Genomic DNA, 72,089 nt, shown 5'->3' on the forward strand with positions numbered 1-72,089 from the left:
TAAATAATTAAGTTAGTGTACAGGGTGTATACATAGGTAGAGATATAAGAATAAAATAATTGACTTAAAGGGCACCACAACAAGGTAATCGTAAACCTTATATAGGCTTTTTACGTGAAAGAGTGAAAAAAGGTTTTTGTGAACACACACCATTTACAAAATAAGGCCTTAAACTCATGGATAGCACCAACGACGTATATAGGGGGGGGGGGGTTTAAGCCCCCCCCCATAGAACCGTCCATGCATACAATTATTATCATCATTCTTCTACGTAAACAATTATTCAATCTAAAAACTAGACTTAAAGTAAACAAACTTATTTTGAATGCACTTATGTATCAGCATGTAACAAAGGTTTTCCAGAAATTAGAACAGTGATTGACGCAAGTGGCAAGAAAGTGCAAATGATTATGCCACCTTTTCTAGAGAAGAAAAATGAATTTTCAACTCAACAGACATACATTATTGCAAGGGTTAGGATCCACGTTAAAAGAATTATGCGGTTAAGGACTTATCATATATTGCATAAAATTCCACAACATTTGTTCCACTGGATTGACGATATTTTGCATATTTGTTGTGTTTTCGTAAATTTACAGCCTCCAATTATTTCTTATAAAAAAGATCCTGAAAATGAGGGATGAAAACTATTTTATTAATCATGAAAATTGTTCATTAAGTACTTTTGATAATACAAACGATAATTTGTAAGAAATTTTAAATTTATTGTACGCTTTTAATAAAATTAATAATCAAACTTATTGTAATAAACAGTTATATTATGTTGATACTTGATACTTTTGATACTACAACTTGTTGATAACTAACAAATTAGTAACGGATAATAAAATTCTTTTAATATACATTATTGTAACACACAATAACACTTTTTAGCTTTTAGTCACTTGATAAATATTGCTTTTTCAGTAACTAATTATAAAAATACTGTATTGACTTTTACACCACTATACATCATAGAAAATAATTTATTATATCAAAATATTTGCAAGATCATTTCCAGTAAAGCTTCGTTTATCAGATGTACTTTCATCTTCTTTGTTACTAGTATTTAAATTATCAAAGACTTTATTAAAAAGATGTCAAAGTTTCGTCGATGTTCCTCAATTTCTCTCACATGTCCAGCAAGAACAAGATTTTTACCCTTGGTCATAATTTCTGGTTGAAATTTTATTTGATGGCTGAAATCCTGTTTTTATAATAATATCCATTTCTTTGGTTTAACTAAAAATAATGAAAAAATCAATTAATTAAGCAAATATTTCCATATCCCATTGAAAAAACAGTTTAAAGCAACTTAACCTCATATATGTTTACTGCATTCTGTTATATATTTTATCATTATACATACTTGTGTTTTTGGCTTCTCAAGATAATTATAAAATTGTAGTAAGTATTAAATTGTCACATTTATTTTTGACGACTAATTCATTACTATTTATCATACTTTTTTTCCAAAATTTTTCTGTTTACTATTGAAAAACGTAATAAAACATGGTCTGACAGCCTCCCGTAGTTCATATTCACTGTGGCGCTGCAGTCACACTCGGAGCGAATAGGTAACTATACGCAGTATTAGTGGTGACGTCACAATTTGTAACTGTATCTAAACAAACGTATCGTCTATTTAGATACAATAGCTGTGATTTTAGATCAGTTATTATTTCCTTATATTCGAAAAAAAATAAATTATTTTAACTTGTATACATTCACTAGGACGTTTACTAAAGTATATATTCGACTCCAATCAAAACAGGTACGTTTTACCATATAATTTGAATAAAAAGATAAAACTAACCTAACCTCACTATTGTAATCTTGTTAAATATAATTGTTTTAGATAAAATGTACAGTTTGAACTTTTATTTTGCGAAATCAAGTCGTTGTGAATGAAATCAACCTTCCTAAATAATTTCACGGTATATTTAAGAAAATTATAAAATTTCTGAAAAATGTGATTTGTTATACCTACTAAAATATCTGATGAGTTTTCATGAATTTCTATTTATAAGTGGAATTATTCAGAAACAGTTAGTTTCGTTTACAAAAATAACAATTGTTCTAATTCTTTTCTCATGTTTTATATCTAATTTTAGCGTTTTTCATCTAAATAATAATGGTGCAGTGTTGGGCACCTGGCTGTAAGCATTACAATGTCAGAGAGCGTTGTAAGTTTTATAGATTTCCAAAGGATCCAAAAGTAAGAAGCAAATGGATAAAGCTAACAAGGTATATAATGATGAATTTTATAACTGTTTAAAATTTTATTTTTTCACAATATTTGTAGAAGAACAACAGAACCAGGTCCCGGAGCTTTTTTGTGTAGTTGTCATTTTGTAGATGGAAAAAAAGAAAATGGGCCAACCATTTGTTTACACAATGAAGGAAAAATGTTTCACGACCAATATCCCCAGAAAAAGAAAAGACCACTTCAAGATGGGTAGGAGTATGTAGATACCTTTAGTGATTTTTTCATTTCTATTTATTGTTTTATCCATTTGCAGATTGCAAATTGAACCACAAGCATCTACGTCAAAAGAAACAGACGACTTCTCTCAAAGCAACCATGTTATGACAGAAGCAGAAAACTATTTCTTACGACAAAGTCTAGAAAAAGCTACAGGTAGTCTCTCTCACTTATCAGAAACATTCTCCTTTGATCATATTAGGAGTGATAATAACTTGGTCATTTTATATACTGGTTTGCCTACAACAGATGTATTCATGGCTCTGTATCATTTGTTGGAAAAAAATGAAATAAGATATTATTTTAAATGGAAGGTAGAAAAAATGAGAAAAATTGATCAGCTGCTCATGACTTTGATGAAATTGAAACAAAATTTTCCACATCAAGATTTAGCAGTAAGGTTTAATGTTTCACAAGGCACAGTCTCAAATGTTGTAACAACATGGGTGCATGCCTTGCATGAAATTTTATTCAAACAATTCATGTCTGAAATACCAGATAGAAGTAAAAATCAGTTGTGCTTACCAAACTGTTTTAGTAGTTTCACAAATTGTAGAATTATAATAGATTGTACGGAAGTTTATACTTGTATAAATCGCCAAAGTATGTCTTCCCAGAAGTTGACGTACAGCTCATATAAGCATAGAAATACATGCAAAGGATTAGTAGGTGTTGCACCAAATGGTGTAGCTACATTTTTATCATGTTTATATCCAGGTTCAACATCAGACAAAAAAATTGTCAAAGATTGTGGAATCTTAAATCAACTTAAACCTGGAGACTTGGTATTGGCAGATAAAGGATTCCTAATTAAAGATTTGATGCCTCCCGGAGTTCATATTAACATTCCCCCATTTCTTACAACTCCTCAATTTACTACAGAACAAGTTCATCAAACTGAATGCATTGCTCGAGCAAGGATTCATGTGGAGCGTGCTATAAGGAGAATGAAGGTGTTCAATATATTAAATTTAATTCCACATTCTTTGTTGCCACATGCTGATGCTGTGTTTCAGGTAGTAGGGGCTTTAACAAACTTGCAGTATCCTTTAATTAAAGAAGTTGGACAACTTTATTATGAAGGGATTCAAAAGATTGATCATATCGTTAGATTTTGTATAAATAGTTTTTAAGTCTTATGAACCTATTTAACTTGTAAAACATGTTTATCTTTGCATTGTATCAACTTGTCTGTAATATATACATTGTTATTTTAAATCTGTTGTTTTACTTACAAATAAAGTTATTATAGCTAGTTTTATTAAACAGTTCTTTTTACTGAACCTTAATTTTCCCCTTTTTATCAAATGTAAATCATTGGCTTACGATTACATAATTAAGACAGTTTATATGTGTTTTCATATTAATTGAGAAGAATATATGTAGTCACACTTTTGTAAACAAAATGCCTTAAGGGCATTTAATTCCCTTTGCAGGAAATGAATAAAAATTCAGAATTCTGTTAATATTTTATTACGATAAAATAAATGGTATGAATTTTGAAATATAAAATGTTTTTAAAATATTTAAATTTTTTGTCCATTGTTCACTCCTACCAATTCGTACAATGATACAGTCACTTGGTACCCATATTACTAAATAGCACATATCCTTTTCAGCAATATGTGACGCACCTTGTATTTGGTGATAATAGTGATGATTCTCGTTAATTATCATCAAGTTTTCTTCAAAGTAAACTATGTAGTTTTTGTCTTTTAACACTGGTCTCAATTTTCCAACATTTCTGTGTTTGAAGGGACACTTTACTTCAATTAAGCATCTTTCGCTAACAAACCCATCAGGACTAGCACCCAAAAATCCACAATAGTCCATGCAAAATCCGGCTGGATCCACTGATAATCCGGTAATTTTTTGAAATACAGCAATTGCTGTCACTTCATGTTCTTTTCCCCACTTTATCGCTTGTATACCATCCAGCTCGTACCCTTCTAGTAGGCTTGAAAATAAAGATTTTGAGAATTTGTTCCTCCTGCAGGCTGACAGTATAGAGCCAAATTTACTACTAGTTATTCTGTACTTTCTAGCAACTAGCCAATTTTCATTAATTGACTGTCCTCTAGTTATTTGTTCAACTTTATTTATAGTATCGATATCTACTGAGCATTTTAATTTTAAAAATGTCTCTTTGTCAGTAGCCTGTGTATACTCTAGTGAATATAAAATATCTTCAATATTCTTTATTATGCTTGTCAATTGTGATTGCTCAGGCATAAACAGCCATGTAAATCCAACTGGATCAGAGTATCCTAATTCATTCCTAAAATCTGCCATTTCTTGGGTTGATGCTGGTCTCGAAAAAGCCTGATAATTAGAAAATTTTGGTTTGTAGAGATCACTAATCCTCACAATTTTTTCTCCATCGCCAGTAGGTTTGCGCTGATTCCACACACAGGTTTTGTCAGTAACACTGACGTTGTTGTGTACATGAAAACATACAGCTTCCATGTGATGGCATACTGCTTGTCCCCTGGGGCAGGAGCAGGAGGCATCCAATATACCATCCTCGTAATCAATGGAAACCTGAAAAATAACATGATTATGCAAAATAACAACGATCTTTTTGATATGACTTCAAAACTCACCTCAACATTATAAGTTCTATTCTTCATACTGGCTGTAAGTTCACCTCGAAGTAGGGCAGGGGAAACAGCAGGATCGAAAATCATTTTTTTCACATTGCCACTGCTATAAGAGTTTTCACCTCTTTGTAGTTGGGCGATATTGTCCTTAAAAAAGGTTGCTATTGCAGATAATGTTAAAACATGCGTTGATGACACTAGAACAAATAATCAGTATTATTTAATTTGATATATTTCAATATTATTCCAATAGTATACATTAATCCAGTGAGCATAACCTAAAATATAGCTTTTAAAATGAGAAAATACTGTATTTTTTGTCAATTTAAATTATTATAACTATTTTTATTTTATCAAGTGAATACGATTACTTACTTTTTAACAATTTTTTTCCTTTAATAACTCCTATAAAACGCTTAAGTAATCAAAAATCTAGACACAAATGGAAAATAGTATGGCTACCAGGTTTGTTTAGATACAAAGAATGTTTGTGACGTCACACTAATGCCGAGTATTATAAAATGTATAGTAAATATGGTATTATTCATTCATTAAAATAATATCCATAATGAATTACTATTTTAATAGAAACTACATAATAATAGATAAGCTGTTACCTAAGGTATAGTAAAAAAAATAGGAAGTTGATATTTATAAGTTATTTTCTAGTTTTTTTAGATAATTTATTTTATTTATATAGTATATATCAATAATATAAATTGAAATAATTGAAAAATATCGAAAGTTTCATTGAAAATATCCAAAATAATTGAAAATGGAATGGGATTTGTAAATTCCATTATGAAAATTTCAATAAATATTTTAAGACAGACAAATTTCAAAAAATATTATATATTTCAAATTAATTTAAAAGGATAAAATTTTCAAAGATAAAAAATCGTTTCAATAGAACATTTTAATACTTAAAGAAAACTATAACGAAAAATTTAATATCAAAAATCATATTCACAAACCCCAAATGAGAATTTAAGAAGAGTGTAAGTGAATTTTTATATTGTTCCAAAAAAAAATATATAGTAAAATATATATCATAATAATGCTTAGGTATAAACGGAGAAATAACAAAAATATATCGGCTCTAACTGGGGCGTTCTACTTTTCTACCGACAATCTGAGTGATAAATTTTTGATTTTTTAAAAAAATAAAAGTGTATTTCTTTTATAAGATGTATTTTTACATCATTGTCCAGTTATCGAAGAATTCAGAAATGTATAATGCATCGAAGTTTTATTTTATATCTTTTATTTATTTTAAGTTTTATCGGAATAGTAAAAAAAAATAAACACCTCAGTCACAAAAAAAATATATTCATTAGTTATTGTGACAGAGTGTGATAGAGTGGTAGATATTAATAAGCCAACATTTGAACTTAATTTTTTAACATTCTTAATGTTTTTAAATCGACAACAAAACATAATGCTTCTCTTATAATGATACATAATATATTATGTCTTGGTAGAACTTACTATTCTTTGGATCACGTAAAATCAGACTAATTTTCTCTTTTCCTTATTCTACTTTTCAAATACTTCTATTGGTTTATCAAATTCGTAATAAACACGCTTTCCTCTTTTGACTTCTTTAGGATTTGGAATTATTTTTATCAAGTTTTCAAACATCACATCTGATAGATCTGATTTTACTAATTTAAATATTTTTCCAGTGTCATCAACAGTTTTATAAAACATTACCTGAACATCTCCATCTTCATCCACACAACTTTGTGCTACTCCTAAGTAGGTGTACTCGACTTTGTTTTTACTGGGTACTTTTACTAATATATGTGTACTATTTTTTATTAATAATGGGTGGATGTTGTCAACAGACAGGTCATATGAAGTACCCGGTTTTATGTGCACATTTTTTTTTCTGATTAACAAGAGGCTGATCATCTTCATCTTCTGAAGTAGAACAGTCTCATAAAATCTCTTTGTAGGAGCTTTAATTATGTTGGTTATATCAGCCAGTGGTTCTTTTAAATCTGAGGTTGGGTTGTCGTTAACTTCCATCTCATGTTCAGGCAATGGGCGATAAGTCTTCAAATTGTAACAATTACAAAATTTGTGGCAAAAACAACTCAATGTTCGATAGCCTAGCAGATTTCTGAACAACTAGTTGGTGGACGTTCATAGTACCTTTCAGCGGAATAATTTCACTTGGAATTTCCATTAAAATCTGGGCAATATCATCTTTGTCAACAAGAAAAAGCTTTATCTTACTGCGGTCTTTAAATGCTTCATAAAATTGTAAAGCGTTACTAATGTCGTGTCCACTGGCGACGAAATGGTCAGCTAAACGTTTAATAGACCCTCCTATACCATCAGCTGCTCCCTTGCCGTGACCGGACGCAAAAAAATTCCAGGTTGAACTTTCAAATCTGTATTGTTTGAAAAATCTTGTTGCAAAAAGATAAAAATTATTGTTTTGCTTGTACTGTGTTGCTGGTCCATCAGAAAAAAAGTGGACTGTCTTAATATGGGGTAATTCTTTTTGAACCCAATCAAGTACCGGATGTAGGTGAGCCCAAATAGCTGCAGGGCCATGATTAAGATCAGAAGATACAGTACAAAAAGAAGTGATATGTTTGTCCTTTACATACTGCGGTATGCAAAGTCACTTGGTTTCGTGATCCACCGAAATGCACTGATTGAATTTCTTCGTGGTACTTACAGGCGTAGTTTTCACTATAGTCAATATGTAAAGCAATTTCGGTTTCAGTCAATTCATTTATACATTGGCGATAGGATTTATATTGATTTCTAATATTAAATATATGTGATTTAAAAAATTTTAATTCTTTTTCAAATTTACTAATCAAAATTGCAATTGTAAGTTGGTCGGTCTGTTTTATGTTTTTACTGGTTTTAACTTTTTTTCCATTCTTCTCCATAATATCTGTTTTTCTAATCCATTGTATCAATTCAACCAGTTTCTCTTGGTCGATCATATTACCATAATTGAGTTTCTTTGCTTCACATTCAGTGCATTTTCCTTTCATACAAGTTAATGAATTTACATCGCATACAATTTGTGAGATTATCAGATTCATGTCATTTGTTTTGATAACTTTGTTTTTATAAAGAGCAACTTTCATAAACGTAATATTTGCGTGCAGCTTGCACATGCAGGTTTCGCGGCCATCAATACAAGGTGGTACGACATAAAAGGGTTTATGTCCTGCAAAATAACTGTAGTGACATTTAACGTCCGGATTTTCTTTTCGAAATGATAAGTATAGATTTTTCCTTGTGTCCAACAAAATCCGTTTTTGCATCTTTTTTTTATGAAAAGTTATAGTCTTGTTTTTCCCAGCAGTAGCTCGTGACACATCATCCCTGAGATAAAATGTATGAATTTTCCTCTCAATGAAATACTTCTTGGGCTTAATGTATAGTTTTTTGATTTTCTTTTTATACCCAAAGTCTCTTGAAACAGTTTAAGTTTTAGTCCCGAACGTTTAATTGTTGTGTCTTTCTGTAATTCTTTTACATTGTCTTGGAGTTTCATATTTTGCCTATAAATTTTCGATCTGTCTCGTCTAACTTTTTTTCTACCCCTTGCTCTAGCAGTGGATGAGATTGAAGTTAGTGAACAAGATCTAGGACTTAAAGGAAGTAACCTGGGGCTTGAAGGAACAATTGTAGAAGCCGGAGCATTCATTAGAACGTTCTGCAAAGCTTTCTGTTGTTCTCTTCTCTTCTTGTTTCTAACTTGCCATTTTCTTTTCATTTGTCTGTGTTCCCTGTGTCATATCTTTGACTAGCTTTTTGTGAGTATGGTATCTTTCTAAGTCTTTTCGTTTCACTTCTGCAACTTTTTCGAGGTCTTGCTTCTTTTTTTCACGACAACGTCGCCGCCTTTCCACCGCAGATAACGCCATTTTTAATTACCCCGATGATAATACCTTAAATGAATAAAATAATCGATAATGTAATATATAGAACACAAAAAATATTAACTTTTGTAAAAATCAATCAATGCAAAGTTCAAGACAAAAATTATCACTTCGTCACGAATTATGCCACACCGTTTGTGTTTATTTGTGACAGAGGTGCCTTGTGACAGAAGTGTAAAATAATAGTGTTCGAGAATTTTAGCGTTCACAAAATTACAAATTGTTCGTAAAAGTGGGTGAATATGACAGATTTGCTGGGAAATAATAATATTACATATATAAATATTAATTACAATAAAATTTTAAAGTAGTAACTTACGTGACAGAGCGGTCGCCGAATAAACACACGCACCTCTGTTCACTTCCTGCAGGCGAATAACTCGGCTCGCTTCCGGATGGGGCCTCAAGGCGTGAGGCCAAGGGGGAAGAGGAAACCGCTTAGTGTTGAAGGTCAAACAGCTAAGAAGAGTTTTTTGTTTTGCGAAATGCGTGACAGAAGATAGCAAGAAAAAACATACGTAGCCGGACCCAACGATAAAATATTTTTTTGTTTAATAATGTAAACCTTTACGTTTATTATATTCTAATAAATTTAATGATAATATTTCAGAAGTTCAATAAATAATTTTATATTAAAGGATTCTATATGATTTTTTTAAGCAAGATCATTTTGTAACATTAGGCGGCGCAAAGAGACACATTTAATTTGTATGTAAAACACCTCTGTCACACATTTCGAATACTTTGTCACAATGATTTTGTAAAAAGAAAAAAAATAAAAACGAAATTATAGTATTATTATAATCTCTGTATGGTCCAAAAAAATCTTGTGGAAATAAAATTTGAGAAACTGCAATTAATATTACGAACAAGCATAACAATAGTGCCGATTTTTAATTTCAATTCGTGCTGGGGTAAAGCAGCACAATTGATCTAATTAAGAAGATCGGTGGTCACGTGAAAATCGTCATCTTCTTTCCATTTATATTCGTCTACGCTATAGTAGACTTTAACCTCATTTTCCAACATCCTATCAAGGATCATTTCATTAATTAATGTCATTAACGGCGGCATTATTAGGACAGAGACTAGCACGTGTGCCATTTTCTATCGAACTAAAATCGTTTCCATAAACAAAATCAATCAATTGATCGATGTTGGGTACCCGAAGCATATGAGGAATTTCGATGAGATCGTCCGGAAAAATTCCAGAAATTGTCGAATTGGGATGTAGAGTGACGTATTGAATATTACCGTCTCCCAAATTTAACAACCATTCGGCGAAAGTTAGATTACCTAATTCTTCGTAATTCTCATCGTAATGTCTAGCTCTCATTTTGATACTGAGATGGAAAGTACTAAACGAAGACCAAAGTACGCTCCGTTATCTTATGGCCCCCTATAATTACCGGTAAAGTCTGTTTAAAATCTCCACCGAATAAACAACATTTGCCGCCCATCGGTAAAGAACTTTTAGATAGATCTTTTAAATTCATTGAGTATTGCCAGGCTTTGTTCTGATTCCAAAGGCCTTCCCGGCAAGGTTTCAATCGTTATATTAATTGGTAATTTGAAAGCTTTGTGGACTGTAGTACCGCCGATCAATAAATTGGCAGTAATACGGGTCCATGCCACAGCGATAGATTTTTTATTGAAATATTGTTGTAGCTTTCAAAAGACAATTATACAAGAACGTTTTTCCCGTTCCTCCAGGTCCATCGACATAAAATAAACGATGCTACTTCTACAATTTTCAGAAAGATCCTTTTTTGATCGACGTTGAGATCTATAGGGTCGTACTGAAAATTGTCGTCAATTTGATATTGATTATTAAGATGACGACGACGCAAAGCTATAGGTAAATCGTTATCGTAATTCACACCATAATCATAATCACGATCGCAGTTAATATCATTATTAATATCGGGAACAAGGTTAAAAGCAGCACCACCTCATTATTATCGTGGATAGGACGTATACCTAACGTTGCAATAGATAAATTTGGTCTGTTTTTCTTTAATATTTCGTTTATTTCTTTAAAAGCTTCTTCCTCCGATACTAGAGACGTTTCAGATTCACGAAATCGTCAATCATAAATTAACAGAATTGATGTCAAATGGCGTTGTATTTCGTGAAACCCTCATCGATTGTGATACAACAGTAGAGTGCAAATAGCTTACGTGGGTGCTACTTCAGAATGACTTCCCTCATAGCTCGTTCGAATTCTTCGGTTCAACGAATATAATTTTTTCTACGGCATACTTCTTCAAACGTGTCAGTCGTCGTACCGTCATCATCAATTTTTTTTAAATCATCGTACGTTGTCGCTCCTTTGGTTCGTGATAAGAGCAGTCGGAGGAAAAAAAGTTCCATTTGGCCCGGGAGCAACGATATATCAATCATACAGCTGATCTGCTTACTTACTTGATGCCTGGATTGCCATTTGCATTCTTTATTGTTTCAGGTGTAATGTTCGAGGAATTTCGTGATACAAGTAAGTACGAGCGACAACGTCGTGCGAATTCAATTCAAAGTAAGCTTCTAACTTTGAGCGTGATTTCAGACGCGCTTCAATGTTATTGGCTTCTCCTAATTCTTCAAACATTATTGTTCTATCGCCCGGTAAGTGTACAGGCAACACTAACACCGAATGGGAGCGATCGTGCATTCTAAATTCGAGAATTCTCCACATCGCTTCCATCGTACTAACGTATCTATAATCTTGATAATTTTTTATTTCATCGATAACCAAAGTTCCCATCATTATTACCGTCATCGATGTGCAGGGTTATAGAGTCTGAGCCTTTTTGTATATATTTATGTAGATATTTCATTGTATAGAGGGAACTTACCACTTCGATATTAATATGACATTGATATTTGCTCAATAGATAAGCATTATAGGGTACAATTCGTCTATTTGTTACCCGACAACGATTAGCATCTACATAAATAGTCCGACAATTGTCGGGACGTTTGTATTCTGGTCTCTTATTATCACCCATGTGTAGGGAAGTATGGGTTCTATAGGGTTTGGGATAAAATTTTTTACATTGACCATTCATCAAGCATTCGGCGAACATATTTAATTGTCTGCAAGGCGCATTGAAGTGGAAATCTCTGACAAGACCATATAAGATGCGATGCGTATTTCTATCTGTGTATATATGCTTGTACTATAGCATCGACGGTTCGACGTCCAACACTTTGTCATCGGTTTGCATAGTTAAAACTATGTGGGCATGAGGTAAGCCTCGGTTTTTGAAATTCGAAGACGAAGTGGTAGTTTTTAACGACACCAAATATTTGTTTTTGTGTTAGGTCGTCCATTAATTCCAGCAATTTTGCGTGGGATACTCTACAGACCAGATCCGGTCGTATCCGTATCCGTAGTATCCAGATATTGCGTTTTGCTTAATGCTTTTGGTTTTGTTATTTCGATTTAATCTTTTGTCAGAATAGACAGTGGGTAAACCATCGGATCTGCTAATGGAGAGAGATTTTTTAATTCGTGATGCCTCATAAGAGGCTGAGACGCAGAAGGGTTATGTAGATACAAAATTAGATCCATTTCGAAGGGAGGCTCGTCTCCTTGAAAGACTGCAGCTATTTCGATGCGACTTTCGGGCAAATTATAATTTCGACGTCGATTATTGATGTTTTCTTTGGCAACGATACCCACGATTAATCTACGTTCGGAGTCACCGTCTTCATCCAATTGTCGTCGCCGACGTTCTTCGCGCACCATTTCTCCGACGGTTTTATAAGCTTGCATATATTTATTACATGCCCGTAATGATTCTTCTACTATTCTCAAGGTAGCCGGAGACACTCTAGATTGTAAAAATTCGTTACAATGTTCGAGCGCCCCTTCGCTATCGAGAAAATAGTAGTGATTCAAAGTGGGATTCCTAAGATCTTGAGATTTCGGTATCCCACCGAGCATATGATAAATTTGTCCGCAAATACTAAAGCACCAATGTCCTTGTTCCCCTCGAAAATCAACACTAGGCTGACTGGTTTTAAAAGAAGCCATCGCAAACAAACTGTTGATCGAACGAATTTCTTGTCTAAACTCTGCCGAAGTTGAGTACAAATTTTTTATTGCCCTTGGCCAATGACTCAAATTTGGCAGAGTGTAGGCCCCGTCCTTGCAACAGCTCAAACGGACGTTTTGGAGATTTTTCTTCTCGCCAGCAAAAAATATAGCATCGCAGTAAGGACACATTTCATTTAGCGGACCTATATGAAATGGATTCTCACCGAGTTGCTCTAATTATTGCGTTGTTTGAGTCATTGCAATACGATGAGTCATTTGTAACAGTACAACAGCGTGTCTGCGACGTCTTTGTCTTTGCTGAGATGATTGTCGAACGGGAATAGAATCAGGAGGTGGCATCAGTTCATTGTCGGACAATTCCGGTTCAATGGAAATTTGTTACTAATCGCAGGAGAAATTATGTTAAGAGAAGTTCGGAACGAATTAGAGGAAGCTTATGAAGGTGAAGTTGAGGAAATAACAAAGGAATCCGGTTCAACGACTGACAAGGAACTACCACTTCTTGAACTCCTTTGAGAACGCGTTTGACGTTTAGTCAAGGGAAATCGAGGAGTCATAGTATTATTTGTCTGATCAGTATATAATCGGACTAAAGATATAGTAAGATAGCGATTTTCTTTGATGGACCTTTTTTTTATATTTTTCTTATATACTAAATTTTGTGAACATGATTTTTAGGTTAGGTGAGGTTAGTTGGTTAGGTGGAGTTTAATGGAGTAGAATTTTTATACATTTTGTTCTTTAAAAATCTGAGAGATATGCATAAATTACACTTAGTTTCTAAAAATTAACGTTTTTTGTAGTTTTTCTTCAGTTGTCAAAGCTTTGGCAGATTCACAATTCATATTTTTTTAAGTTTTTAAATAGTTCTAAATATTGAGAGGTTTGCCCTACGTAGACAGCGTCACAATTAGTACGAGGAATTTGCTATATAAAATAATTTCTTCTGTTTTTTGGTGTTTTAAATTTTAATTTAATGAAATATTTAGATCATGTATCATGTATTTTATGGATTATACTAATATCATATTTATTGAAATAATTCGATAAATATTGAGAAAGTCCTTGCACATATGGCGAGAAAAAATATTTTAGAGTCCGGCTCTGGCAACCGTAACGTTAACAGTGAAAGTGTCAGTTCCTATAAAAATAACTCTTTTTCGATAGTTATCATAGTCCTAAAATCTATGAAACTATATATAGAATCGTTTAGAAGTGTTCTTAACTCAGAGACATTACTGTAAGTAGAATCTCATACATTCATACTAAAGCAGTGAATTTGTTACACACTGCGCTATCAATTTTACACCGCACCGGTTTGGAAGAAGAATTCACAAAAAAAAACCAGCTCTTATCAACTTGATATGAAGTGGCCTGTGCCAAAACAGGTCCGCACTCTAGAATCAAAGCGGAAATATTTCTAAAATTAATGATGCAAAATACAAATGTTAGGACTTCTGACTACAGAAGCTCTCAGAATATAAACCCTACAAAAACATACTCATCTATACTTAGTCAACCACAATTTCCTCCAAAACATCAAGCAATTGTTTTTCCAGCTGTTGATAACCTGAAAATTCAAGATTACCTGATATCACTTGGAGTACTAATCGGTCCAAAAAATATACTACATACTACATACATCGAGGCTATCAAACAATATAATATGCATGTACCTCGCAAATGAAGATACTGTAGACCGCTGTTCAGTTTCCCCAGTATGCCTGCGGAAAAGTGCGTATCGGCAACGCCGCTTAATAAGAGCTTCTTGGCGAGGCCACCTATTAAAAAAGTGCGAACGAGTGCAAAAAGAGATTCGATTGTTTTCCGTACTGAAACGTAGTAGTTGGTAACGTTATGTTATTAATACAGTTTTGATTATAACCTTAGAAAATATAGCTGATTTTTAGTAGATGTAAAATTGGGTTTGATTTCAAGTAAAAGAATATCAGTCCTAAACATTGGTAGCAGAGCGTGGTTGCCTACTAAAAATCCAAGTAGAATCGAAGTTCGGGGTTATAATTACCACGTGCAAGCATCGAAAACGGTTCCCGGCAGCCGTTGGCGTTCTATATTGTGTGAGCCAGTTGCCCAGTGGAATATTGGACAGTAGACGAAGAGAGAAAAGCGACCAGAAACAAAGTGAGTTCTTATTTAATCTTATAATCCTTTGGTTCGTTAATGTTGAATTGCTTTCATATAGGCTTATAGATTAGAAATTTAACTAACAAGATTTAAATAATTATTTATCGTTACAATGTCGGAATTAGCGACTTCAATAAAAAAAGAGGTACAATAAAGTCAAAATTAACACATTTTTCAAAGGTTTTAAGTAATTTATTAAATTCAGAAACAGTTACGGAGGATGATGTAATGCAAATTGTGGAAAGAGTCGAAGCTTTAAAGGAGGTTAAACTTGAGTTCGAAGATATACAGGGTAATATTGAAAAATTAACGGAAGCTGCGGATTTAGGTAATCAATTAGAATTACGGCATAAATTCGAGGATGAATATTTTAAACAAATAACGTTAGCAAAACGATTTTTGCGTGAACACGAAATTAAATCGAGTCCGAGTGATTCAACAAGTAGTTCGGAAAATAGTCCCGAAATTCAAACAAATGAGCATTTACAATCATTAAATAATGTTAGGTTACCAACAATAAATCTTTCAAAATACAGTGGCGTGTATCAGAACTGGCTAGAATTCAGAGACACTTTCTATTCGTTAATTCATGAAAATAAATCAGTCAGTAATATTCAAAAGTTTCACTATCTCAGAGCATCACTAGAAGGAGAGGCGGCTCTCGTCATAAAATCACTAGAGATATCAACGGCAAACTATGAGGTAGCGTGGAATGCATTATTAGATCGGTATGATAATAACAAGTTGCTAATTCACAATCATGTCAAATGATTATTTAACGGTGAATCGGTAATGAAGAAATCTGCTAGCGGACTGAGAAAACTTATAGATGATTTTTCTAAAAATTTGCGGGCACTGAGTCAATTGAATCAACCAGTATCGGAGTGGGATACATTACTTGTTTTTTTGATTTCTACAAAATTGGATAATAGCACTTTGCGCGAGTGGGAAAATGTTAAATCAGATATAGAAAACCCTACTTTTAAAGATATAAAGGATTTTTTAAAGTCAAGAGCCGATATGCTAGAAATGATAGCACAGAATCAAACAGACAAGCGTAGAATTTCCAGCTCCAATACTAGGTCATTTTTAGTAACAGATAATCAAATTCGTACTCCAGTTTGTGTTTTATGCGAAGGGAATCATTATATTCATAATTGTCAGCAGTTCCTTAAGCTTTCGATAGAAGAACGCGAAGGTAAAGCAAAAGCATTGAAATTATGCACTAACTGTCTGAAAACGGGTCATTATAGTAAGGTATGCCGACGTGGCACATGTATTAAATGTCATGGGAAACACAATACATTATTGCACAGGGAACGTAGCGCATGGTCGGCATCAGAGCAATCTAATGAAGTAACGGGAAAAACGCAAAATCCGACAACAGATCAGCAACAACAAAATTCTGTAGTACTGTCTGCGTGTTGTTCTGTTAACCACGTATTTCTTTCAACGGCATACGTCCAGGTTTCAGATAACGACGGTAACTTTCATATTGCGCGGGCGTTGTTAGACAGTGGCGCGCAGTCAAGTTTCATGACTAAAGATTTATGCAAGCGATTAAAGTTAAAAACTCATAAAGCAAATATCACGGTTAAAGGCTTGAATAATATTTCGTCAAATGTTAAATTCAAATGTGAAGTGGGATTGAAATCCCTCTATAACGATTATTGTTGTGCTAAGTGGTTTTTTGTTATCGATAAAATATCCGAAAATATGCCAGCGGTAAATGTTGATGTTTCAAAGCTAAATGTGCCCGACCACATAAATTTAGCAGACCCAACCTTTTTCAAATCAAGCAAAATCGAAATTTTGATAGGAGCAGACATATTCCCATCATTGACAAGATTCTTAATTTTAGCCTTCCAAAAACAGACCTAGATGACCCCAACACCTTTCGAGAAAGAATTTTCAGAAATACTCCAATTTTTAAGCACTTGGACGATAATAATTTACTGTCTCCTAATTCTTCTATGTTTATACTGAGCCCTTAAAATAATTCGACGCAAGAAACCAATCCAAGAAAATCAATCCGAAGATGTTCACCTTCCTTAGTTGCACCCCACGGAAGCTGAAACTTCAGGAGGAAGGAGTTATGGCACTCATTTTCAAGAACCCCATATAGAAGAAGTTGACGACACTATAAAATTTCGCTTATCATAACATTCACATTATTTATAAATAAAAAGGACATCTTAGTTAGTCATTCAATTAGTTGTCATATAATTAAATGTAAATTTTATTGTCGGGAATTATCTAAGTGTAAAGTAGTAAATAAAGTTTTTAAACAATTGATTTTCCACCTTCGGTGATTTATTTTGCTATTCGAAATATTGAACATATTATGGATAGAACTATTTGATAAATAATTGTAAAATATATGAGCTATGTCTTGATTTTCACTAGATGAAGTATTTATTTTTTAAATAATGAAAATTTCTTTTCTGTACAATTTGGATGACGAAGAAACCATTCAAGATAATCAGTCATGAAGTATGTAATGAGTTCCAATCTAAGACAAAAATAACTTTTTTACATAATAGAATGAAATTAAATTGTTAACATTGTTAATGGCGGATTAGTAAAATTATTGGAATCTAGGGAAATATTTCAGTTTAGGATCGCAATTTGGGCTAATTTGTGAATACATTAATTTTATATTCTTGCTAATTTTAGCAGAAAGTTATTGAGTTTACTCAATTCTAGTACAATAATGAAATAATATGCAGATTCGGAGAGAAAAGGTTTTTTCTCCATTGTCATTTCACAGCGGTAGATACCCTTAGAAACGCCGAATTCTGTTTCAATAGCTCAAATCAAAGCTTTATTACTCGCCTTATATGATCAAGAAAAATGAGGTATATTTTTTCTATGACAGTACCTATATCCTTCTTTCGATTTTCCTACAACAAAACGTTTCAGCTCCTAATCTGTGAATAATATGAATTTTTATGTTGATTTTTTTGAGAAAAAATATTTCTCTACTTCCACCTCATTAAATACGTGAATCTGTAGGAAAGAAGAATTGCAATAGAACTGTTGAGTGAATTGGAGGTTTCCTCAATCGATTAATGGCGTAAAGACAACGATATCTTTTATAGTATTAAATTTGTTCATTCTCATACACAGGGATAACGGCAATATTCCGAAAATTTCTCGGTTTTGCGCCAAAATATTGAAAATATTGGTTCGTTTGAAAGCATGTGAAAAATAATCAAATATTATCCCCATATCATTCAACACTTATGTGCAAAATCTGGTTGAAATCCGAGTCAAAAGGTTTTTTTTCATTCCACAGGAATACCCTTTGAAATGTCAATCAAAAAGCTCAAATTCACATCTTTATAACTCGCCTTGCAAAATCAAGGAAAAGAAGATATATTTTTTCTACGATAGTAACTATGTTCTTCTTCCGATTTTCCCTCATTACCACTTTTCAGCTGCTGATCTGTAGATAATATGAATTTTTATGTGGATTTTTTTGTCTCTACCTTCACCCTGTATAATACGCGTATGTATTGGAATGAAAAATTGCAATGGCACTAATGAGTGATATGGAGGTTTCCTTAATCGATTGATGCCATAAATACCATGATACCTCTCATACTTCCGAATTTATTCAATTTTATACACAAGAATGACAACAATATCCCGAACATCATCTCGAGAATTTCTTGGTTTTGTTTCAAAATATAGGAAATAAGGTTTTGTATCGAAAGTATGCTGGAAATAATTGGATATCATGTATTCGTTGTTGGGGATTCTCAAAAACATATATATCAGTTATTGAATCGAATCATGTGATATTTATGAAAATGCAATTTCCGTTCCTAAAGCTCAAATTCAGAGCTTCATAACTCGCCTTGTATAATCGGAATGTGAGCAGATATATTTTCCCTATGACAGTACCTCCGATATCCTTCAGATTCAATAATAAGAAAACGCCTCAATTATAAAAGTGTGGAAATTATTAAATTTTTTGGTTTTATTTCCAAGAAAAAAAAATAGAATGATTAATCGACTTATTATTTTCAGCTCAATGGATTTATTATGAATATACATTGTTACTATTATACTAAATTCAAATTTCAAATTTTTTTGTTTTATATTTAAGTTTAAGTTACTCTCTTTTAATTTTTGGAAGATTTTCTTTAAATTGACGATATGCTCCTGAAGGGATGCAAAGAACACAATTATATCGTCCATATAGACGAAGCAGATTTTGTTTATATATTCTCGTAGGTCATTATCCATTACTCTTTGGAAGATTGAAGGTCCGTTCTTTGTTCCAAATGGCATACGAAGGTATTCAAAATGACCGTTCTCGACACTGAAAGCTGTTTTCTTGATAACATCCGGATGCATCTCTATCTCATGAAATCCACTAGCTTAATCGAGAGTTGAGAAGAATTGACATCGGCCAAATTTGTCGAGAATGTCAGTTATGTTGGGAATAGGGTAACGATCATCTATGGTTTTAGGAGCAGATAGGAAAGGCTCTTTAACAATGTATTCTGAAAAAAAAACTTTCTGCTATTTCGGGGTTAATGAATGATCTGGTAGTAGCACCTGTGTCAATTAAGAGTTTCAAAGGTGGTTTCATAGTTTTAATATAAAGAAGATCAGTTCTGTCATAGATTTAATGTAGTTCTATATGATTGTTCGATTTGAGGCGAAAATTTTCTTGTTGAGTATTTTCGCAGTTTTTGTCCTTTGTATCTTCTAAGGTTTGTTCATTGTCATAGAAAAATTCGGGGTTATTTTCTTTTGGGATTTATCTAGATTATATAATTCTTTTGATATAAAGTTTTGTTGAGGGAGATATTGGTTTCTAGGAGTTTGATTTCAATATACTGATGTGGAAGGTCGATTTATAGAGTAATTTGAAATTCCGCTCATAGGAATAGGTCTTTGAAGGTTATTCTGTGGTTTTCTAAAAGTATTGTTTGAAATTCTACTCCGAAAATCGCATCTCCAGGTTCAATATTTAGCGATTCCTGGCACCCTCATAAAGTGAGGGAACTCAGTAATAGTTAATTAAATGTCAAAATTCCAGCAAAACCAAATTTTCAAATCCACTTCGGAATTTTTTCCCACGAATTTTCCCCCTTAACCCCCTAAAATTTTGTTCATGGGATTATAGATATTTTTTTTCTCCCCAAAACCTACTTTCCATTTTTTCGCTATCGTTTAACATAAATAAGTTGCACATCCCCAATTGAGGTTCTCCGAAAATTCCGACATTTGGCTCCATCTAGACCCCCCAAAAAGGGAAGTTATTTCAAAAATTTGGATATTTTTGGATTGAGAAAAATCAGGTCTCTCGCGCTAAGCTAAAAATTTTCCGAAATTCGGAAAAAAATTTTCGGGAGATTTACTTTTCAATTTTTCCCCGTAAATTTTTTCAAATGAAAAAATCGGCTTATACATTCTATACATTGTACAGACTTTTCTCTATTCAAATCATTTTTCAATTTTTCTCTAGCTCGAATTATAAAAAAATGCCCTAGGACATTTTTTGGGGGGAACTATTTTTTTTCGTTAGCTGAAATACTCGAATAGAGGCATTTCGAACATCCCGTATTCGTAGCTATCTCTAGCTCTGAGCAATCCAAATCACCTATGAGAAGGGGGTGAGGGGAAATTTTTGGTACTAAATTTTTTTCTCCAATTTCGATTCTCCATCCATCTTTGTGATTATTTTCATCAGCTAGCAGTAGATGAACAACGTATGCACGACTACAGAAATAGGGAAAACCGTGTGTTAGAGAGAGAGCAGCGAGACAATGTGTAAGAGAGAGAGAGAGAGACTTCGTTTTTGCGCATGCGTAAAGTTTCGTTGCGATGAGCGGGAGCGCTGATATACCAGGTCGGTTAAAAGACTTTGGGTTTTAAAAAATTATATATACCATTATTATTCGCTAATCTTGTAACATAAAAGTATAACGTATAAATAAAAAGAGATTTTTTGCCAATGTAAGGTATCACGCACGTAATCGAGACAGATTCGTTGCGATGATATACCAGGTCGGTTAAAAGTCTTTGGGTTTTTTAAAAATTATATATTCCGTTATTAATGTGATTGGAAATTAGTTTTTTGAGGATAGCAGAAGAGTGAAGATCATGTTAATCATTATACTAGCTGCAGTACTATGCGTTGTCGACCAACAGTATGCTATGAAGTATTTACAACCGTTCGGGTACGCAAATGAAAATGATTTGACTAAACTTGAGGATTATTTGTTGAGTTTTCAAGAAAGATATAATATCCCTGCAACGGGAGAATTAGATGAAAATACAATTCAACTTCTAAATAGACCAAGATGTAATGTAAGTGAAGCAGCTTCCGACGATGATCATTCTTTTAGAATTAAATCAAAATGGTCAAAATTTGATTTGAAATGGTATTTCCCTCAGGCAACTCCAGAATATCTTAAAGTAACCAAAAAGGCTTTTGAAGTGTGGAGTAACAGTTTAAAGTTTAAATTTGAATTAATACACAAAATACGGCCTTATGCTCCCGATATATCTATTACAGTTGTACGGGGAAAGCACTATTTTCGAGCAAATTGCCAAGGTAGAGGTGAGTGCTCCAGTACATTTGATGGGCCCGGAAAGGTGTTGGCACATGCTTATTTCCCAAAAGGCAACAGTAGTATAGAGCTTCATATTGATGCTGATGAGAAGTGGGATTTAAGTTTAGATGGATCAAGTTCAGAAGATCAGACTAGCCTACTTATGGTATTAATTCATGAAATTGGGCATATTTTAGGAATTACTCACAGTGATATTGAGACAGCAATAATGTATCCATGGTATCAATTCAACATTGCTCCTAAATTGGATGAGGATGATAAAATGGCCCTTGAAGCTCTTTATGGACCAATCAATACATATGTAAATAATCCTTTCAAACCCACATCAGCGCTGCCACCGACTACAAAGACACTTGCACATCAACCAAATGAACCGGATAAAAATTTATGCGACATAACACCGGAGTATATGTTCATTGCCATGGCTGGTGAATTTGAAAATTACCATTTATATATTATTAATGAAAATTCCCTATGGAAAATTGATTTGAATTCGAAACTTATTCCCTCGCAACCAGAAATACTCGATGATTATTTACCTGAAGAAGTGGGTCCCATAATTCAGATTTTTCAAAGTTCTTCAGATAATTTAATAGCAGTCAATGACCGTAAATACTATGTAGCAGATTTTCCCGCTCTACAAATACTTGAGGAAAATAATTTAATTATACCTAAGAATTCTCAAATAAACACAATGTTTCAAAGCAATCATGGGAAAATATATGTATTTTATAATAACAGTAATTATATTGAATTTGACAAGAACTTGAAAACTGTTCGGAATAGAGGACAAATAAAAGATATTTTCCCTGGACTACCCACAGATGTTACAGGAGCATTCCAGTACATTGACGGACACATGTACTTTTTCAAAAACACCACATACTACAAATATAATGAGTTTACCAAAAAACTTGTTGCAGCCGGACCCTTTAATTGGAACGTGTTCGATATTCCATGTCCAAATGGAGACCTTTTAAATCATCTCAAAATTTTATTAACAAAAATAATTTCTTTTTATCAATGATGTTGTATATTTTGAAATAAACTCTTATTAAATTTTTTTTTTTTGGAAATTCCCGAATGCCAATCTTAAGATAACTTTTACCTATTAATAAGAAATTTTTTGATAACGCAGGAAATTGATAAGAATATTTCTAAACCAAATGGACCACATGTACAGGAAATAGTGAAAATTTATTAGAATACTAGGAAACCATATGGACCACATTTACAGGAAATTACAAAATTACAAAATTGCCGCAAATAAAATATTTTTTCTAGAACATTCTATCACAATCGTATGGAGATAGTGGCATGAGTATAAATAAGATGTTGCATTGTGTTGGAGCCAGTCTCTTCCACTGCCAGCAAGAGAAAAACCAGCTCTGAAGAACAAATACTAGTATCTGTTAAAATTGTGCCTTAACAAAAAATGTAAGTATTTTTTTTTCTTGTGGGTTACGCGCTCTCTCTCTTTTCAGATGGGTTTAAAAAAAATTAACGTAACGTCTCTAATTACAGAGAGAAAACCAATAACAAAAATACAAGATCTACCTTTGAATACTCTGAGGGCTATAAAGAAGGCAAAAATAGTCAATTCCAAATTCGGAGAATCAGTTTTATTGGATTTAGATACAGAAGTAGTGTTTTTACCGCAAAGAGTCACAAGTGTCTACAAACCAGTCATTGAAGAATTTGAAAAGGAAAAATACGGAATTATATTCAAGGGATTAGTGGATGTTGGAAAAAATCAACGGCTAGCGTCATTTGAAATTGAGGAACTATAGACGTGCCTAAGACACACACACAGAGAGAGAGGTGAGTACCATGAATATTGTAAAAAAATCTGAAAATTTACTGCAAGTCATTAAAAATGTCAGAAAAATATTGTTTAATAAGATAACGGATAGAGATGTGGAAATTTGGTTGAATCGATTGAAAAAACAAATTAAAGTATGTAATTTGACAATTAAAAAAGGAGGACTGCATCTAGGTACAATTAGGAAATTACAAACATACATAGGACATTTCAAACATTTTAAACAACTTATTTCAAATAGGAATTTAGGTATGGGGCTGAATAATAAACTGAAAATTAGGGTTAAATGGGAAAATGTAGCTTCTGCATTTACAAGAAGAATTAAAACCGGACTTATAGTAAATTTATATCATAAGGACTTAACGCAATTTTTAAATGATTGTCAAATAATTTTTAAAAATAAAATAAGGGAAATTTTTAGGAAAAAATATTCTGTTGTTAAAGTTTATGTTTGTTTTTGTGGAGAGTTCATTAAAAAATCTGGTGAAAATGAAATTTCTAGTTTCTATTATTTTATGACTAAAAATTCTATTATCGATGTATCGACCGATATAGAGCGATGGTTTTTCGAGAACGTCAAAGATAAAATTAATTTTAAATTATCAGAATTTCAAGAGAGGGACTCTGGTTTTGCATTAAGTAAAATTATTTCTTTAGAAGTAAATATCAATAAATTTGAAATTGGAAACGGCTCATCTTATATTAAACTTCCAGAACCTATTCAAAAAAAGCAAGGGTGCATAAACATTAAAAATTCTGACCAAGCATGTTTTTATTGGTCAATTGTTAGTGCTTTGTACCCAGCCAAAAATCATAAAGAACTCACTTTCTCATATCCATATTATAGCACAGTCTTGAATACACAAGACTTGGAAGCTCCGATGCCCCTGCATCAAATTTCAAAGTTTGAAAAATCTAATAACATTTCCGTCAATGTCTATGCCTTGGATTTAATTGAAATAAATAATAAAAAACCATTTTACAAAGTATATCCAGTAAGACTTGCTAAATCAATACACGAGAAACATGTAAATCTTTTATTAATTCAAAATACATATTTTCCAAAGCTAAACGATTATGAAGCACCTCCTATAGATAATGACAATTCAGAAATCACATATCACTACTGCTGGATCAAAGATTTGTCACGTTTAATTAATAGTCAGTTAAGTAAAACTACATATAAAAATTTTATTTGCAATCGCTGCATAAATTATTTCAGTAGTGAAAGTAAATTGAATGTCCACTTGAAATTATGCTCTGAATTAAATAATTATAAAATGTCTTTTCCAAAATATGAATCTGTTAGTTTTAGAAATTATATATATAAACAAACTACGCCTTTTGTAGTTTATGCCGACTTTGAGTGCATGCTAGAACAATTTACAGATAAAACACAGCTTCATAATAAGACAAATAAATATCAAAAACATATAGCATATAGTGCTGGTTACTATGTAAAATGTAGCTACAACGAAGACTTGAGTTTTTTCAAGAGCTACAGAGGTAGAGATTGCATGGATTGGTTTGCAAATGAATTATCGAATTTAGCTGAAAGTATTAAATCAGAAATTAAAACTATTACACCTATGGAAGAAAAACCAGATTTACGTGTGGCAACAATGTGTCACATATGTGAAAAGGGTTTTTCCTCTACAGATATCATTGTTAGAGATCACGATCATTTTACGGGGAAGTTTAGAAATTTTGCACATCAAGCATGCAATTTAAATTTCAAAAAACTGTTTGTTGTACCTACAGTTTTCCATAACTTAAGTAACTACGATAGCCATTTCATCATTTCGGAATTAAGTAAAAGAGGAAACATCAGTTTACTCCCCATAAATAAAGAAAAATACATTTCATTTACACTTAACGATTCAGATACAAATATAAAATTTCGATTCATAGATTCACTGAGGTTTTTGGGTGCTTCCTTGGAAGAATTGGCTGCTACATTGAATGATAATGATTTAAAAATTTCCAAAAGAGAATTTAGTAATTTAAGTGTCGAACAATTTGAATTAATAGCCAAAAAAGGGGTTTTCTGTTACGATTTTATAGATAGTTGGGAAAAATTAAATACTTGTGAACTACCACCAATAGAGGCATTTTATAATAAATTGGAGGATAAAAATATCAGTATTGAGAAGTATTCTCATGCTCATGCAGTGTGGAAATCATTTGATATTGAAAATTTGGGTCAGTATTCTGATCTGTACTTAAAGACCGATGTTTTACTTTTATCAGATGTTTTCGAACAATTTCGAAGAAAATGTTCAATTACTTATGGTTTAGACCCTGCATGGTACTATACAATGCCTGGATATACTTGGGACTGTATGTTGAAATATGTAGGATGTAAATTAGAGTTATTGCATGACGTAGACATGATCATGTTTATCGAGAAAGCAATTCGAGGAGGAATTTCGGTTTGTAACAGTAGATTATCGAATGCTAACAATAAGTACATGCCTGAATATGATTCTACAAAACCCTCAAAGTACTTACTCTACCTGGACGTCAATAATTTATACGGGTGGGCTATGTGTGAACCATTACCATACGGAGGATTTGAATGGTTTGATAATGAAAATTTTGATGTTATGTCTGTGGCAGATAATTCTTCCGTAGGATATATATTACAAGTAGACTTGGAGTATCCACATGAATTACATGATCTTCACAGAGATTTTCCATTTGCTCCCGAACACCGCAAGCCTGTAGGCTCAAATTATTCCAAATTAATGACAACGCTTTATTGTAAAAAAGAATACACAATTCACTATCGTAATTTAAAACAAATGTTAGCCAACGGTTTGAAAATTAAAAAGATACATAAAATTCTGAAATTCAATCAATCTGCATGGCTGCGGCCCTATATCGAACTAAATACTCGTTTGAGGGCTGCAGCTACCAATGACTTTGAGAAAAATTTATATAAAGTGGCAAATAATGCTGTGTTTGGAAAGACGATGGAAAATATACGGAAGCACCGAATTGTAAAACTTGTTAAAACCTGGAATGGTCGATACGGCGCCAAAAATTTGATATCTAGTGTTAGGTTTCATAGTCGAACAGTTTTTAATGAAAACCTAATTGCAGTAGAACTCACTAAATCAGAATTGGTTTTCAATTAGCCTCTTTATGTTGGACAGTTTTGGATTTGTCGAAGCTGTGTATGTATCAATTCCATTATGATTACATGATTCCGAAATTGGGTATTGATAGATGTAAATTAATGTACATGGACACAGACAGTTTTGTGTATGAGCTCATCTGTGATGATGCATATGAGGAGGTGCTAAAAGCTGATTTAACAAAATTCGATACTTCAGATTACCCCATCAATAATAACTATAATATTCCACAAAACAAAGGCCAAATTATGACTCATTTTGCAGGCTTGAGGTCTAAAATGTATTCTTTTAAAGTTCAATCAGGTGCAATAGTAAAAAAGGCAAAAGGAGTTCGATATAATGTAGTAAAAAACAAAATAAATTTTGAAGATTATGTAAACTGTTTAAATGATTTCAAAGAAAAAAATATTACTCAACGCTGTATTAGGTCATATGCTCATAACGTATATAGCATAGAACAGGCAAAAATTGCGCTAAGTCCTCATGACGATAAAAGATATTTGATTACCAATAGTTATGATACGCTGCCGTGGGGTCATTATAGTATTCCAGACTTACTCTCTTGTAGATAATGAACTCCTCAACATTAATGGAATTATGCATCATAAAAATTTGTGAAACGATAAAGTCAGCAGCCGATTTCGCAGAGCAATCCCCTCTTCCTCGGAAATTGACCGAAAAAATTGTGAAAAAATTTCCTGTTTACAAATGGAATGCGATGATAAAAGAGGCTGAGAGTAATCCAAATTCTTCATCCATTGGAATAGAATATATTGACTATAATAAAGAAATACCGTTATATTTAAGAAACACTATATTAAGTAAAACAAATTGGGGAGATATGTTTGAAGAATCTACTTACTGCGTATGGTCTAGTGGATATTGGCTTCCACAATATCGTATAAATGTTTGTAAATCATGTTATTTTGTATTTAGAACGGTCCATAAATATTTAAAAAAGAACATTTTTGTTAATTATGATCACTGTCATGAAGTATTTGATGGTGACGAAATTGTTGAATGTGTATATCAAGAAATGTCCTATTGGTGTCAGAGTTGTTTTAACAAAGTCTTATTCATGATAAAATCACATGAGTCCTGTATTAATAATTTACATGAGATGCCTAGAAATAATCGTTTTGATGATTCTGATATAGACAGTGACATTGATACTTTTGAGGCCGCTATGCAGTAAAAACAATATTCATGGAATGCATATCTCTCTCTCTCTCTCTCTCATAAATGTAGAATATTATCGTTTTCTTATTATAAAATTATTCCTGTGTTTTTGCGGTATTATGAACGGTGGCGGTTCATAATGCCACATCAAAAAATATGTTTTATCATAGTTTTTTTTTTAGTATGCGTTTTAGGTGATTTATATGAGCGTTGTTAGTGTTAGACATAAGTCTGTGCCCAACAGGGCTTTATTAGAAATGTATTTTTATTTTTTTCTTTCCACTGGTCATTGTGATGTCATCCTTCATGTATAGTGTTATACTATGACAGTCACGAGAGTAATAAAGAGTTTCAGCGATAATGTGAGCTTTTATTTAAGAAAAGCAGTAAAAACAATATTCATGGAATGTATCTCTCTCTCATAAATGTAGAATATTGTCGTTTTCTTACAATAAAATTATTTTTAAAATTCTTGTGTTTTTGTTAGTTTCCAATATATCTTTATGTAATAGCAGTAAAACAATATTCATGAAATGTATCTCTCTTGTTGCGTCAAACGTCACATCGTTACGTCAAACGTCACGTCGTTAAGTCAAACGTCAAGTGCTGCGTCAAACGATCATCAAACGTGTCTACGTATGAGAATGTTCTCTTTCGTAATATGTCTTCAGAAGAGTACAGACGTCGAATTGAAGAGTTTATTAATAGCATTGGTGAATTAAAGAAAGATATTGCTTTCTATGGAGATAAAAGTGAGGTTATGAAACAAATGCAGAATCTTAGTTTATTTGATAAGAAAGTGACGTGGAGCAGTCTTCACTGGGGGGTGCCTGAAGAGGTCCATCAGTTGGCCCGTAGACTGCCGCAAACTACTTATCCGTTAAGACGTATTCAACCTACACCATGTTCAACAGAACAGAAGGGGATATAAAAAATGAAATTAATTCTGTTTTTGCTATGTCATGTGTAATATTAGTGGCTGTATTTGTTTTAATTTTAAAAATTGTAAAACGAAAATTCCAATCTTCATGTAATATAAAAGTTGATGAATATACAGAGTGTTTCAATAAAACCCATATTTTAAAAAAAAAACTTTATTTATAATGGTAATACAGTATTTAAAAACCAGTGACGGAGACGTTGTACATTTCTTTCAGTACATGAAAATAGTCCAGATGCGTGACAGGGGTTTGGATCTTGAGCAAAGTTTCCAGTTTCACAGGGTGTACCATCAAATTTGCAAACGTCAATAATATGTGGAAAAATACCGAAAATGTGACATTTCTTTTGCAGAAACTCGACTTTTTGTTGTCCTCGAACGTAAATGTAGTCTGCGGCATACAATAACTTGCTTTCTAATATTTCATTTACTTTAGAATATTCTACATCTCCTGAAGAGTATCGAATGCCGTGCACATTTCTTTCCAAGTATGATGTGGTCTTTTTGTCCTCGTTACTTAATGTAGAAAACGGTTGCGGTGGTAAAAATATGTAATGTGAACTTTTGAAGCCAATTTCTATGGTGAGCTCTTTGGCAACGAAAAGACCGTCTACGACAAAACCTTGAATGTCTACAAAAGCTACTCTCATGTTGACGTCTGCTCGAACACTAACTCACAACATCTAGTTCAAGCTTTTAACAATTTCGGTGAGGGGGAAGTATTCCATTACACAATCGTGAATTATGATGCAATAGACTTTGGTATTTTCGGGAAAACCTATGTTTGCTTCAATTTCAAGTTTCACATCGACTGTGGATGCCTTCATGCTTTCCTCCTGTTTTGAACAATCGATAACAAACAATGCTGGTTTCTTGAAAGAAGAATAATCCAGCAGGGGGCGCTTCTATGTGGAGTTTGCGTAGTTGGGATAGAATTCAGTATAGTTAAAATAGGCTTCATTGTAATCAGTTTTAGCGAAAACCAATTGCATTCTTTCATTGGGCCAATAATCACCATTAAGTGACAGTCTTATACTTTGTACGTCGGCATTGTCAAATAAAGTCGGGTCAGCTGTACTCAAGTTACGTTTGTCGGTTTGAAAGAAAACAATAACAAAACGAGGTCTTTCAACTGAAGTGGATGTCTTGACAGCCCAAACTTCATGTCTTGCTCCTTTAGTAATTGAGGGTAATTCGTGTAACTCCCACTTCCTAAATGGAATAACTATAGGTTGATCTTTTTGAATGGATTTCATGAGACTTAATTTTATGTCGTCATTAGGAAAGATATGTTTAACTTTTAGCTCAACGCTTTATTTTAGCTGTTGTAGTGGAGAGCGTTCCAGAGACATTCTTTTCAGTAATATATAAGCAATCATTATCATTTCGTGCCCGAACTAGTCGTATTGTTTGACGCCCACATGTAATCATTGAATAATCGTTGAAAATGCTGAAAATATGTTTGAGAGGTATTTGAAGGTTGAAGGACTTGTCGCTAACATTCAGAATAGGATCTTTCGGATAATTCCAGCCGGCTATAGCCATATGATTGGAATCTTCTTGGTTATAACAAGTCATAGCACGTACGGCACTCACTATTCCAGGATCCCGAACTGTTTCCATTTCCCTGGCACTTTCACTGTACGTACATGAATCGAATAGAAAGGCTCCAACATTATTTGCTAATTTTACGTCACCAGCTCCGTGTATTTCAAGCGAACCTTTAATGCACAACAAAGTTTCGCTCATTGCAAAGAACGAATCAACCTGATTAATGCTAAACTCCACAATGTCACTGCAATTGAATGACTTTATAAATGGAGCATAGGTTCTGTATTCAGCCTTTCGAATTGAATCGTCAAACATCGGCTTACGGTAGATATCAAACATTGGAGGCATGTTGTCGTTTTGGCGTTGACGTTTTCCATACATTGTTGTCATTTTTCAATTTAAAACCCAACGATTGCAGAACCAATTTGTTTGCGAACGTGAGTTGCTTCAGCTTTGATGGTAGCTTATCTAATGAAGTTGAATGCTCTGTAGACTGTCTTTTATGATTTATTATTAGTCCCATTTGCTTCGCGCGCTCTAAGCTCCAACACCAACGTACTTAGTTCTCCACGAAAGTTTACAGGCTGACCGTCTTGGTCTAAAGCGATGACGGTGATATTGGTTATTTCACGTTGTGGTATAACAGGTAAATAGAGCAAATTATGAGGAATTTCGTCTATGGAATATCCTGGATCCACTTGTATGACGAATTCGTATATAGTATGAGCAGGTCTGTTTGCATCGAAGGCTCCAGTGGTAATGTTACAATCGAAGCGAATACTAGATACTTTAATGATTTTGACGGGGAGATCTGACGAGTGTATTTTGTTTGCGTCGAGTATTTTCGGTGAAAAACCCAAAATTCTCCCAAGACTATTATCTTCTTTGAATGAAATTTTGTATTTACTGAAAATTTCACATTTCAACGTATTGTGATTGGGTTTTAGTGAAAATATACCCTCTGGTCTAGTTGAATTGTCCACACCCAATTTATCTCGTATAAACGCTTCAAGATTGGCAATTTCGTAACATCCTGTGAGAAAATCAAAACTTTGAAGCTTGCCCTTGGTATCGTAGTAGTAAAACTTACAATTTTCAATGTTTGGTATACTGTGATAAGAATGAAAAGATCGCAAAGCTATTTCGTAATCATTATTCGGATCGAGCACAATAGGCGTAGTAGGTTGAAAGGTAAATTCATGATTGATGCTGTTTACTCTCAGCAACTGTGACATGGTGACTAATGGAATTCGGGTGATGGTTGAATTTAAATAATACTACTTGTTTATTCTATTTATTGTTACAAAGAAAACAAGTGGCTTGAGAACTCGGAGGACCATCACAATGTGTTGTCCAATCAGGTCGGTTGTAATGGATGAAACAAGGTAGTCGTATTTGTAGTTCAAAATTTCCTCGATATTCATTGGGAAGTTTATGCCACATATCCAACAACTCCCAAGGTCTTACACACTCTATTAGATGTTCAATGGGAAAGTGCTTTAGTTCTTCGGCATTAAAACTATTCAATGTTTTTCCATGGTAGATATGTTGTAGTAATAGTTCTACGCTCGTCATTGCTGCTGTAGAAATTTCAAACACAAATGTCCGCAATTTATTTGATTGTAGTTTTGATATTGGGTATTGTTGTAGAAAATTCTCGCACTCTTTCCCAGATATTCAACAACTTCTTTCGGCGGCTTCAAATTACCAAATGAATCAAAATACTCTACATCGTTGTTTATCTTTCTGTAAGCCACCCAATGACTCCCACTATTCTTAGAGACATCTAAAATAACCACTGCGCATTCTTGTCTTCGAGGACCGTCTTTGGAGAGGGTGTCTCGCATGAAAACTCCTCGAAAATGTGGTATTTTGAGTAATTTTGCATAATGCGCAATGTCAAAGTCAGATAGTGCGTGATTGGGTAGCTTTATTAGTTTTTTTTGTTTTTTTTTTTAAATACAATCCAAATCCACCTTTTGAATACTTTTTCAAGTATAGGCCGGATCCTACACGTTCCATAGCCTTATTATGACGTACATCTTCCTCCAATTTCTTTTGCGCATGTTTAGCATTAATGACGGTTTTTGCAATCCCAGCAGCACCACCTGACAAAGCTCCAAATGCCGAAAGACCGGCAAACAAAGGAATAAGTGGTAGAAAACCTCCGGATTTCGCTACAGGTATTACTCGAGGAACCTCGACTTCTTTTTTGCCACCAAATTCTTTAATAAGTGCTTTGGCTGCTCGTAAGGCAAACGTTGCGGTGTCTTTCAAAGATGTTCCTCTCTTCAATGACTTTCCCACTTTCAGAATAACATCTCGATGCAAGGAACGACGTTTGCGACGACAACCCATTCCCAGCTTTCTTTTCACCTTCATTCCGCCTGTTACAAGTAATGCAGCAGCTTTCTCTCCCAGTGAAGCGTCTTTTGATTTGACGCGTGCCCAAGCTTTATCTTCAAGTATCTGATCGGCTTTGTGTCGTTCTTCGAGAGACTTATTCTTCCAGTAAGAAATATCGTGTTGTTTACAAGCAGCGTCCAAGGGGTTGATGCCCGGATCTCCACGATCAAGACGTTTTTCCAATTTTGTACCAGCTAAAAAAAAACAATTAATTTTTTCGGAAAAAATAGTCTTAGCGGTTTACTTACGTCCACAGTACTGACAGCTAGGTAAGTGAAGTTCAATAGGTAGTTTATTGATGAGAGAATTCAAAATACCCTCTCCTTCAAACACCAACATTAAGACTGACACGCTTAATTGGTGACACCTATATTTAAAGAGTAGTACTACGAAAAACGACACACACAATGAAAATAATTCAACAAGAGCAGACTATACCCATTGAAAATCTGGATTTCACCTCAACACCAACTGTTGGCAAACATGGTAAATTGTTGCCAAATTCTTTCCATGCCATTAAATGTGGCCCCAGTGGGTGTGGTAAGACGAACGTCGTGCTGGCGCTCCTATTCAATCCAAATGGCGCGAAATTCAAAAATGTTTATGTCTATTCAAAATCGTTATTTCAACCAAAGTATCAATTGCTACAAGAAGTTATAGCGCAAGTCAAGGGTGTTGGGTATTTCCCATTTAAAGACAATGAGGAAATAATTAGTCCAGAGAAAGCTCGACCAAATTCCATCTTTTTATTCGATGACGTAGCCTGTGACGGTCAGCAGAAAATTCGTGAATACTACTCCATGTGTAGACATAAAGATATTGATGCTGCATATCTTTGTCAAACATACTCAAAAATACCGAAACAGCTTATTCGCGACAATTGTAATGTTATTGTGTTATTCAAGCAGGATGAGGTGAACTTGAAACATATATATTCGACGAACACGTATCTCCAGACATGACGTTTGACACATTCAAAAATGTGTGTTCAAAGTGTTGGTGTGATCGCTATGGTACTTTGGTAATTATGAAGGATTTTACCCTTAATGGTGGTAGGTATCGCAAAGGATTCGATAAATATATAAAATTGTAAGCTGCATCTTTAGTCCATACCAAAATGTCTGACGATAAGGTTGCTAATGCATTGCGCAAGAAAAAAGTGTCCGAACTTGCCAGATCGATTCGCAAAAAATACTTGTCGTTGAAATTAGGTAAATCAGAGCAAGATGAGTCTATTAATAAACTATTCAAGCCGATATCTAAACCACTTGAAGAAATTGTGCAATCCTCAAAGACATTACAAAAAACGATTACAAATTTAAATCCAAAAGAGGAAATAAAGAAGGAAGAACCTGATGATGTGTTTACACCTTTTCTCGAAACGGAACCGGTGGCCGAAACCGATGAATTCGGAAATATTACACGTTCTGAATCTCCAGAAGAGATGCGCCCCGAAATTTCCCAGGAAGCTATCGCAGACTATTTGGACCAATATCCAGCCATCAGTCATCAGTTCATTGAAGATTACTTCCAAAAAGATGATAAAATTGATAAAAATTATGGTCCGATATACAACTACCTGAGAAAAACAAAGGAGGAAGATATGTAATTGGAACACCAGGCTTGTATGAGCTTCTATTTTACCGAGACCCCAGTTACAATGATCAAGATTTACAGAACTATAAAAATCTTTTGACAACAACTGAAGTTCATTTAGACACGTTAGATCGTCTTAAGGGGTCAAGTACTGAAAAATATCACTACATCATAAAACCTTTATTCAAAACAAAATCTCTAACGACGACGAATAGATCGTCGCAGGTATTGACTCGTCTAAAATCGATTCCTTCAGCAAAAGGAAAAGGCATCGATCGTTTAAGATATAATGATAAACCTATGGAGTATATTTATTGGGATGATGCGAATGAATTGGTGGAACGTTTGAAGTTGTTGATTGCTTCAAAAGAGGCAGGTAATACGTCACACGACAACGAAATAGTAGCAATTATCAATGAACTCAAGGAGGCTGATATTATAGAATAATACAAGTTGAAACTTGTTCATTTTAATTATGCCAGTCGATAAATTCGGACATAGACATCAAACGTCCTATGCGCGTTTACCAGTGAAAATTACGTTTCCTCATACACAGGACGGTAATATTGATATTGAAAATATGAAAATTTGTAATGTTAAGGAACCGACAACAAATAGTGATGCTGCAACAAAAAAATATGTTGATGTGCAGTTGAATGACCTACGTGCTATCAACTCGCCATTAATTCAAGCACATGGTGTGGTGCTGCAGCAACAAGACCGTGATATAAAGGATTTAGCTGTAGGATTGAACGAAATGAGAAATGAGCTTCATAAGACGAAAATCCCCATATTACAGGCGCACATAACTAACTTACAAAATAAAACTAGCGAAATTGATACATTTAATTCGCGAAATCCCCCTGTAGCAGCTAGGGATATGGCTACGAAGAAATACGTTGACGATTCAATTGTTGCAGCTAAAATATTTATTCGAAAAGAATTCACTGCTTCTATTAACATGTGTGTTGAGAGCATACGTGAGTTACAAAAAGAAATTACAGAAAATATCAGATCCGTCTCTGATATGAAAACTAACGTTTCGGGCATTGTAAACAATATTAAGGTTATGAATACGAATACCGTTAACCGCATTAACAGTCTGGAGCTGAAGCTAGCTGGTAGTACGTCATAATATGTATTCTAAAGAAAAAATTCATCTTGTAAACGAACTCCACAAACCGATACGGAAAAAATTTCCTCGGAGACGCACTATTATTAAGGGTCTTGACGATCTTTGGCAAATGGATCTTGCGGAGATGAGGAATTTTGCATCACAAAATAGGAATCATAAAATGATACTGGTCGTCATTGATTGTTTTTCAAAGTTTGTGTGGACACGCCCACTAAAAACGAAGACCGGAGAGGAGATTACTCGGGCATTCTCGGACATTCTCGCTCACACTAGACGAATACCAAAAAATCTGCAATCTGATCAGGGAAAGGAATTTTACAACAGCAAATTTCAAAATTTAATGAGAAAACACAACATAAATCATTATAGCGTATTTAGTACAATGAAAGCCTCTATGGCAGAGCGAGTTATAAGAACGCTAAAATCGAAACTCTACAAGTATTTCAGTTTAAATGGCACCTACAAATGGATTGATATTCTGCCTGAAATAACTCAAAACTATAACAATACAAAACATTCCACATCAAAATATAAACCTTCTCAAGTCAACAAATCCAACGAAAAATCTATTTTGAATAACACCTATAGTCATTTAAAGATAGCCGGTCCACGAAAATTTAAAGTTGGCGACATTGTGCGCATATCCAAGGCAAAGCATGTCTTTGAAAAAGGATATACACCCAATTGGACTACAGAACTATTCAAAATCACCAAAGTTGAAGACATGCAAGGTACACCAATCAGCGGCTGCTTCTATCATGAAGAACTACAGAAAACATCGAATCCAGACATTTACTTAGTTGAAAAGGTGCTCAGAAGAAAGGGTAACACAATGTACGTCAAGTGGCTTGGTTTGGATAGCAAACACAACAGTTGGATAGAAAATATTGATATTGTATAGATTTTTTTTCCCCCGGTTCGCCGCGCTAAAAACCTTGAAAGAGCTCTATAAATTGGAGTGAGCTTTGGATATCAAACCCAGTTAGCAACATGAGTTCCCAAGATAGTGGTATTGTCGACATCGAATCTGATTCGAGTAACTACAGTTCAGAGTTAGATAGAATATTGGAAAACTATGAGACTGCTGTCAAGTCTGAAAACATTTACCTGCTTTCAACACAGTATCCAATTTCGGGGTATGAAGTAAAATGTGGAATAAGTCCTGCAAGATCATTCACACCTGCTGTTATCTTATCTCAACATCTTAAGTTCAGCAAAATATCTTTCAGTACTTATGAATGGAATACCTTTATATCAATTATGTCACAACAGATCTTTCATACCGGAGACGAGTTCAAACCTGATTCATTACCATGTGGAGATTACTGTACCATCACCCCATTGAATTACGATGACAGTAAGGTAATTTTAGTCAAGAAACATGGTGTTGAGTATTACATGGATGAAGAAGAAGTATCGCAAATTTTAGAATTAAATAATTTAATTATACAACGTATATCTGTGTTAGAAAATTTGAATTTTTGTGAATATTATTATAATGTTTTGGATTTCTGTAAAAATACCTTCTCCGAAAGTCCTTTACAAATTTTATACGCATTTTGTTCTATTACACCAAACGATATGTTACACAATGCTCTTAGAGAATTTGTATACTTTTATAAAGTTAAAGTTATCAATGATTTAAATAAATAATTATTATTGTTATTGTTGTTTTTTTTTTCATGTTACTTTTAAGTCGCCCGGTATACGTTACTTTTAACTGTATTTCAGTAATAAGACGCTATCAGTTAACCGCAGATTTTTATATTACAAGATTAGGGCTCCCGCTGTTATCATCGCAACGAATCTGTCTCGATTACGTGCGTGATACCTTACATTGACAAAAAATCTCTTTTTATTTATACGTTATACTTTTATGTTACAAGATTAGCGAATAATAATGGTATATATAATTTTTTAAAACCCAAAGACTTTTAACCGACCTGGTATATCAGCGCTCCCGCTCATCGCAACGAAACTTTACGCATGCGCAAAAACGAAGTCTCTCTCTCTCTCTCTCTCTTACACACGGTTTTCCCTATTTCTGTAGTCGTGCATATGTTGTTCATCTACTGCTAGCGTTTTCAAAAAACCGCCACGGTTCGCTATTAATGGGAGGACAATCCGACGCTTGGCGAATTCTACTTCGGAATGATAGGAAGAGCCGACATCGAAGGATCAAAAAGCGACGTCGCTATGAACGCTTGACCGCTACAAGCCAGTTATCCCTGTGGTAACTTTTCTGGCACCTCTTGCTGAAAACTATTTAAGCCAAAAGGATCGATAGGCCATGCTTTCGCACTCCCTATGGGTACTGAACGTCGGGATCAAGCCAGCTTTTGCTCTATGCGAGGTTTCTGTCCTCGCTGAGCTGGCCTTAAGACACCTGCGTTATTCTTTGACAAATGTACCGCCCCGATCAAACACCCCGCCTGGCAGTGTCCTCGAATCGAATCAGGCTGGAGGTAAGTTGACGCACCCGAAACTCCGGACACGAACCTCTATCCGATATATATATATATATATATATATATATATATATATATATATATATATATATATATATATATATATATATATATATATATATATATATATATATATATTTCTTCATGTCGATCCCATAATGATGAAGTTAGTTCTCTTTCTCCATGTGGAGAAGCGCCTTCTGTAGCTGAACGATTTCCTCTTATTTTGTGCTCTGCAATTATTTCTTTTGATAGTTCGGATAATGCATTAGCACCAGCCAATGCTGACATGAAATGTAATTATTTGAAGCGGTGATCTAAGATAGTTGCTTGCCAAAATAGGGTTATCTTGTAAAGGCACTAATCTACTTTGAATACCATTTAATAAATCATTTTGTACTGACGCTTCAATAGCAGTTGATGTTTTAGTTTGTTCGATTTCTTGTTTTAATAAATTTGTTAGTGGTATAACTAAACTAGCTGTGACATATTTCTCGGCACTCAAATCTTCTGTTACTGTTTTAATTGGATTAAGAAGCGTTACTAAATCGCGCAAAATCGTTAATTGCGAAGTAGCTACCATATCAGGTACATTATTCTTAGTTCTGGATGCCAATACTTTTGCGACAATTGACAATTTTAGGTTTCTTTCCATCATGTCCAGACAAGAGTTCCAGCGAGTATTTACTGCTTGAATGAGCATCAATATTTGGCCTTCTTTCTTTCCTTCTGCTAGTTGCTCAGATCATAATTGATCAGAAGCACTTACTGAGTGTTTAAAATAGGTCACAATAGATTTTATTTGATCAGCTAAGTTTAAAAAACTTTCATTTTTCTTTAAAACCTCATCTATGATCAAATTTATGGTGTGCGCAACACAAGGAAGCCTCTTCTTTGCTCCCAAAAATAAGTTTACGGTAGCAACCATGTTGATACCACTGTCGGTTGAGAAATTTGCGATTTATCAATAGAAAACTCGCTCATTATATTTTCAAAACAATCTTAAATTAAAGTAACAGTATAGTAATAGTAAGCACACTTTATGTAATATATATTAATACCTAAAAAAAAACTCGATAAGACATTCAAAAATATTTTACCCCTGTCATGTAATGGGCAGTAAGACTCGCATCAGCAACATTCAGGAAGTGAACTGTAACGATTAGAAAACTTCTTGTGGAGTTTGTTATTGTAGCTACGTCACTACTCATGGTAAGGTACCTTGTTTCTTGTAAATGATTAACTAGTATAGCTTTTGTTGTACTATATCTTTGTTCTATTAAATCAGTTACCTAAAAATAAACAATTGTTTGTAATAAGTATTACATTTCAAAAGCATATTATACGATTTTTAGGAATCGAAACTTTAGAGAGATCTAACATATTTACTTCAAATCTTGATGGTAATTTATACCGGGGACATGTTGTACGAACAAATTGTTGTAGTCCCTCTTTTTCAACACAAGAAAGGGGTAAATTATCCTTAATGATCATGTAGACTAAACTTTGGGTGATTGCAATATGGCGCTCGTCTCCATCTAAAATTTAAAAAAATATTAATAAACAAGTTCAAGTATAAAATTTATATTTACCATAACAAATTTAAATATATTAACCATCATAACTTGCACTGTTTTCAAACAATTGCAAAACAGTTTGTTGTTTTAATTTCGGTCATCTTGAAAAGACCGAAATATTATTTAAGCTTTGAGTATCCTCCTCTTGGTGGTTAACCTAATACATAAATCTAGAGATTTTAGAGTTTATAGAACATAATTGTAAATTTACACTATAATATATTGCAAATAAAACATTACCTGACTAACTAGACCCTCTTGGTTGTCAGAGAAGCTATTACTCTCAGTAAGTTCAGTATGTGGTCTCGATAATGGTAACAACGCTACCGCCATATTATTGTTTTCGTCTGCTTTATGAATCGTGGCTGTCTTAATATTTGTATTTTTTTTTATAGTTAGTTGGGCATATACATGATGATGTTTCGTTTTTAAGTGGGTTGCTAAATTGGTTGTATTTCCGCTGCTTTTATAATTTTTCCCGCATAAGTTGTGGGAAACATTTCTTGCATCAACTTTTTTAAAATACGTCCATACAATGGAAGAATTGGTCGCAGAAGACATTTTTCGCTACTGAACTATTTGTATGTAACTAGATATTTAATAAATTAATATGAATAAACACTTGCGTCAACCGCTACATTACAATAAAACAGTAATTTTTCCTAACCTCTCTTTTTAACTTTACTCAATGTTAACCACAGACTAATCTACATAGAGCCTAGAGGTAAAGATACTAACTATGCTAAGCTGTGAAAGCTGACAGCGACAACAAACAACATTTGAAAATTTGTATAATTTATTTTATTAAATAATAATTTTTAAAAAATTAAATCAAAAATTTTCACGAGTAGAAAATTTTAAAAATTATACCTGGAATTTTTGAAAAATAGTTTTCTAATTCTAATTTTTAATTAATAAAAAAAATTAATAATTATTGAATGTCGGCTAACTTAATTTACATAAATAAAATACGGTAGATTAAATTTACGATGATTTTGTAGATTAAATAAATTACGAAAAAAAAAATTTTTTTTAAAAGAATATCGACCATCGATATCTATATTTCAATATCGAACAATCGATATATCGTCCAAAAAAATATTAGTAATAAATATCGATATCTCGAAATAATAATATCGATATATCGATATTTTATCAACAGCCCTACCCTTGGCTCGAGAATACGCCTTTCGCTTTACCGAGTAAGTAAAGAAACGATGAAAGTAGTGGTATTTCACCGGCAATGTTGCCATCTCCCTTATGATACACCTCTCATGTCTCCTTACAATGCCAGACTAGAGTGAAGCTCAACAGGGTCTTCTTTCCCCGCTAATTTTTCCAAGCCCGTTCCCTTGGCAGTGGTTTCGCTAGATAGTGGATAGGGACATGAGTACTGTGATTTATGCCACCGCTGTGTGGGGTCCACACCTCGTAGGGTATGGGCAACAGACAGCGAGAGTAAGGGCCCACCCACCTTTCGGCATTAGGCCAAGAACCAGCACGCCATCCCGTCGGAACCACTGTCAAGAGAACCCATCCCAGCACCGCGCTTACTTCATTCTGTCGATGTCTGTATGTTGTCGTCCATGAACATAGTTTCCCCTCATTCATTTATCCATCCGATCATTTGTCTGTCTGTGATGTCAATGTCTGAGGGTTGTGGGTTGGGTATGTCATCTGTTTTTGTCTTAGTCTGTCTGTTAAGGTTTCTCAAGCATCCTGTCTTTGTTGTATCGAACAAATGTTTATTATATGTCGTTGGTCTTCTGTGGTGTTGCAGTGCGTGCAGTTCCCATCCGTGTATCGTAAACCTATATCTAATGGTAGTACACCTTCGGGCGAAAATCATATGTAGGCTTCTTAGGTGGAATAGATGTTTCATCAGACTATTTAAGATTGAGCCATAAAATAGCGATGAATGGAAAGGCTGCCAATAATAGTTTTCGTAATGTAAGATCTGATGTTCTGCTTAGAAAAGCCGAGAATACTAGAGATGATATTATTTTCTCGACACCAGATTCCACGCGCTCCCACGACTAGAGGGGCCACGACGAAATGTTTCCCAGGTTATCGGGATGTCATGGCACTTAGGAAGCGTAGCTCGCTATAAATGGCGTTCTTATTCAGAGTAGCTAGGTCCCTCCCAGCTGACGGCAATGTCACACACTATGGCTCTTGAATCCATCTGGAACACAAGATCGGATTTCTTTAATGCGCCGTCGATACATCTAATGTGCGGTTCAACTTCTACTACCCATCCTTTCTCGGCAATTTTTCGCGTATACGTAACGAGTTGGTCGTGCCGCCTTATTCTCTACCAATGTGACGCAGGACATTTTTGCAATACATGGCTAAGTGACTCGTTACGGGCATTACGGGCACTTGTTGGGATAAGCAAGTTATACCCAGGCCGCCACCTCTTATAGGGGCATGCAGATAAACATCAGCACATGTTCGGTTTAGACCCAGAAACTTTCTAACGGATACTCTTATGATCGTATCAGCGGCTTTCAAAATCTTCTTGGTGACTATGGCGCTTTGTAATTGATCTTGTATGCGCGGCAACAAGAAGTGTTGTGCCGGTTGAAGTCCTGCTTTGTTTATTCTATCGAGCTGGATTTTGAGATCGGAAATGGCGGATCGAGTCTGTCCCATGACTCCATATCGCCTGCCCAGGTATTTAAACATATCCTGAGGTGTTAATTGGCGGATGAACTGACCCTCTGCCGCGAATAGAGGCCAAATAACTACGTAAGAGTGTTTGTTGCCTCGGTTGACGTTAACCGATATGGCAACACTCTTTGTCGGGTTAATCTACATCCCTCGCTTCGCAAAGAACTCAGTAACAGTTCTAAGCTGCTTCTAAGCACTAGGTCATCCGCAGCGCTAGTACTGACACCTCCATGTCATCTGAGACAGGTATGCCCGACCCACCATTTTCTAACTCGCAAACCAACTCGTCCACTACTAAATTGAAAAGATAGGGCGATAAAGGGTCTTCCTGCTTTTCGCCTCTATCGATGTTAATTCTTCTTGATTTCTTGTTGCCAGCAGAGACTATGGTATAAGATTTCAGGTAAGAGTCCATTATTTACCTTTTTGTTGTTTCGTCTATACCGAACCTGTTCAGAGCTCGCAGGATGGACCGTTGCGATACTGTGTCGAAGGCTTTAGAAAGGTTCAACGACAAGATGTTATATGGCTTAACTCTACGTCTTCTTTCCATGATGAGCGTTTGGAGTGAGATGTTATTAAACAGGACACCATCGATCTTCATGAAACCTCTTTGGTTGGCGTGTATCGGTAACGTCGAGAAGCGCTTACCAAGGACACGATGAAATACCCTGACAATAACCGATAATATTGTGATCGGTCCAGTTATTAATCAAGCGTTGGTCCCCCCTTTCGGAATAAGTGTCGTTCTGTTCCCTCGGATCACCTCGGGAGTAACTCCAAAGAGAAACATGACATTATATAATAGAACCAATCTCTTCACAGGAGCCTTTTTAAGAGCTAGCAGGGGCACTGCGTCTGGACCAGCCGCCCATGATTTTGATGTGTTAATGGTCCAGAGGATATCTGACTCTGTAATTGGCTGGTCCAGGTAATGTTCCTCTTTCTGATCTGAGATTGGTACGTTTTCTAGGAGGGAGGGACTTCCGAATATGCCCCTGTACTCGGACTCTATTGACGCAATGTTAGGTAGTACATCGTCCCACCAGAGCGGTTTCCCGTCTAGGATATCACGCGCCAAAGCGGCTCGATCGGATCGATATCGTCGTTGGACGACTTTATATTTATATGAACGCTCATGGTTCCTGTTATTAAAGATTGGGGCCCTGCGGTTTCCGTTTGCCTTCGTTTTGGGCTTCCCAGTTCTTGCTTCGTTGAAGAGAGCAGTAGTATATTCATTCACTTCTTTTCTCACTCCCTATGGCGGTCTAGGTTGGTGAATTAAGAGTAAAGGAATAATGTGCTGTCATAAGATTTCCATCCGTCATTAGCGTGCCAGTAATTATATAGAAACGTAGAGATAGTATTATGCCGGTGTTCTATCGCAATGGGTACGAACTCCTCAGCATTCGGATTAAGACTTAGACGATCTTTAAAGCTTGAGTCCCTGCCTCGATCTCTAGGACTCTCGAGAAGAGAGAACTCCACTACATCACCCTCTGCTTCCTCGTGGGGCCGCGCGTTTTCGTTCTCCAGTTGTTCGAGAACGTCTTCGCGGGCCTCGATGTTGTCTTCTTTTCTGAGGAATTCGAGGAGTTCCTTGTATCTATCCTGTTTTCGTCTATATTTGATGGAGTCGATTGTGCGGTTAGGATAGATACTCTGGAGATGTTTATTGATGAAACGGCCAGTATAGGAAAGTTCATGTTTGGCCATTTCTATATAATCTTCATCCTCGAATTCAACGGGGGCATTAGGCTTTTCATAGAGGTTCTCAAGCTCCTCATTGTACTCCACGGGGTGTACTCTCCGCATGTGTTGTCGCAGTTCAGCGTAAGATTTATATGTTTGTTTGCATACGGAGCAAATATTACCGTGAGCCAGGGGTGCACCCTGGCAGCGTAGCCGTCTTAAATGGGTCTGAAGCCCAGTATCAGTGGCGAAAGTTTCACCACATATGCACAAGACCATAGTTCTAGGACTGAAACTAGGTCTGTCGCAAGTTCAATTCAATTCTTATGGGATAGTTGTATAGACAGGAAAAGACTTGTCTACCACTTAGATAAAAAGTCGGAAGGTGTACTATCCCTAAAACTAAAACCCCCAAGAGTCTGGAGGTGGGCACGGTCCGAAAAAGGAGCCAGATAGGTGACCGTGGGGCAGTCTTCGGATGATCCCAATCTCTTACCCAATAAACATTTTCTGTAACTTATGGTGATTCCTAGTTATATAAAGACTATATAAAGGTAATGAAATTATATAAAAAGGTTACGAAGTTTTGTAAAATCACCTTTTAGTAACACAGTTATATTACGGTTTTATAAAATTTCTGTAACTTGTTGGTATATAAAGAAGTGGTATAACTGTTTCCATCACCATTTAATAAAACATGTAGTAACTGTTACCAATGTGTTTATAACAAATTTATATAAGGTTTTCCGTTACCTTAATTATATAACTATATAGGCTCTAAGTTATATAATAGTGTTTCTAAGCACAATTAAAAAAATTGGGGATTATTAGTGTTTGTATATCCTATTAAAAAACTTTTGGTAACCAAGTTAAGGACAACCATTTCTTTTATATACATCGGTTACCTTAAGTAAAATCAATTGCCCTTATATATATAAACTTATTACAGATGACGATTGACAAAATGGTTGGCGGTGTCGATTGTCGAATAAGAATATATTATTAAGATACAAAGTTAATACTAACAGTACTAACACCAGTTGTTTGTGAGCAGTGAGCAACAGCAGTGTAATAAACATTAATTTATTATTGTAAAATATCGCTATGTTACGAAATTGGAAAAAAATAAAGCACAGCTCTGCGTTTCGGCGGAAAGTGACAAAAAATTTTAAACGAATCGTAGATTGTGTACCGGTAACTGCTACTGTTAGACAGATAAATAATGAATTTTTTCCGCCACCAGATATCCCTCAAATTACAGAACAAAATGATAGCAGTCCAACGCCAACCACGGCAGAAAATGATCTTCGGCCCTTGAATGACTGCACTACCGCCGAATGCAGACTTAATAAGTGGTTGACAGAACTTGCTGAGGATGATGATTTGTCTCCTCTCTCCGAGGAGGATTTAGAATGCACAAAAAATGAACAGTTAAGATATGATTTAAAAAACTGGGGTTACGAATTTAACATAACACATCGGGCTTTGAAGGAAGTGATAAGAATAATTAATAATTGTTTACCAAACATTTTACGGGAACGAGAACATTACTGGAGACTCCTACAAATATTCTACTACAACCAGTGGGCGATGTTTACTACTGGCAACAAGGTCTTGAATATTGTTTCACCAAGCAGTGTTATCAGAGTATGCAGACTTTTTCAGATATTTCAATCAATTTAAGTATGGATGCTTTGCCAATTTACAAAAGTTCAAGGGACGAATTTTGGACCATTACTGAATTTCCTTTTTCTGATACAGGACTGAGGCACCCAATCTGATTGGGGCCTAGAATTGCCGTCACATATTAATTTGGGAATAAGCTTTCTCTTTTGGACAGGGGGCCAGAAAAGAGTGTTAAGTGCCAGAAAATTGTTAAAGATGGCAACTTGTGCCCCGGCTCTTTAGTTTGCACAATTTTAAAAGACATTTGAATGTCTTTTAAAATATTTAAAACTTATACTTAATACTCTTAATAGCAAACGTTTTATTTTTAGTTAAATTAAGGTTATGTTTTATATCAAACATGTGTTAAACCATTGTCAGACTTGAAATGTTCTTTAAAACTCAGCTGTTCGCACGTCAATTATTGAAAACGCGATGCGCGGGTTGCCTAACTTTAATTATATAACAACACTTTCAGTAACGTATGTTACTTTTAATTATATACGAGATCCTTGGAGGCTTTAAGTTTTATTTCAACACTACTAGTAACTCTAAACACTACTATATAACACACAAAGTTATATATCATTACTATCGGTTATATAAGATCACAACAACTGATTTTTAGGTTTCCATTATTTATAAAATTACTATACAATGATTTCACCATGATTGTTTACTCAAATGAAAAGGGATTATTCATTATGTCTTCAAAAAACGAAAATTAAACTTATTTGAACAACATGGAATCCAAAATTAATATCACCCTATTAAATAGTGGTTATACGAATATCTGTGGCCACATTATTTAGCGTCTATGTTAAAAATAAAATAAAAAATAATTTTTTTTATGAAATAAAATTATTTATTGTTCGATATTTGAAAGGCCCGTGCGTTTTTTCAAGGCATCTTGTCCATGTTAGCAGTACAAACCGTTTCTCTCATGAAATTTAAGTCACTGCAATGCCAAAAACGCCTAATTAAGATAAATGTTATACGACATTATAGGTAACGTGTATATATATATATATATATATATATATATATATATATATATATATATATATATATATATATATATATATATATATATATTTATCTGCCATCTTATAAATTTTTATTTTGCTGATAATAATCGAACATAACGCAATAAGAAAAAGAGCGAACAACGAAAATGTGTGTCCAAGTGAGAGAAAACATATATTTGACAGCGAGAAGAGTAACAGAAATATTATCAAAACCTTTATAGGCAATGTTTATAAGGGTAACAGTAACATATATAACACTACATTTGACCACTAAAAGGCTCCAACCGTGGATTTTTAAGTAGTTATATAGTGGTTGCCAAAATGTTTCCGTTACTTTTGGTTAAAACACCTAAGTTTATATAGCGTTACTAACCTAAGTTTTCCGTAACCTTTATATACTCCCCATTTAAGCTCTTTAAGGGGTTTATACGAGTAACAGAAATATTACGGTTACTATCATATATACATTTAAGTTATTTAATGAATTGATATAATATTTACGGCAACTGTTATATAACAAAAAATGTTTATTGGGTAGAATAGACAAGAGGTTGCCGTGTTGGATCAAGACCAAGAAGCCTATCTGGGGCGCCGTGTACGTTAGCCACGCCAAAAGAAATTCTACCGTGTTACCTATACTCTACCACGGGGACGTGTACAGAACTTGATTAGGAGGGGCTGCAAACTTTAAAAGCTCACAACCGGGGTTTCAAAGGCTCTGAATTAAACAGTGTAGGTCGCCCTGTAGCTTTCGAAACGCCTTCTAAAATTCCGGTCGCAATACTCTCTCCGCTACAGTTCCTAAACCTTAAGAGAGTCATAGTTACTCCTGCCGTTTACCCGCGCTTGCTTGAATTGCTTCACTTTGACATTCAGGGCACTGGGCAGAAATCACATTGAGTCAACACCCGTTGGGGCCATCGCAATGCTTTGTTTTAATTAGACAGTCGGATTCCCCTATTCCGTGCCAGTTCTGAGCTGACCGTTGAATGGCGGCCGAAGAGGATATCCAAATACCGATTAAGGTAATATGGAACCTCGCAGCAAGACGGTTCCGCGGGAGGCTTAGGCACGGAACCGAACTCGGATCCATAACCATCACAAACTCCAACCGAAGGAAAGAGATACTCCAATTACTTCACCTCGCCCAGGCCCGGCACGTCAGCCGTGACCCACTTCCTCGCCAAGCCCGACACGCCCCGATCCTCAGAGCCAATCCTTATCCCAAAGTTACGGATCCAATTTGCCAACTTCCCTTACCTACATTATTCTGTCGACTAGAGGCTCTTCACCTAGGAGACGAACCAGCGCGAGCCTCCACATGGCCCTCTCCTGGATTTTGAAGATCCGGACACCGCTGCAACTGCGGTGCTCTTCGCGTTCCAAACAATATCTCCCTGCTAGAGGATTCTATGAAACTCGAACGCTTATGCATAAAAGAAAACTCTTCCCGGATCTCCCGACGGCGTCTCCAGGTCCTTTTGGGATTTTATACGTTTATTAGTGTGTATTTTTATATGTACGTAAATAAAGCTACACCACATCAACATCGGCTTTTGCCTATGGCTTAGGATCGACTGACTTGTGTGCAACGGCTGCTCACACGAAACCCTTCTCCACGTCAGTCCTCTAGGGCCTCGCTGTAGTAGTTCAGTACGATAATAAGACCTATGACCAATATCACCAAAGAATCTCTAATAATTTAAATGATTTGCTTCAACGCATAGCTCTTAATGATAATATAGAAACTGTAAATTTCAAAACCCCATACTTTGAAAATATTGCTCTCAAAACGTTTTGCACTGGTATTAACGAGCCATATTGTGAATATTTATCACATTTTCAAATAAATTCTCTCGATGAAGCCCTGCAAAAATGTATCGCCTACGATAATCATAAAAATCAACAATTATATATGAACTTTTTGAGGAGTCAACAAAATAGAAGACTAGCCTCTATTAATTAATTAATAACCATACATTTAATAATCCACCAGCAATTCTTTTGAAAATAATCCAAACCCCCTTGATCCACAACATCAAAGAAATTTTCTAACTTCTCGAAATGTCCCACAATCAATCAGTGGTGTACAAACTATTTCTACTAGAAACCAACCAATGAGTACTTCCACGTCGATTCCCATCAAAATGAAAACTTCAACCCTAACGATACTTTAGACTTTAACGATACAAATGACAATTTCGAAAACGAAAATTCTCATCCAGACGTCCAGGACGAAAATTTTTACGAATGCCATTTGGTCTTAAAAACGGACCTTCCAGTATCGAAAAATTGATGGATAACATACTCCGACCTTTTCTCCACAAATGTTGGTTTCGTCTATATGGACGACGTCATCATTTTCTCTAAGTTCCTTCAAGAACACTTGATTTACATTGCTGCAATCTTTGGAACATTCCGAAAGGCAAATTTGAAAATTCAATTAGACAAATATGAATTTCTGACGAAACAAGTCGCTTTCCTTGGTCACATTGTGACTCCTGATATATATATATATATATATATATATATATATATATATATATATATATATATATATATATATATATATATATATGGAAATTATTCGAAAGTATTTTTAGAGAAATTATAATCGTACTTTAAAATACCTGATAAATTTTAAGTGCTGCACATGTTTTATTACAAACGAGGCGCGCACAGACAGATATCTCGCACGATATATTCCTCTTTATTATTACAGTTTCCTTATCTTGAGGTTTAAGTTTTATACAAATTTCGACGGTCGGGCGTAAATCTTCGAACACCTTCGAAATAATACATGAAATATTATTTCTAAAACATATCGAGAGAATCGATACGTGCTTAAGTTTCAGTTAGGTACCCGGATGAAAATGTCTCATCACATAATCATCATATAATCTCGTCGAATTTATCTTGTAATACCTAAAATCGATAAAAAATTTATGTAATAATATAATATGAAATAAAATTTCTCTATAAAAATACAGACACGACAACAGACGACGTTTCAATAAACTATATATTTTTCGTTTATAAAATATTGTCGTGTCGTCATCGTCGTCGACGCCTTCTAATCTATGATAAAAATTTTTCGTAATTTTTACTGTAAATTTATATATGTAGATATATTTTATAGACGTATGAAATATATTTTTCTTTTTTTTTTAAAAATTATTCGAAACTTGTTCGAATTTTGTAAAATATATATATATATATATATATATATATATATATATATATATATATATATATATATATATATATATATATATATATGTTCACGGGGAAAAATTGCAAGCCCCAATCCCTCGCACGAAGGTGGTTCCAGCGGGCCGCTCGCCCAGAGAGGACACGCTGATTCTGATCTAAGGGCATTACAGACTTCAATCTCGTGCGGCTAGAAGCCTCCTGTCCCTCTAAGAAGAATTATTTATACGCCGACAGTAAAAACCGCGAACGGCAAGAGCCGAAACTCAATACCGACGGCCCTTTGGGATGTCGAAATACGCCTAGTTAGCAGGCTAGAGTCTCGTTCGTTATCGGAATCAACTAAGAACGGCCATGCTCCACCACCCACCGTATCAAGAAGGAGATCTCAATCTGTCAATCCTTCCGGTGTCCGGGCCTGGTGAGGTTTCCCGTGTTGAGTCAAATTAAGCCGCAGGCTTCACTCCTGGTGGTGCCCTTCCGTCAATTCCTTTAAGTTTCAGCTTCGCAACCATACTTTCCCCGGAACCTAAAAGCTTTGGTTTCCCGGAAGCTGCCCGCCGAGTCATCGGAGGAACGTCGGCGGATCGCTAGCTGGCATCGTTTATGGTTAGAACTAGGGCGGTATCTGATCGCCTTCGAACCTCTAACTTTCGTTCTTGATCAATGAAAGCGTTTTTGGCAAATGCCTTCGCTTCTGTCCGTCTTGCGACGTTACAAGTATTTCACCTCTAACGTCGCAATACGAATGCCCCCATCCGTTCCTATTAATCATTACCTCGGGGTTCCGAAAACCAACAAAATAGAACCGAGGTCCTATTCCATTATTCCATGCACACAGAATTCAGGCAAAATTTTGGCCTGTTTTAAGCACTCTAATTTGTTCAAAGTAAACGTGCCTCGACACTCGGTCAAGAGCACCGCGGCGGGATTGAGTTGGGCTGCCCTTGCGAGCTAACCCACCGGCAGGACGTCCCACGACACTCCAGTTGACACCGCGTACGATGAACCTGCGGCGTGGGACACAGATTCAACTACGAGCTTTTAACCGCAACGACTTGCCCTCCAATTGATCCTCGTTAAAGGGTTTAGAGTGTACTCATTCCGATTACGGGGCCTCGGATGAGTCCCGTATCGTTATTTTTCGTCACTACCTCCCCGTGCCGGGAGTGGGTAATTTGCGCGCCTGCTGCCTTCCTTGGATGTGGTAGCCATTTCTCAGGCTCCCTCTCCGGAATCGAACCCTAATTCCCCGTTACCCGTTACAACCATGGTAGGCGCAGAACCTACCATCGACAGTTGATAAGACAGACATTTGAAAGAAGCGTCGCCGGTGCGAGACCGCGCGATCAGCGAAAAGTTATTCAGAGTCACCAAATTGTACGATGACGAGCCCGCCACCGATTGGTTTTGATCTAATAAAAGCGCTCCTTCCGTCTCCGGTCGGAACTCTGTTTGCATGTATTAGCTCTAGAATTACCACAGTTATCCAAGTAAATGTGGGTACGATCTAAGAAACCATAACTGATTTAATGAGCCTTTCGCAGTTTCACCTTAATTTGGCTTGTACTGAGACATGCATGGCTTAATCTTTGAGACAAGCATATGACTACTGGCAGGATCAACCAGGGAACTGTGTTTTATAATATATAATATATATTTATACATATATTTAATAAAACAATTATCGAAAAAGTTTTAATAACAATATCCAGGAATTATGATGATGTTTTTTCATATTACATATATTTTATATTTATACATAATAATATATCATCTGTATTCATGTGTAAACATTGTTATTTACTTTTTCGTTAGCGTGTTTGCTGCGCTTATTATTGAAAATATATAATTTTCGCGCCACGCTTTATTCATATATATATATATATATATATATATATATATATATATAAAGTTATATGAAAATAGTTATGATAATGAAAAACAGGTATTATGAAATTATGAAATTAGATTGCGCTCTATATATAAACTTGACGAAAAAGATGAATTGTGAAAATTGAATGGAGATGTTTGGATGTAGAAGCCGTCCGAGGTGTATTATATAAAAGTGTTATGAAAATATTAATAATAATGAAAAACAAGTATTATGAAATTAAATTCCCCTCTATATATGAACTTGTAGAAAAAGATGAATTGTGAAAATTGAATGGAGGTGTTTTGTACGTAGAAGCCGCACGAGGTGTATTATATAAAAGTTGTATGAAATTAATAATAATAATGAATAATAATGAAAAACAAGTATTGTGAAATTAGATTCCGCTCGATATAGGTACTTGTCCAAAAATAAAGAAATAGATGTATATTAGGTAAGGTTGTGTGAAGTGGTGCCCACCTGGGACACCTTCTGATGGGTCTCCAGAAGATTTTCCCACCCACACTATAAAAACAAAGATTAGGTTAAGTTAGGTTCCACTCCTGGGAGCTGTAAGACCTTGAAGTTGGTGGAGTGGCTCAGTAACTTCCTCTCTTCTCGTGCCGTCTTGACGGACGGGTCGAGAGGAGTGAAGCTAAGAAACAGCTCAATAGGGGAGGTACGCTGATGAAATGACAACTTGTTGACCTCCCGGCGTACGACACTCCCAAGGATTTAGGAGGGTGGTTTAGTGGGTGAGAGCCCCACACAAACTCATAGCATTGCATCCGCCCGCTGTGAGGACGGTGTTAGTTTCAACCCCACCTCTGGGCCAAAAAAAAAGTTGTATGAAATAGTAGTAATAACGAAGAAATGTATTATCACAGTAGATTCTGCTCGATATATAAACTTGACGAGAGAGATGTATTGTGAAAATTGGATTAGAAAAAGTTTTTATGATAGTAGGAATCCTCCGAGATATAACGTAGTTAAATAAAAAAGTGTAAGTTTATAGGCTAGGTTCAGCGTTTGTCCACAAGAGGGCGCTTTTAATTCAACGTTCGTCCGTTAGAGGACGTATATAGTTTAACTTGCGGCCGCTAGGTAGAATTTGATTTCTAGTCGACGTTTTCAAAGTAGAAGCATTTTTGATGTAGATCTAATGGCAATTGAATTGAGAAAAACTGAAGTAATATTTATTAGTAGAAGTAATATATCAATAAAAAAATTCCTGGTTTAATGAAACGGAAAAATCATAAGTCATTTTGTAGGATTAAGATCCAAAATGTATGCATATAAATTATATATTAATTCTTCGAATGAGGAACAGAGTAATTAAAAAATCAAAAGGAGTTAAAGTTGCAACCGTAAAGAACAAAATAACCTTTGATGATTATGTGAAATGTTTAAAGGAAAAAACCGATAAAATTATAACTCAACAGTCTATTCGTTCTTATGCTCACAATATTTATTCCATAGAACAAAAGGAAGTTGGTTTAAGTTATAATGATGATAAACGTCAATTACTTTCTTCATCATTTGATACATTGCCGTGGAGTCATTATAGAAATTAGTTTGTTTCAGATAATGGTTTTTGTTCCTTCACTTCAAGATATTTCCATTAAAGAAATTTGTAAAAATGTTAATAGTATTTTAGAATTTACAAATCAAAATTTATTACCTCATAAGCTTACTTATAAGGTTATGTTAACATATAGCGAACACAGATGGAACTTTTTATTTAACAATTCCAGAGTCACTAACAATCATACTTATTGATTGGAAAACATTAAAGACTCGCAATATATACCAAATAATTTGCGTAATTGTGTAATTGATGAATCAAATTGGGATAATTTGTATAAATTAAAAAGATATTGTGTTTGGTTCCATTACTATTATGTGAAAAATTTAAATTTAGTGCTATGTCAACGTTGTGTTCGACAACTCGAATACATTTTAGACAAAAATAATATGAATTTCAAATTACATGTTATAAGAGATCATTATCATCGCGTTCATGCTACCGAAGATTTTGATACATTATATGGTTCGAAATTTTCGTGGTATCAAAATGAATTCAATCGAGTGTTGTTTTATGATATGATATTTATGATAGTTTTTAATTTTTTTTTATTCGATAAATTAAATTTGTATAAAATTTATTTTTTTTTTATTCTGTAATACTGCAAATTGACTAAACCTATAAATAATGTATACTTCAAACTTACTATTTATATATATATTTATATATATATTTTTTTTAAAGATAATGTAAATAAAACGACTGCTCAATACTTGATTGTTTTATTTCTCAAAATTATACACTTTCAAATCTAAAGAAAAAAAAATTATTCATAAATAGATAGTACACGAGTAAGAAGTGCTTTTAGCTGTTCTTTCAGACTGGTGTTGGGGTATGGTATGCCAAAAAGATTCCAATCAAATGGTCCAGATGATACAACACTTCTCGAATATTCGCTGAATTTGTAGTAGGAGGTGTCTTGAGTGAAAAAGTAAATGTATTCATCGATATATCGGAATGCAGGTAGGATTTTTCGGAAGCCCCAAAAAACGATCGCTAACTCGAGCTCTATTCAAAATTTTCTTAAATCCATCATTGAATTCGATGTAATATGCTTGATCATGAAACACAAAAATTTGACCACTATTTGTTTGAAAAATAACATCGACTTTCGAATTAGTTGGTATGACTTTGTTTATTTCCGATATAGTCAAATCTGGGAAAGATGTCGTATAACAATCGCCGCACATACGTAGATTTCTAGGAATTAGGCGGACATAAGTCGAAATTCCAATAATCGACTAATGACAAACAATTTTTTTCCTGGAATAGTAGATTACCTGACGAACAATAGCCAACCCCACCCACATCCCTAGACTGCGCCAGCGCACTGCATTACTAGTCGAAACTTGATTGTCGCACTTACTGCACATGAAAGTTCTGACGCCCTTTTCGTAATCATTTTCTTCGGTGAATATTTTATGTGTCGTGTCATATTTGCTTGTTTAATTGATGGATACGAATAATACAGGTAAGCCTTTATTAAATTAATATGAAATTGTATTAAATATATTGTCAATAAATGATTTAATGAGCCGTCAATAATACCCTTTTTTAGAAATGTTTTTTCTTTATTTTTCAATTTCAATCGAAAAAAAAAACTTTACTTCCGCACCTTTCCGAGTTACATTTTTGATTTCATTATATAGTATAAAGACTTATAAAGAAAACTGCTTAAAATCAGCTGCTAGTTTTAAAAATAAACGAGTTTGAAATTTTTTTGACAAAAATAGGAAAATATCAGATTTTATGTTTTTGTGTTATTATTTTTTTATTGTTATAGGTTCACCTGGCTGCTCGGGGGTGAAAATGTTGACTCGTAAATACCTCTTCGATAAAATGAACGAGCAACATTCATTATCGATAAATGAAAAAATTAAAGATTTAGAAAATTATTTACTCGTGTGTTACGGGGACACAGAAGAACATAAAAATATGATAAAAAAGAAGTTTTCGTATTTTAAATGTGATTTGATAAAGAGGTGGTCTCGGGCGCATAGAATACTTGAAAACTTTTTGGCGGACAATAATTCTTGGTTGGAAGGAACATTTGAGATCCCCGTAGACACGAATCAAAGGCCAGGACGACCTACCAAATCTTTTACCGAATCTAGCGAAAGAACAAAGAGAACAAATACTGAAGGAGTCCGCGCATCAGTCGACGAAGAAGTAATTGTTCTCGCGGCACAAGTAATTTTAAAAACAGAAGAAAAAAGAAATGCGTCTACTGTTTTAAAAGACATTACAAATTCTTCTGCATCTGCCAGTGATTGTAAAAACAGACATTCAAAGTCTAAAGAAATAGAGCCCCTTACTCCTCTGCAAGCACTGACAATGTTTGTTGAAGCCGATTTGACCAGAAGACAGTACGAGATTATTCGAGCAACGAACAAAAGATTCTATCCACATTATGAATTATTATTGAAGGCCAAAGAAGATTGCTACCCACCCAAGGAGTCATTACGAGTGACGTCTACCTGCGCAGAAGGAAACCTACAATCTTTGTTGGATCACACTGTAACCAGATTATCCCTCTTCTTAGAAGAAGTCTTACTCACCCTTGATGCCGTTGAAAGGAACTCGTTACTGTTAATCTGCAAATGGGGTTGTGACAGCTCTCAACAAGCCCAGTTTAAATAAAGACTCTCAAACGAAGATGAATCTGATGCTAATATTTTTATAAGCTCATTTGTGCCTTTACGAATTGTTTGTGGCAAAATCCAACTCCATCTTCACCTAGATATTGCCGTCCAATAAGATTTAGATTCGTAAAAGAATCTACGGACATCACAAAAGAAGAAATCAATTATGTAAAGAATAGTGTAAACTCATTAAACTTGACGAAAGTTGACCTCAATGGAGTGAATTTTTTTTTCAACATAGTTTTAAAATGACTATGGTTGACGGAAAGGTCTGCAATGCTGCTACAGACACCAGCAAATGTTATATATATGGAGCTATATGGAGATTTTAACGATTTAACAAAAAAAATGATGTATGCCCTGAAGCTCTTGAATTTGGCCTTTCCGTATTACATGCAAGAATCCGGATATTCGAAAGTGTGCTGCATTTAGCATATAAATTGCCCGTGAAAAAATATCGCGAGAGACGAACCGAAGAAGAAAAAAATCTAGAAAAGCAGAAGAAACTTGATATTCAGCAAAGATTTAGAGAGGAGACAGGTCTCTTAGTCGATATGCCAAAAAGTAACTTCGGAAACACAAACGATGGAAATACCAGCAGAAGATTCTTCGAGAACCCTGAATTGGCTGCAGAAAGTTATGACTTGATTATTAGATTAAAAGTGATATTAGAAGCCATATCAAGCGGCCATAAGATTGACGTAGCAAAATATGATAAGTACGCCATGGAAACTGCGAAACTATATGTTGAGTTATATGGCTGGCATCCTATGACTCCAACGATGCATAAGGTCTTAATTCATGGAGCTTCAATAATAGAAAATTCGTTGTTGCCGATAGGGCAACTTTCGGAAGAAGCTGCTGAGGCCCGCAATAAACATTTTAGGTTTTATCGCCTAAACTTTGCTCGCAAGTTTTCGAGGGAAGAATGCAACTTAGATATTTATCATAGGTTACTATTAACATCCGACCCATTTATTAGTTCCATGAGAAAGACAAAAAAACCGCTTCAAAATTATTTTTGCCTTAGACAATGCAGCTATTAATTCTTGCTGAGCCAAACCGACCAATGGAAATTGATGAAAGAGGCGAAAGTTTAAATGTATATGAATAAGTCTCCAATGTATGATTGATTATTTTTAGTGATTATCTATTTAGCTTATGTAACTTTAATATTGTATAACGAATGTAAAGATCCTTTTAATAATATAATATATTTACTTACTTATTAGAACAAAATAAACTTTGTTTTATTTAATGATACATGCCTGAAAGTATTACTAAAACGTAGACACCTGTCCCTCCTTGGGGAAAACCGTCAGTATGTCATACGTATTTTCAATATAATACTAAAAAACACTTTGAAATCAACTACCATCTCGAATAAAATATTTTTTGATAAAACATCACAAGTACCACCGTCCACCAACAAATAATTTCGATAAGTTATTCCAAATACAGAATTCTTTTTATGTAACTATTTTGTAATATAAATATCACATAAAATAATTTTAGCCGCCTAAATCCTGAAAAACGATCTATGTGCGCCGGTAAGTTTATTAAATGCAAACAAGAATGTGTGATTTTGGTTCGAATTGAATCTTCTGTGGAAGATAATCTGTGACGTATCCAGAATGTAAAGGTATATGAATGTCAAATAAATCAAATTTCCATAGAAATCTGTTGAAATCAATGTAAAGACGGAAATTTGGGAATGATGGAGTCGATGCAAGAAACATAAAATCTACAGTTAATATCACAAATATTGGTCACCGGATGTGACGTTGAATGAAGTGTTGGTTGCATAGTCGTTGTCGTCGTCGTTGATTTGTCGTTGCATGGATTATGTATAAATTTTTGTGTGGGACCATAAAAATATTCGAGCGCCATTTTATCATCTTCATTGAGTATCGTTATGTTTCTCTGATACCACGGGTACATTATTGCAGTTGGGACGTCACTATGACCAATTTCTAAGGTGTGGCCGATTTCGTGTGCTAATACCATAAAGAAGCTACTTTCGTCGTCTTGTACAATTCCATCGATATTGGAATTCCATCGTTCCTGACTATCAAGATGAGTTTCTATGCATCCATCTCCGGAGGGAAAATAAGCATGAGCTAACACCTTACCAGGACCATCAAAATTGAAGGCACAATATCGATTACCTTGACAATTAGCTCGAAATTGATGTTTTTTAGACACAAAAGTAATAGTTATATCAGGCGAAGGCATGGGAATCGTTACTCGTTTAAATGTAAATTTGGAATTTTGTTGCCAAATATTAAATGTCTTTTCAGCAGCAGCGACGTATGGCGGTGATGCTTGATTTTGTAATAGTACAGATACTCTCTAAGTGCTCTCCCTATTAAACTGTTGTCAGAACAAATATCACAAACGACATACATTAAATCTATACAATTGGAAAAGCCACACATTGGATTTGGTATAAATGACTTCAATAAATTAACAATATTATAATAAAAATCACAAAAGTTCACTTTATTTAAAATTGAAAGGTGATACAGAAGCAAATTCTCTTGAAGACGTAAAATTTCCACAACTTCTTCTTCTTCGTCGAGAACAAAAGTTACATCATGTCGGCGAATTTCAACAAATTTCTGATTATCATAAATGACTTTAGTCATTTGACAAAAATCTTGGTACAAGAGATTAGAATCGATAGGACTTTTGTTATCTGGAGAATTGAAATACTCCTCCTTACTTATACGCAGTGCATCTAAGACATGTTCCCATTCGAAAGTATTGAAGGACATTTTGATAGGTTCCACAGCTCCGATAAATGTTGATAAAATGATGACAGGTGCAAAATTTCTGGCAGGGCTAAGGCTACACCCAACTATAAATCGACCAACATTGAAAACTCTATGTGATAAATAATGTTTTTCTTGTCTTATTGCATTTTCGTAATATAGTAGAATTTGATTCAAATCACGATCGTAATTTGGTTGTTCTTCATCCGTACATGTAACACTAGTTTCACTATCTTCACTATAATACCCAGAATCTTGATTCATGTTGACTACACTCACTTGTTGACTGTTCAAACTAATGCCTTTCAATTTATGTTAGCTCCCGAACTTCTCTGATTGGTTGCCTTTTCTATACCACATCATCAGTGTATATCCAACCGTTATGTTTTTTATCTAAACCTAACCATTTGACGTAAATTCTATTACGATTCCTCTTCAATACTTTTTCAACGAGATAAATGTTGGGATTTTTGGTTTTTTGTAATTCCTCTTCATAGAAACAACCTCTGAGAGGTGATCTATTCATATCTTCTATTAAATACGTTACAGGATTCGTTATTTTCACTTTCGTAATTTTGAATAATTCCGTTGTAAAATTGGGGGTGTAACCTTTTTCAAAAGCCTGTTTCGCTTTACTTATTCGCACAATATCTCCTACATTTAACTTTCTAGGTCCGGCGATTTTCAAATAACTGAATTTCTTATTTTTCGTTACTTTGACGGTTTATATCCAATTTTACTATGTTTCGTGTTGTTGTATTTCTTTGTGATTTGAGGTAAAATATCGATCCATTTGTATTTCCCAATTAAGCTGAAATGTTTATAGAGTTTCGTTTTGAGTGTTCTAATAACTCTTTCTGCAATTGCAGCTTCTTTGTACTAAACGTACTTTAATGATTGATATTATGTTTTTTCATTAGAGATTAAATTTAGTATTGTAAAATTCCGTTCCTTGATCTGATTGTAGATTTTTTGGCATTCTACCGCCTCTGATAATACTCGAAAATGCACGAGTTATTTCTTCGGCTGTTTTCGTCTTGAGTGGACCACACGAATTTCGAAAAACAATCGATAACTACCAAAATCATTTTAAATCCTCTATTATGTCTTGCATAAGATCTCATTCCAGCTAGATCCATCTGCCATAAGTCATCAAGACCTTTAATTATTGTTCGTCGACAGGGATAATTGCGTCGAATCGGTTTATGTAATTCCTTAACAAGTTGAATCCTATCTGCAGACATTATTTATAGTGAACAATTAACTTGACAACATTTGTTATATCTATTTCGAATAACAAAATAAATTTTCTTGGGGACTTATTTGTTGGCGGTTAGTTGATTATTCCTCTAAATTACACCGCTTATCTATTCGCGTCTACACCGCTTGCGGTTGATTATTTATCTAAATTACATTGTACGAGAAGATCCATGTAAAAATAATCTCTACTGCCCAATTTAAATTCGACTTTATCGTTGTTCTTTATGATAAGTTCATTTAACTGATGATACTGATATTCCATATTATTATTCAATAAAACACTCCCATCAGAAGCTTAGTGTTTACAGCTTTCAATTTTACAATCAAAAGGGAATACAAACGCCGTACCGTATCTAAAACATAAAAGCTCTTGTTGAATTTCTTCATGCCTCTGAAGCTGATTAGACATTTTGTACGATACGTTTGTGCGAATTGGTGCATCTGTGTGGTATTTGACTTTGAAACAACATTATCAACATATTTTTTTATTGCCATTTGTACAATGTTTGTATTGAGAGTAGCAAACCTTGAATCATAATTCCTATGTATTACATCAAATGTATCTTTAATTTTTTTTATGTTGCTCAGTATAAATTCACGATTTGATTCTATTTCGTTATCTACATACTTTTGAGTTGATATCTAATCCCTCTTTTTGCTGGACTCTCAGCTTTAGGAGCGTTATCGGGTGGTGCTGCGGGAATTGCGAAGACTGTGGTCGATGCAAAAAATGCCCTAAAAGAAATTGGAAAAAGATCATCGACACAATAAAGCTATGGAGTCTATAAGTAAAGGACTGTATTTGCGGAAGAACGCTAAAGGTGGATATGGATTATTCTTGAAAAAAAACTACCATTGAAGCTACCCAATAGAGCAGTGTTTGACTATGAATTAATCAAGTTTGCCAAATTATTAGAAATAAAATATTTCCGAGGAGTGTACATGCGCGATTCTCTGCCGAAAAGTGGACAGCGACGATGTTACGAGCAGTACCAAAATTACAATCAAATTAATTGTAGACATTTGTGTTTGCAATTCCTCTATAATGTCTGAAGCATTGGAGGCGTGGTTAGTTGGTGAAAGACAATTGTCCTCTTTTACAAGTGCTGAATTGAAAACTATTCCTCTAAAGTATTTGGTAGGAGTTAGACCTTGGGAGTTATTGGACAATTGGCACAAATTACCACAAGAATATCGATCAGATTTCAACTTGCAAATTTGCTTGCCTTGCTTCGTGCATTACAATAGACCAGATCAACGTAAGCATGTCGATAGTCCGGTGAGCTCACAACGCAACTGTCATACATGTAATTATTTTTTGAAAAAATAAAAGTTTTCTCCTGAATTTTATTATTATTTAAATTTATATACTTCACTCATAAACAACAGTCATGTCTCAGTTGTTGAACTTAACGTCCACATCAAATGAGTTCTCCTTCAAACCTCCCACACCGATAATATTGAAACCCGAAAAAGAATACTTTATTGGTTTGTTGGGGTTTCACTCGTATCATTCTATACCGAATATCGATGGTGAGAAAATTTATTTCTACAATAAGAATGATCGTAAGAAAGTGTTCATCATTGTTCAGTCAACGAACGACCGAACAATCCGATCTATCTGCACAAACGAAATCACCAACATCACCGTAAGAGTGTTGAATCAAGATCTCATACCTGTACATTTTCGAGGAGAAAAGAGCACGTTAATTTTACATCTATTGAAACGCTAAAAAAATGGGTCTACTTATCAACGATTATAAAAGTCCAACATCAACTGTAACAACATTAGTCTCTTGTAGATCGTTCCAAAGAACGAAGCTTACACCCGCAAATGAGCATTCCTGCAAGCAATCGGATGCCAAAATATTGAATATATGGGTTTATTTGAAATGATGTGAAAAATGAGCAAATATCATGTATTCGTCGCCGGAGATTTCAGAAAAAATATTAGTTTTCAGATCGGAATTATCGTTTTTTCGAAAATTCAATTTTCATGGATTTTCACGGATTTCCCCTTGTCATAATTTTTTTTTCCGGAAACTGACAACTCTTGTGGAATCCCTATATCATTTAACCCCCATGTACAAATTTTGGTTGAAATCGGAGTCAAAAGATTTTTTCTCCATTTTTATTCCACAGGGACCCTTTGAAATGTCGAATTCCGTTGCAAAAGCTCAAATTCAAAGCTCTATAACTCGCCTTGCATAATCAAGGAAAAGAGGTATATTTTTTCTATGATAGTACCTATGTTTTTCTTACGATTTTCCTTAGTCAATACGTTTCAGCTGTTGATCTGTAGATAATATGAATTTTTATGTAGGTATTTTGAGAAAAAAATTTGTCTCGACTTTCACCCTGTATAATACACGAATGTTTAGAAATGTAGAATTGCAATGAAACTGATGACTGAGATTGAGGTTCTCTTAATCGATTGATACCATAATTACCACGATAACTGTCATAGTTTCGAATTTATTCAATTTTATACATAGAGATGACAACAATATTTCGATAATTTCTCGGTTTTGTGCCAAAATATTGAAAATATGGGTTTGTTTGAAAGTATGTGGAAAATAATCGTTGTATTGTATTCGTTGCCGGAGATTTCAGAAAACTTATTTTTTAAACTAATTTTTATTCTAAAACTGTAAATAATCTGAATTTTTATGTGGGCAGAGATAAATGTTGACAATTTGATGGATCATCTTTAAAAGAATTTAAATTAGAAGTATCCAATACATACATACATACATACGGTTCTTATAAAAGAACAATAACGGACAGTTTATTGAGAAAAGATTGTATAAACTGTCAAAACAATATTGATGATATTGTTTTAAAAATGATGAAAATATACGAGAAATATTTTTTTTTGTATAATAACATGAAAGTTATATTCAATTTAAAAATCATTCAAAAAGTTTCTCTTTTTATCATTTTTTGAAATATTTAGAAAAATTACTTAATATTTGTTGAAATTTTGAAAATGGAATTTTATAAATTAATATTAAAAATATTGACTTGTTAAATAATGAATGGAAATTTTCTTTTTTTCAACATGTTCCAATTTTTATCCATCAATATTCCAAGTTATTAGAGAAAATAATCAAATAAGAAATTGAAAATAAATTTAAAAAATATTCTATCAATTATAAAAAAAACTATCATCAACTTTAATATCTTTGTTTCCTGTATTTTATATATTTGATAACTTTTATGATACAATTAGTCAGTATCATTAGTTGTATGATGAGTTTGACGGCCACATCATCAATTCGATTATCGGTACGATTGTCATTTCGATTCAAGGAATCTAGAATTTCGAAGTAAACAACGTTTCTAGTAAAATATCGTCTACCACGAAACTTGAACGAACCTTGTTGGTTACCTTCGTTCTCCAATTATCAGCGGAGCCGACACGAGAAAATGCAACATACAACTGACCGTGGGTAAAACAGGGGCCGATTAAATAGACTACGGCTTTCGTCAATGATTGACCCTGAGATTTATTTATGGTAATACCATAAGCAAGCCGAACAGGAAATTGCGTGCGAATTATATCTTTCGGGAGCATAGTATCGCGAGAAATCATTCTTATTCGAGGCAATAGGACCTTACGTCCGATTTTAGCCCCAGTCCGAATTTCACACTCGATAATATGATCCCCCAAAGATATAATTCGTACCCTAGTTCCGTTACATAGTCCATCTTCGATATCAATATTACGAAGAAGCATAACAATAGCGCCGATTTTTAATTTCAATTCGTGCGGGGGTAAAGCAGCACAATTGATCTAATTAAGAAGATAGGTGGTCACGTGAAAATCGTCATCTTCTTCCCTTTTATATTCGTCTACGCTATAGTAGACTTTAACCTCATTTTCCAACATCCTATCAAAGATCATTTCATTAATGTCATTAACAGCGGCATTAGTAGGACAGAGAATAGCACTTGTGCCATTTTCTATCAAACTAAAATATTTTCCATAAACAAAATCAATCAATTGATCGATGTTGGATACACGAAGCATATGAGGAATTTCGATAAGATCGTCCGGTAAAATGCCAGAAATTGTCGAATTGGGATGTAAAGTGACATATTGAATTGTACCGTCTCCCAAATTCAACAACCATTCGGCGAAAGTTCGATTACCTAATTCTTCGTAATTCTCAACGTAATGTCTAGCTCTCATATTAATACTGAGATGGAAAGTAGTAAACGAAGACCAAAGTACGCTCCGTTTGAGACACGCATTCACGATGTCCTTCTTATGGCCCCCTATAATTACCGGTAAAGTCTGTCTAAAATCTCCACCGAATAAACAACATTTGCCACCCATCTGTAAAAAACTTTTAGATGGATCTTTTAAATATCTATCGACAGCTTCAATAGCTAATTTAGGGGTCATAGGAGATTCATCCCAAACGATCAAAGCCACTTCATTGAGTATTGCCAGGCTTTGTTCTGATTCCAAAGGCCATCCCGGCATGGTTTCATTCGTTATATTAATTGGTAATTTGAAAGCTTTGTGAACTGTAGTACCGCCGATCAATAAATTGGCAGCAATACCAGTCCATGCCACAGCGATAGTTTTTTTATTGAAATACTGTTGAATAGCTTTCAAAAGACAATTATACAAGAACGTTTTTCCCGTTCCTCCAGGTCCATCGACGTAAAATAAACGATTATTGACATTATTGATGGAATTGTTAATTTCATCATCAAAAACAACGTCGTTCATTTTATCGATAAGCTCTGGAGGAACAGGAACGTTAACGATTTGCGCCACTACTTTTACAATTTCCAGAAAGATCCTTTTTTGATCGACGTTGAGATCTATAGGATCGTACTGAAAATTGTTTGATTGAGATTTGAGATTGATTATCAAGATGACGATGACGCAAAGCTATAGTTAAATCGTTATCGTAATTTACACCATAATCATAATGACGATCGCAGTTAATATCATTATCAATGTCGGGAACACGGTTAAAAGCAGCACCACCTCTATTATTATCGTGGATAGGACGTATACCTAACGCTGCCATAGATAAATGTGGTCTATTTCTTTTTAATATTTCGCTTATTTCTTTAAAAGCTTCTTCCTTCGCTCTTTGATACGAGAAACGTTTCAGATTCACGAAATCGTCAATCATATATTCACAGAATTGATGCCAAATGGCGTTGTATTCCGTGAAAACCTCATCGATTGTGATACAACAATAGAGTGCAAATAGCATACGCATTTTACGTGGGTGCTGCTTTAGAACAGCTTCCCTCATATCTCGTACGAATTCGTCGGTTCGACGAATATAATTTTTTCTACGGCATACTTCTTCAAACGTGTCAGTCGTCGTACCGTCATCATCAATTTTTTTAAATCATCGTACGTTGTCGCTCCTTTGGTTCGTGATAAGAGCAGTCGGAGGAAAAAAAGTTCCATTTGGCCCGGGAGCAACGATATATCAATCATAAAGCCGATCTGCTTACTTACTTGATGCCTGGATTGCCATTTGCATTCTTTATTGTTTCAGGTGTAATGTTCGAGGAATTTCGTGATACAAGTAAGTACGAGCGACAACGTCGTGCGAATTCAATTCAAAGTAAGCTTCTAACTTTGAGCGTGATTTCAGACGCGCTTCAATGTTATTGGCTTCTCCTAATTCTTCAAACATTATTGTTCTATCGCCCGGTAAGTGTACAGGCAACACTAACACCGAATGGGAGCGATCGTGCATTCTAAATTCGAGAATTCTCCACATCGCTTCCATCGTACTAACGTATCTATAATCTTGATAATTTTTTATTTCATCGATAACCAAAGTTTCGATGGGAGTTCGCTGCAATTCAGTCGTTGGCTGGGAATGTGCTCGAGTATTCCCATCATTATTACCGTCACCGATGTGCAGGGTTATAGAGTCTGAGCCTTTTTGTATATATTTATGTAGATATTTCATCGTATAGAGGGAACCTACCACTTCGATATTAATATGACATTGATATTTGCTCAATAGATAAGCATTATAGGGTACAATTCGTCTATTTGTTACCCGACAACGATTAGCATCTACATAAATCGTCCGACCATCGTCGGGACGTTTGTATTCTGGTCTCTTATTATCACCCATGTGTAGGGAAGTATGGGTTCTATAGGGTTTGGGATAAAATTTTTTACATTTGCCATTCATCATGTATTTGGCGAACATATTTAATTGTCCGCAAGGCGCATGGAAATCTCTGACAAGGCCATATAAGATGCGTTGCGTATTTTTATCTGGTATATACGCTTGTACAATAGCATCGACGGTTTCGACGTCCAACACTTTGAAAAAATGTTAAGGAACCGACAACAAATAGTGATGCTGCAACAAAAAAATATGTTGATGTGCAGTTGAATGACCTACGTGCTATCAACTCGCCATTAATTCAAGCACATGGTGTGGTGCTGCAGCAACAAGACCGTGATATAAAGGATTTAGCTGTAGGATTGAACGAAATGAGAAATGAGCTTCATAAGACGAAAATCCCCATATTACAGGCGCACATAACTAACTTACAAAATAAAACTAGCGAAATTGATACATTTAATTCGCGAAATCCCCCTGTAGCAGCTAGGGATATGGCTACGAAGAAATACGTTGACGATTCAATTGTTGCAGCTAAAATATTTATTCGAAAAGAATTCACTGCTTCTATTAACATGTGTGTTGAGAGCATACGTGAGTTACAAAAAGAAATTACAGAAAATATCAGATCCGTCTCTGATATGAAAACTAACGTTTCGGGCATTGTAAACAATATTAAGGTTATGAATACGAATACCGTTAACCGCATTAACAGTCTGGAGCTGAAGCTAGCTGGTAGTACGTCATAATATGTATTCTAAAGAAAAAATTCATCTTGTAAACGAACTCCACAAACCGATACGGAAAAAATTTCCTCGGAGACGCACTATTATTAAGGGTCTTGACGATCTTTGGCAAATGGATCTTGCGGAGATGAGGAATTTTGCATCACAAAATAGGAATCATAAAATGATACTGGTCGTCATTGATTGTTTTTCAAAGTTTGTGTGGACACGCCCACTAAAAACGAAGACCGGAGAGGAGATTACTCGGGCATTCTCGGACATTCTCGCTCACACTAGACGAATACCAAAAAATCTGCAATCTGATCAGGGAAAGGAATTTTACAACAGCAAATTTCAAAATTTAATGAGAAAACACAACATAAATCATTATAGCGTATTTAGTACAATGAAAGCCTCTATGGCAGAGCGAGTTATAAGAACGCTAAAATCGAAACTCTACAAGTATTTCAGTTTAAATGGCACCTACAAATGGATTGATATTCTGCCTGAAATAACTCAAAACTATAACAATACAAAACATTCCACATCAAAATATAAACCTTCTCAAGTCAACAAATCCAACGAAAAATCTATTTTGAATAACACCTATAGTCATTTAAAGATAGCCGGTCCACGAAAATTTAAAGTTGGCGACATTGTGCGCATATCCAAGGCAAAGCATGTCTTTGAAAAAGGATATACACCCAATTGGACTACAGAACTATTCAAAATCACCAAAGTTGAAGACATGCAAGGTACACCAATCAGCGGCTGCTTCTATCATGAAGAACTACAGAAAACATCGAATCCAGACATTTACTTAGTTGAAAAGGTGCTCAGAAGAAAGGGTAACACAATGTACGTCAAGTGGCTTGGTTTGGATAGCAAACACAACAGTTGGATAGAAAATATTGATATTGTATAGATTTTTTTTCCCCCGGTTCGCCGCGCTAAAAACCTTGAAAGAGCTCTATAAATTGGAGTGAGCTTTGGATATCAAACCCAGTTAGCAACATGAGTTCCCAAGATAGTGGTATTGTCGACATCGAATCTGATTCGAGTAACTACAGTTCAGAGTTAGATAGAATATTGGAAAACTATGAGACTGCTGTCAAGTCTGAAAACATTTACCTGCTTTCAACACAGTATCCAATTTCGGGGTATGAAGTAAAATGTGGAATAAGTCCTGCAAGATCATTCACACCTGCTGTTATCTTATCTCAACATCTTAAGTTCAGCAAAATATCTTTCAGTACTTATGAATGGAATACCTTTATATCAATTATGTCACAACAGATCTTTCATACCGGAGACGAGTTCAAACCTGATTCATTACCATGTGGAGATTACTGTACCATCACCCCATTGAATTACGATGACAGTAAGGTAATTTTAGTCAAGAAACATGGTGTTGAGTATTACATGGATGAAGAAGAAGTATCGCAAATTTTAGAATTAAATAATTTAATTATACAACGTATATCTGTGTTAGAAAATTTGAATTTTTGTGAATATTATTATAATGTTTTGGATTTCTGTAAAAATACCTTCTCCGAAAGTCCTTTACAAATTTTATACGCATTTTGTTCTATTACACCAAACGATATGTTACACAATGCTCTTAGAGAATTTGTATACTTTTATAAAGTTAAAGTTATCAATGATTTAAATAAATAATTATTATTGTTATTGTTGTTTTTTTTTCATGTTACTTTTAAGTCGCCCGGTATACGTTACTTTTAACTGTATTTCAGTAATAAGACGCTATCAGTTAACCGCAGATTTTTATATTACAAGATTAGGGCTCCCGCTGTTATCATCGCAACGAATCTGTCTCGATTACGTGCGTGATACCTTACATTGACAAAAAATCTCTTTTTATTTATACGTTATACTTTTATGTTACAAGATTAGCGAATAATAATGGTATATATAATTTTTTAAAACCCAAAGACTTTTAACCGACCTGGTATATCAGCGCTCCCGCTCATCGCAACGAAACTTTACGCATGCGCAAAAACGAAGTCTCTCTCTCTCTCTCTCTTACACACGGTTTTCCCTATTTCTGTAGTCGTGCATATGTTGTTCATCTACTGCTAGCGTTTTCAAAAAACCGCCACGGTTCGCTATTAATGGGAGGACAATCCGACGCTTGGCGAATTCTACTTCGGAATGATAGGAAGAGCCGACATCGAAGGATCAAAAAGCGACGTCGCTATGAACGCTTGACCGCTACAAGCCAGTTATCCCTGTGGTAACTTTTCTGGCACCTCTTGCTGAAAACTATTTAAGCCAAAAGGATCGATAGGCCATGCTTTCGCACTCCCTATGGGTACTGAACGTCGGGATCAAGCCAGCTTTTGCTCTATGCGAGGTTTCTGTCCTCGCTGAGCTGGCCTTAGGACACCTGCGTTATTCTTTGACAAATGTACCGCCCCGATCAAACACCCCGCCTGGCAGTGTCCTCGAATCGAATCAGGCTGGAGGTAAGTTGACGCACCCGAAACTCCGGACACGAACCTCTATCCGATATATATATATATATATATATATATATATATATATATATATATATATATATATATATATATATATATATATTTCTTCATGTCGATCCCATAATGATGAAGTTAGTTCTCTTTCTCCATGTGGAGAAGCGCCTTCTGTAGCTGAACGATTTCCTCTTATTTTGTGCTCTGCAATTATTTCTTTTGATAGTTCGGATAATGCATTAGCACCAGCCAATGCTGACATGAAATGTAATTATTTGAAGCGGTGATCTAAGATAGTTGCTTGCCAAAATAGGGTTATCTTGTAAAGGCACTAATCTACTTTGAATACCATTTAATAAATCATTTTGTACTGACGCTTCAATAGCAGTTGATGTTTTAGTTTGTTCGATTTCTTGTTTTAATAAATTTGTTAGTGGTATAACTAAACTAGCTGTGACATATTTCTCGGCACTCAAATCTTCTGTTACTGTTTTAATTGGATTAAGAAGCGTTACTAAATCGCGCAAAATCGTTAATTGCGAAGTAGCTACCATATCAGGTACATTATTCTTAGTTCTGGATGCCAATACTTTTGCGACAATTGACAATTTTAGGTTTCTTTCCATCATGTCCAGACAAGAGTTCCAGCGAGTATTTACTGCTTGAATGAGCATCAATATTTGGCCTTCTTTCTTTCCTTCTGCTAGTTGCTCAGATCATAATTGATCAGAAGCACTTACTGAGTGTTTAAAATAGGTCACAATAGATTTTATTTGATCAGCTAAGTTTAAAAAACTTTCATTTTTCTTTAAAACCTCATCTATGATCAAATTTATGGTGTGCGCAACACAAGGAATCCTCTTCTTTGCTCCCAAAAATAAGTTTACGGTAGCAACCATGTTGATACCACTGTCGGTTGAGAAATTTGCGATTTATCAATAGAAAACTCGCTCATTATATTTTCAAAACAATCTTAAATTAAAGTAACAGTATAGTAATAGTAAGCACACTTTATGTAATATATATTAATACCTAAAAAAAAACTCGATAAGACATTCAAAAATATTTTACCCCTGTCATGTAATGGGCAGTAAGACTCGCATCAGCAACATTCAGGAAGTGAACTGTAACGATTAGAAAACTTCTTGTGGAGTTTGTTATTGTAGCTACGTCACTACTCATGGTAAGGTACCTTGTTTCTTGTAAATGATTAACTAGTATAGCTTTTGTTGTACTATATCTTTGTTCTATTAAATCAGTTACCTAAAAATAAACAATTGTTTGTAATAAGTATTACATTTCAAAAGCATATTATACGATTTTTAGGAATCGAAACTTTAGAGAGATCTAACATATTTACTTCAAATCTTGATGGTAATTTATACCGGGGACATGTTGTACGAACAAATTGTTGTAGTCCCTCTTTTTCAACACAAGAAAGGGGTAAATTATCCTTAATGATCATGTAGACTAAACTTTGGGTGATTGCAATATGGCGCTCGTCTCCATCTAAAATTTAAAAAAATATTAATAAACAAGTTCAAGTATAAAATTTATATTTACCATAACAAATTTAAATATATTAACCATCATAACTTGCACTGTTTTCAAACAATTGCAAAACAGTTTGTTGTTTTAATTTCGGTCATCTTGAAAAGACCGAAATATTATTTAAGCTTTGAGTATCCTCCTCTTGGTGGTTAACCTAATACATAAATCTAGAGATTTTAGAGTTTATAGAACATAATTGTAAATTTACACTATAATATATTGCAAATAAAACATTACCTGACTAACTAGACCCTCTTGGTTGTCAGAGAAGCTATTACTCTCAGTAAGTTCAGTATGTGGTCTCGATAATGGTAACAACGCTACCGCCATATTATTGTTTTCGTCTGCTTTATGAATCGTGGCTGTCTTAATATTTGTATTTTTTTTTATAGTTAGTTGGGCATATACATGATGATGTTTCGTTTTTAAGTGGGTTGCTAAATTGGTTGTATTTCCGCTGCTTTTATAATTTTTCCCGCATAAGTTGTGGGAAACATTTCTTGCATCAACTTTTTTAAAATACGTCCATACAATGGAAGAATTGGTCGCAGAAGACATTTTTCGCTACTGAACTATTTGTATGTAACTAGATATTTAATAAATTAATATGAATAAACACTTGCGTCAACCGCTACATTACAATAAAACAGTAATTTTTCCTAACCTCTCTTTTTAACTTTACTCAATGTTAACCACAGACTAATCTACATAGAGCCTAGAGGTAAAGATACTAACTATGCTAAGCTGTGAAAGCTGACAGCGACAACAAACAACATTTGAAAATTTGTATAATTTATTTTATTAAATAATAATTTTTAAAAAATTAAATCAAAAATTTTCACGAGTAGAAAATTTTAAAAATTATACCTGGAATTTTTGAAAAATAGTTTTCTAATTCTAATTTTTAATTAATAAAAAAAATTAATAATTATTGAATGTCGGCTAACTTAATTTACATAAATAAAATACGGTAGATTAAATTTACGATGATTTTGTAGATTAAATAAATTACGAAAAAAAAAATTTTTTTTAAAAGAATATCGACCATCGATATCTATATTTCAATATCGAACAATCGATATATCGTCCAAAAAAATATTAGTAATAAATATCGATATCTCGAAATAATAATATCGATATATCGATATTTTATCAACAGCCCTACCCTTGGCTC

At 34.5% G+C, this 72,089-nt stretch overlaps 9 protein-coding genes and 1 long non-coding RNA gene across 12 annotated transcripts in view; 5 read left to right on the top strand and 5 right to left on the bottom strand.

Moving 5' to 3' along the window:
* Positions 1-1,294: 1,294 nt before the first annotated feature.
* LOC130893340 (uncharacterized) lies at positions 1,295-3,703 on the top strand. Its single transcript, XM_057799355.1, has 4 exons — positions 1,295-1,774; positions 2,115-2,247; positions 2,306-2,464; positions 2,523-3,703. Exon 4 carries the CDS (start codon positions 2,590-2,592, stop codon positions 3,616-3,618), a length of 1,029 nt encoding a protein of 342 aa, XP_057655338.1. The 5' UTR covers positions 1,295-1,774; positions 2,115-2,247; positions 2,306-2,464; positions 2,523-2,589; the 3' UTR covers positions 3,619-3,703.
* A 132-nt stretch (positions 3,704-3,835) lies between these two features.
* Positions 3,836-5,762, bottom strand: LOC130893339 (uncharacterized). The gene is made up of 3 exons (XM_057799354.1): positions 5,461-5,762; positions 5,089-5,282; positions 3,836-5,026 (listed from the first exon to the last, which is right to left on the bottom strand). Coding segments are annotated over exons 1-3 (1,263 nt in total). The 5' UTR covers positions 5,462-5,762; the 3' UTR covers positions 3,836-3,958.
* Positions 5,763-14,967: 9,205 nt separating this feature from the next.
* On the top strand, positions 14,968-26,765 carry LOC130892996 (uncharacterized). The gene is made up of 4 exons (XM_057798756.1): positions 14,968-15,204; positions 23,088-23,240; positions 23,328-24,795; positions 24,976-26,765. Exons 3-4 carry the CDS (start codon positions 23,634-23,636, stop codon positions 26,763-26,765), a joined length of 2,952 nt encoding a protein of 983 aa, XP_057654739.1. The 5' UTR covers positions 14,968-15,204; positions 23,088-23,240; positions 23,328-23,633.
* Positions 15,436-15,978, top strand: LOC130892992 (uncharacterized). Its single transcript, XM_057798753.1, has one exon. The coding sequence runs from the start codon at positions 15,436-15,438 to the stop codon at positions 15,976-15,978; it is 543 nt and encodes a 180-aa protein (XP_057654736.1).
* On the top strand, positions 16,000-17,088 carry LOC130892994 (uncharacterized). The gene has a single exon (XM_057798754.1). It carries the CDS (start codon positions 16,000-16,002, stop codon positions 17,086-17,088), a length of 1,089 nt encoding a protein of 362 aa, XP_057654737.1.
* LOC130892995 (matrix metalloproteinase-2-like) lies at positions 21,331-23,593 on the top strand. The gene is made up of 2 exons (XM_057798755.1): positions 21,331-22,231; positions 23,328-23,593. Exons 1-2 carry the CDS (start codon positions 21,331-21,333, stop codon positions 23,591-23,593), a joined length of 1,167 nt encoding a protein of 388 aa, XP_057654738.1.
* Positions 26,766-38,988: 12,223 nt separating the features above from the next.
* On the bottom strand, positions 38,989-46,610 carry LOC130893341 (uncharacterized). Of its 3 annotated transcripts, none has more exons than XR_009059190.1 (3): positions 39,858-46,610; positions 39,430-39,578; positions 38,989-39,332 (listed from the first exon to the last, which is right to left on the bottom strand). XR_009059190.1 is itself a non-coding variant. In XM_057799356.1 (2 exons), exons 1-2 carry the CDS (start codon positions 39,532-39,534, stop codon positions 39,126-39,128), a joined length of 312 nt encoding a protein of 103 aa, XP_057655339.1. In that variant the 5' UTR covers positions 39,535-39,616; the 3' UTR covers positions 38,989-39,125. The 3 variants fall into 3 exon arrangements, 1 of the variants encoding a protein (XP_057655339.1); XR_009059189.1 differs by having other exon boundaries at positions 39,633-46,610; XM_057799356.1 differs by lacking the exon at positions 39,858-46,610 and having other exon boundaries at positions 39,430-39,616.
* Positions 46,611-63,815: 17,205 nt separating this feature from the next.
* On the bottom strand, positions 63,816-65,268 carry LOC130892997 (uncharacterized). The gene is made up of 2 exons (XM_057798758.1): positions 64,957-65,268; positions 63,816-64,871 (listed from the first exon to the last, which is right to left on the bottom strand). The coding sequence occupies exons 1-2, from the start codon at positions 65,266-65,268 to the stop codon at positions 63,816-63,818; spliced, it is 1,368 nt and encodes a 455-aa protein (XP_057654741.1).
* A 276-nt stretch (positions 65,269-65,544) lies between these two features.
* On the bottom strand, positions 65,545-66,228 carry LOC130892998 (uncharacterized). The gene has a single exon (XM_057798759.1). The coding sequence runs from the start codon at positions 66,226-66,228 to the stop codon at positions 65,545-65,547; it is 684 nt and encodes a 227-aa protein (XP_057654742.1).
* A 3,346-nt stretch (positions 66,229-69,574) lies between these two features.
* LOC130893342 (uncharacterized) overlaps positions 69,575-72,089 on the bottom strand; it is an 8,331-nt gene continuing 5,816 nt past the window's right edge. Inside the window, exons 1-3 of the long non-coding RNA XR_009059191.1 lie at positions 70,928-72,089; positions 70,725-70,873; positions 69,575-70,627 (exon numbers count right to left, since the gene is read on the bottom strand). The exon at positions 70,928-72,089 is cut by the window's right edge and continues 5,816 nt beyond it. This is a non-coding gene — a long non-coding RNA (uncharacterized LOC130893342). The remainder of the gene's footprint in view (positions 70,628-70,724; positions 70,874-70,927) is intronic.

The sequence above is a fragment of the Diorhabda carinulata genome, chromosome 4 (assembly GCF_026250575.1).
Source record: "Diorhabda carinulata isolate Delta chromosome 4, icDioCari1.1, whole genome shotgun sequence".
In the NCBI taxonomy this organism is placed as follows: Eukaryota; Metazoa; Arthropoda; class Insecta; order Coleoptera; family Chrysomelidae; genus Diorhabda; species Diorhabda carinulata.

Coding starts and splice junctions, on each gene's coding strand:
- LOC130893340 (XM_057799355.1), top strand. CDS start 2,590: ATGACAGAAGCAGAAAACTATTTCTTACGACAAAGTCTAGAAAAAGCT.
- LOC130893341 (XM_057799356.1), bottom strand. CDS start 39,534: ATGATCATTAAGGATAATTTACCCCTTTCTTGTGTTGAAAAAGAGGGA. Junction 39,333..39,429: donor AATTACCATCAAGATTTGAA/GTAAATATGTTA, acceptor GTTTATTTTTAG/GTAACTGATTTAATAGAACA.
- LOC130892998 (XM_057798759.1), bottom strand. CDS start 66,228: ATGTTCGCCAAATACATGATGAATGGCAAATGTAAAAAATTTTATCCC.
- LOC130892995 (XM_057798755.1), top strand. CDS start 21,331: ATGTTAATCATTATACTAGCTGCAGTACTATGCGTTGTCGACCAACAG. Junction 22,232..23,327: donor TATGTTCATTGCCATGGCTG/GTGAATTTGAAA, acceptor CTCTAATTACAG/AGAGAAAACCAATAACAAAA.
- LOC130892992 (XM_057798753.1), top strand. CDS start 15,436: ATGCAAATTGTGGAAAGAGTCGAAGCTTTAAAGGAGGTTAAACTTGAG.
- LOC130892996 (XM_057798756.1), top strand. CDS start 23,634: ATGAATATTGTAAAAAAATCTGAAAATTTACTGCAAGTCATTAAAAAT. Junction 24,796..24,975: donor TTTAATTAATAGTCAGTTAA/GTAAAACTACAT, acceptor CGCCTTTTGTAG/TTTATGCCGACTTTGAGTGC.
- LOC130892997 (XM_057798758.1), bottom strand. CDS start 65,268: ATGCGTATGCTATTTGCACTCTATTGTTGTATCACAATCGATGAGGTT. Junction 64,872..64,956: donor ATCGTCATTATGATTATGGT/GTAAATTACGAT, acceptor AACAATTTTCAG/TACGATCCTATAGATCTCAA.
- LOC130893339 (XM_057799354.1), bottom strand. Junction 5,027..5,088: donor ATAGAACTTATAATGTTGAG/GTGAGTTTTGAA, acceptor GTTATTTTTCAG/GTTTCCATTGATTACGAGGA.
- LOC130892994 (XM_057798754.1), top strand. CDS start 16,000: ATGAAGAAATCTGCTAGCGGACTGAGAAAACTTATAGATGATTTTTCT.